This window comes from Hordeum vulgare, chromosome 3H, assembly GCF_904849725.1.
Source record: "Hordeum vulgare subsp. vulgare chromosome 3H, MorexV3_pseudomolecules_assembly, whole genome shotgun sequence".
In the NCBI taxonomy this organism is placed as follows: Eukaryota; Viridiplantae; Streptophyta; class Magnoliopsida; order Poales; family Poaceae; genus Hordeum; species Hordeum vulgare.
The window spans coordinates 600,843,037-600,915,125 of NC_058520.1; the positions used below are offsets into that span (position 1 = coordinate 600,843,037).

Sequence of the window (72,089 nt, forward strand, 5' to 3'; positions counted from 1 at the left end):
AATGTCACCGTTTATAAAGCTCGACTTGTGGCAAAGGGTTTTTCACAAGTTCTAGGAATTGACTACGATGAGACTTTCTCTCCCGTAGCGATGCTTAAGTCCGTCAGAATCATGTTAGCAATAGCTGCATTTTTCGATTATGAAATCTGGCAGATGGATGTCAAAACGGCGTTCCTTAACGGTTTCCTTAAGGAAGAGTTGTATATGATGCAACCCGAAGGTTTTGTCGATCCTAAAAATGCTGACCAGGTGTGCAAGCTCCAGCGATCCATTTATGGACTGGTGCAAGCATCTCGGAGTTGGAACAAACGCTTTGATGAGGTGATCAAAGCATTTGGGTTTATACAAGTGGTTGGAGAATCTTGTATTTACAAGAAAGTGAGTGGGAGCTCTGTGGCGTTTCTAATATTATATGTGGATGACATATTACTGATTGGAAACAACGTAGAGCTTTTGGAGAGCATAAAAGGTTACTTGAATAAAAGTTTCTCTATGAAGGACCTAGGAGAAGCTGCTTACATTCTAGGCATTAAGATCTATAGGGATAGATCAAAACGCCTGATAGGACTTTCACAAAGCACATACCTTGATAAAGTTTTGAAGAGGTTCAAAATGGAACAGTCCAAGAAAGGGTTCTTGCCAGTGTTACAAGGTACGAGATTGAGTAAGACTCAGTGCCCAGCAACTGATGAAGATAGAGAGCATATGCGCTCCGTCCCCTATGCTTCAGCCATAGGTTCTATCATGTATGCAATGCTGTGCACTAGACCGGATGTTAGCCTGGCCATAACTATGGCAGGCAGGTTCCAGAGTAATCCAGGAGTGGATCACTGGACAGCGGTCAAGAATATCCTGAAGTACCTGAAAAGGACTAAGGAGATGTTTCTCGTGTATGGAGGTGACGAAGAGCTCGCCGTAAAGGGTTACGTTGATGCAAGCTTTGACACAGATCCGGACGACTCTAAGTCGCAAACCGGATACGTATTTATTCTTAATGGGGGTGCGGTAAGCTGGTGCAGTTCCAAGCAAAGCGTCGTAGCAGATTCTACATGTGAAGTAGAGTACATGGCTGCCTCGGAGGCGGCTAAGGAGGGTGTCTGGATGAAGCAGTTCATGACGGATCTTGGAGTGGTGCCAAGTGCACTGGATCCAATAACCTTATTCTGTGACAACACTGGTGCCATTGCCTTGGCAAAGGAACCAAGGTTTCACAAGAAGACCAGACACATCAAACGACGCTTCAACCTCATCCGCGACTACGTCGAGGAGGAGGACGTAAATATATGCAAGGTGCACACGGATCTGAATGTAGCAGACCCGCTGACTAAACCTCTTCCACGGCCAAAACATGATCGACACCAGAACTGTATGGGTGTTAGATTTATTACAATGTAATTCACATGGTGATGTGAGGGCTGGATTATTGACTCTAGTGCAAGTGGGAGACTGTTGGAATTATGCCCTAGAAGCAATAATAAATGTATAGTTATTATTATAATTCCTGTATCAAGATAATAGTTTATTATCCATGCTATAATTGTATTGAATGAAGACTCATTTACATGTGTGGATACATAGACAAAACACCGTCCCTAGCATGCCTCTAGTTGGCTAGCCAGTTGATCAATGATAGTCAGTGTCTTCTGATTATGAACAAGGTGTTGTTGCTTGATAACTGGATCACGTCATTGGGAGAATCACGTGATGGACTAGACCCAAACTAATAGACGTAGCATGTTGATCGTGTCATTTTGTTGCTACTGTTTTCTGCGTGTCAAGTATTTATTCCTATGACCATGAGATCATATAACTCACTGACACCGGAGGAATGCTTTGTGTGTATCAAACGTCGCAACGTAACTGGGTGACTATAAAGATGCTCTACAGGTATCTCCGAAGGTGTTAGTTGAGTTAGTATGGATCAAGACTGGGATTTGTCACTCCGTGTGACGGAGAGGTATCTCGGGGCCCACTCGGTAATGCAACATCACACACAAGCCTTGCAAGCAATGTGACTTAGTGTAAGTTGTGGGATCTTGTATTACGGAACGAGTAAAGAGACTTGCCGGTAAACGAGATTGAAATAGGTATACGGATACTAACGATCGAATCTCGGGCAAGTAACATACCGAAGGACAAAGGGAATGACATACGGGATTATACGAATCCTTGGCACTGAGGTTCAAACGATAAGATCTTCGTAGAATATGTAGGATCCAATATGGGCATCCAGGTCCCGCTATTGGATATTGACCGAGGAGTCTCTCGGGTCATGTCTACATAGTTCTCGAACCCGCAGGGTCTGCACACTTAAGGTTCGACGTTGTTTTATGCGTATTTGAGTTATATGGTTGGTTACCGAATGTTGTTCGGAGTCCCGGATGAGATCACGGACGTCACGAGGGTTTCCGGAATGGTCCGGAAACGAAGATTGATATATAGGATGACCTCATTTGATTACCGGAAGGTTTTCGGAGTTACCGGGAATGAGGAATGGGTTCCGGGAGTTCACCGGGGGGGGGGGGGGGTAACCCACCCCGGGGAAGCCCATAGGCTTTGGGGAGACACACCAGCCCTTAGTGGACTGGTGGGACAGCCCCAAGGGGGCCTATGCGCCAAGAGAAGGAAATCAAAGGAAAAGAAAAAAAAACAGGGAAGAAGTGGGAAGGGAGGGGGACTCCTCCCACCAAACCAAGTCCAACTCGGTTTGGGGGGGGAGTCCTCCCCCCCTTGGCTCGGCCGACCCCTTGAGGGTCCCTTGGACCCCAAGGCAAGGTCCCCCTCCCTCCTCCTATATATATGGGGCTTTTAGGGCAGATTTGAGACGACTTTCTCACGGCTGCCCGACCACATACCTCCATAGTTTTTCCTCTAGATCGCGTTTCTGCGGAGCTCGGGCGGAGCCCTGCTGAGACAAGGTCATCACCAACCTCCGGAGCGCCGTCAGGCTGCCGGAGAACTCTTCTACCTCTCCGTCTCTCTTGCTGGATCAAGAAGGCCGAGATCATCGTCGAGCTGTACGTGTGCTGAACGCGGAGGTGCCGTCCGTTCGGTACTAGATCGTGGGACTGATCGCGGGATTGTTCGCGGGGCGGATCGAGGGACGTGAGGACGTTCCACTACATCAACCGCGTTCTCTAACGCTTCTGCTGTACGATCTACAAGGGTACGTAGATCACTCATCCCCTCTCGTAGATGGACATCACCATGATAGGTCTTCGTGCGCGTAGGAAAATTTTTGTTTCCCATGCGACGTTCCCCAACAGTTTTCTCATGATTTTTTCCAAAAATCATTTTTAGGTAAATAAGTATCTATTTAATCAGAGATCCAACAAAATTTTGGCAAGATTCAACACCTAGATATGAACGGTCATGCCTGCCGTTTCGACATCATTTTGAAACGGGCATAACAAATTCAAAAATAAATCAAAAAAAATGCAAAACCTTCACTTTGTGTCATCCTATGAGACCAAGTTACCAGGAAAAATAATAAACTTGTAATATGGTAATTATTTTAAAAAAATGTTCTAAAAAATGAGCCATCATGTATGAAGATCAATGGATTTCAAGCCAAATGATCAATGTTATGGTAGCATTCATGACATAGTTTGTTCAAATGATCTAATATTTTGCAGAAGGGTGCATGTTGGAATGACAAACAATGTTGCCAATGGGACCTTTCATTTTCTTTGCATAAAAAAATCATTTTCCTTTTCTTGAGTGCCTAAAATGAGTTTTTTGAAGGACCTACCAAATATTTGTTCTAAAATAGGACCAAATCATTTTTTAAATATTAGTCCATATTCAATGCACAATTGAGCAAAAGGTTGGGTGCCAAAAGGTTTCGATCCATCTCTAGTGAAAAAGACAAATTACAACCGATTCATCACGAAGCGGGTCAAATTTGAACTAGAGGGGCCTCATAGTTTTCTCATGATTTCTTCCAAAAACCATTTTTAGGTAAATAATTATCTATTTAATCAGAGATCCAACAAAAAATTGGCAAGATACAACCCCTAGCTATGAACAGTCATGTCCGTCGTTTCGACTGCATTTTGAAACGGGCATAACAAATTCAAAACAAATCAAAAAATTGCAAAACCTTCGCGTTGTGTCATAATATGTGACCAAGTTACCGGGAAAAATCATAAACTTGTAATATGACAATTATTTAAAAAAAATATTCTCAGAAATGAGCTATCACGTGTGAAGATTCATGGCTTTCAAGCCAAATGATCAATCTTATGGCCACATTCATGGCATAGTTTGTTCAAATGATCTCATATTGCGCACAAGGGTGCATCTGGAGTGGCAAACAATGTTGCCTAAGGAAGTTTTCATTTTCTTTGGACGGAAAATTCATTTTCCATTTTTCGAGTGCCCAAAATGAGTTTTTTTTGTGAAGGACCTACTATATTTGTTTTAAGATTGGACCAAATCATTTTTCTAAAACACTAGGTCATATTTAATATACGTTTGACCAAATGTTTGGGTCTCAAAAGTTTTGATCCACCTCTCGTGAAAAACATAAATTTTTGCCTATTCTCTTGGAAGCGGCTCAAATTTGAACTGCAACTACATTATACTTTGCTCTTTATTTTTTTCCAAAAATCATTTCTAGATACACAAGTATCAATTTAATCAGAGAAATACCAAAATATTTTCAAGATTCAACCACTAGGTAGGAACGGTCATACCCGCTGTTTTGACCACATTTTGAAATGGCCATGAAAAATTCAAAAAAATGGAAAACCTTTGCATTGTGTCATTATATGTGACAAAGTTACCAGAAAAAATAATTAAATTGTAATACGACAATTATTTTGAAAAAATGTTCTTAGAAATGGGCTATCATGTGTGAAGATCCATGGCTTTAAAGCCAAATAATCAATCTTATGGACACATTCATGACATAGTTTGTTGAAATGATACAATATTATGCACAAGGGTGCATATTGGAATGGCAAACAATGTTCATTAAGGAAGTTTTCATTTTCCTTGTATGTAAACATCATTTTCCATTTTTCAAGTGCTCAAAATGAATTGTTTTGTATAGGACCTACCATATATTTGTTTCAAAATTGAACCAAATCATTTTTATAAAATACTAGGTCATATTTAATGTACAATTGAAAAAATGGTTGTGTGTTAAAAGATTTTATCCACCTCTCATGAAAAAGACAAATTTGTGTTGATTCACATGGAAGCGGGTTAAATTTGAACTCCACCTGCATTATAATTTGCTCTTCATTTTTCCCAAAAATCATTTATAGGTACATAAGTATTTATTTAATCATAAATACATGGAGTGGTGGCTTGACGTCGAGGTTTGGCTGGTGGTCGAGGGCCCCAACTCCAGAGCGCGTGAACTTGCATGCCACCCACATGGTCACCGCCTGACCGTTGCGTTGCCACGCGTTCTGGGTGGAATAGGCATGTCTCATGGGTTGGCCAATCCCTCGGTGGGTGTTAGGAAGAAGAATACAATAGAAGAATCTCACGAGGAGACTGAACTAAGCTCAAACATGAATTAACACCTAAGTGTTTGATTAGCGGTGCGGGTAATGCACATAGACAATGGGCCTAAATTTTGTCTGAGGATGATCATCTATTAAGAAGACTCTCTTGGCAAATTGTTAGCTCAAATGGATAAACCTAGGTGGCACTTGCTTTGCAAAGTAACACACTGTGCACAAATATGGATATTGAAGCTGGGCTCAAATAATTGAATGCATTGAGCTGAAATTTGGTGTATGATGTTAATTTGGGCATATGAAGGCACTGTAAAAAAATTATATCATTTGGACATACCAAAGTGACACTTCCTTCACAATGTGCCAATCTGGACAGAAAATGGTAATTGAAACTGGGCTCACATAGATGATTGGATTGAGCTTAAATTTGAAGGAGGATAATAATTTGGGCACATTAAGGCACTGTAAAAATTTCATAAAATTTGGACAAACAAAAATCGTACTTCCTTCACAATGCTCTCCACTGAACAGAATATTGGGGAAAATATTGAGGGAAATTTGCTGAATTAAGTGAGCTAAAATTTGGTGGAGTGAGGTTATATGGTTATTTTTATTCGGTGGTCCATTTTTATCAACTATAAAGCAATATAAAATGTAGTTGCTTCACAAACTGAAAATATTACCAGAAACAAAGATTGGATGATGAGCTAACATGGATTGTTAGATGGGGCTAAAATTTTGTGGAGAGCTATGTTTTGGGCACATATAAGATGTGGAAACAAAATCAACTCATCAGGATATTCCTATCTAGTATTTCCTTTACAAATCTGTTAGCTGAACACAAACTTTGGAAATTTGCTGAGAAATATTTACTAGGCAAATGGTTACGAAAGTTTTCATGAGGAAATGATTTGGATAGTAAAGAGTGTCCAAAAAATTTGACGGTGATCAAAGAAACAGAAATAACACTTTCTCCACAAAGTGCTATTTTGAACAGAATAGGAAAATGAATATTGCTGAATTATTTTCGAACTATAGAAGGAAGGGTTTTCACATATTTGATGAATATATGATTCAAATTTTTTATGAGGATTTTTCGAGAATTTTTGGAATGACAGAATAGTAGGTTGCTTCACAAACTAGACAAAAATTCACACATGAACATGACACGTAGGCAAAACTAATGATGTGGCAACTAGTCATAGTTATGACCATCTATATTGGTTGTAATTAGCTACAAATTAGGCATACGACCATTTCCAGTAAATAAGTTATGACCTTTCTGATGAAAATGGTCATTAGTTTTGGGGTTAGGACCCTTCCAGACATCTTACGATCAATTGGTCTAAAATGGTCGTAGATTTACGACCAATTCTGCGAGTGTCTGACCGAAGGTCGTTAGTTGACATATTTCTTGTAGTGACGCCGCTCTGTCAGCGCAGCCGCGACGACAACCTCGTAATAAACGTGGGCTGCCGTGTCCCTTCCCCTCCTCGCGGCCATATTCATCTGGTAAAGCCGAAGAAGGAGCTGACGACCGTGATGAAGGAGGAGCACGAGGACATGGCCGCCGACCTTGAGAGCGGCCTCGCCTGGTCGCGCGCAGATTACGTGTCGCAGAAGATGAGCGCCAACGCCGTGCTCTGAAAGAAACTGTTGAGCGGTGCCACTTCCATGACGAGGGCGTTGTTATCGTGCTCTCCGACAGCGACGCGGAGGTCACTGCGTCGAGCAAGCCGTTTCACATTAGCAATCTAGGACAAAGCTATAGCAAGGACGCCCCGAAGGACAGGCCACCGAACGATGGCGGCGATGACTACACCGCCTTCTACCTTGTTGAATTTGGGTATTTTTTTTAATGAAAGCGTTGCATTCGTGGCTGGGAATCGATACCCCCCCCCCCCCCCCCCCCCCGAAAATTTCTTAGGCGACGCCCAAGAAGCGTTATTTCCCCCCGAAAAACGCCCTTCTGCTATTAGACGTGTGTATTTGGTATAACATGGACTCCTGAGCTGAGAGAGCCAGGGTCAGTCAACCAAGTCAGGCGTGTACTATTATCAGTGCCTGTCTCCTTCAAGCTAGACCCCCGGCCAAGAACTTCCAAGAGAGTATGAATGTATGTTGAAAATTTGTAGTTAGTACTAGTCAACTGATCCAGCTGGAAGGAGCTAACGCGGCGCCAGTAGCAACCTTCTAGTCATCCGCTGCAGACTGCGTGTACTGCGGGGTTTACCTCTGACCATATATACACTTCGTTTTCGTGGAAATTATCGCAGTTTCGTGGAAAAATTGGACCTCTCTAAGGCCTAACATCTGATTCTGATGGGTGTAGAATTTTCTTAGCGTGTGACCACCGAATTCTTCTCGTGAATTTCTTTCCATGCATAGTCTTTGGGCGGCCAGCTAAGTACAAACGAGCCAGCACATTTCCATGCCATGTGATGCTGAGAGGAGTAACTAGATCGGTATTCTTTAGCATAAAAATGAGCATCTCCTGAGTCCTGACCAGCGTACGTAAGTTATAACTCAAAGGACATGGTTACCGTTCCCCTCCTCCTCCTGCTTCTCGTGCATCTCGCCGCTGCGCAATGGCAAAAGTGCGGCACCAGCGGCAACTACACACCAAACGGCACCTACCAATCTAAATAAAAGCCCTCCTCTATTATCTTCTGGCCACGTGAACATGAACATGGCTACCCTCCCCATCCTCCTCCTGCTCCTCGCGCCTCTGGCCGCTGCACAGACTTTGGGGCAAATCTGCGGCAACGGCGGCAACTACACATCTAATAGCGCCTACCAAGCCAACCTCAGGCTCCTCTCTTCCACCCTCCCCAAAAAGGCCGCGTCCAACACCACCCTCTTCGCCACCGCCACCGCCGGCGATGTTCCGGACATCGTTCACGCCCTTACGCTCTGCCGCGGCGACACGAGCGCGTCCGTCTGCGAGAGCTGCGTGGCAACCGCCTTTGAGGACGCCCAGCAGCTCTGCGCGTACAATAAGGAAGCCGCCGTGTACTACAATCCCTGCATGCTCAGGTTCTCCAACCAGAATTTTCTGGCTACCACCATCTATGACACTGACATGATCATCCTTATAAACACCCAAAACTTCACGACAAGTGCCGACATAACCAAACGGTTATTGTTCACGCTTCTCAACAACACTTCCGAAACGGCTGCAAACAGTTTGAGGAGGTTCACGAGCTCGCGCTTAGATGTTAGCTCATTCCCGACGCTGTACTGCCTTATGCAGTGCACGCCCGACCTGACAGCCAACGAGTGCGCGGCCTGTTTCCAGCCTTTCCCCCAGTTAACGCTCCAGTACATGGACAGTAGGCATGGTGGTCAACTTCTGGGGACACGGTGTAGCATGAGGTATGAGATATACCCATTCTTCAGTGGGGACCCTACGCTGCGTATACTCAACTTGGCACCTGAAGTTCCGGAGATCAACAACACTACGATACCAGCTATCGTCTACCCACAATCGCAGCCACCAGCTGCGGCGCCACCACCGGAGGGAAAAGCGACGGTCCAAGAACAGAACGGTATGTAAAATTCTCATTCTTCCTGGCACATCCTTGGTTGGACATGGCACAACGGTTTCAGTTAAAATCATTAATTAGGTAGCACGTCACACGTCTGATCGGTAACAACAACAACAATATTATTTTTTTGGAGAATTCTAGAAAAATAAGCTTCTTTGTTTGTTTTTTAAACATGTTCCCTCGCTCTTTGCTTGTAGTGATACATACAGCCCTTAACAAGAACTTATACTAGAAACTGACTTATATATATAATTTGAAAATAAAATTTCTATTATACATAGTGCCAATCTCCACCTACAAGGAAAATCGGTACTTAAATATTTGCATTAGTATGACAATTTGCTTGTTATAAATACGTGGTAAATTTGCCCCAGTCGCTCCCGCAAGCGACTCCCGGAACCAACCCTAGCGCCGCCACCTCTCGACTCCCGCCCCGCCCCCCCTCCCCTCGCCGCGGTCGGTGGCGTCGCCGGCCTAAGTCCGTGTGGCGGAGGCGGCGGCGGGGCGATTTCCTCCCGCGCGTTGGAGGTGTGCGTCGAGGGACACGGCCTCTCACGTCGTCAGCGTGGGTCGTCGGCCTCTCCTCGGGTCTTGGCCCCCCTCCCCTTGGCGGCCAGGCTTCCCGGTGGTTGTGCTCCCCCGCCCTGAGGTGGCCCTCGTTTGGAGGTCTCGCTGGCAGAGGATGTGGCTTCCCAGCCCAGATCCATGTAGCGGCAGTGGCGGGCGCGTGTGGTTGCGGCGACCTGGCTAAGGTGGTGACAGGGCGCCTGGTGGCTTTGCCGCACCGGTTCGGGGTGGTGGGGCACTGGGCATCCATGGCCAGGGGGCAGGCTAGTCTTCGGCGACATGCCGTAGCCATTGCAAGGCAGCTCGGGCCTGCCCCTCGGGATCTCGGCGTGGTTGTGGGCTGTCACGGCGTGGTGGTAGCCCAAGTGGTGGTCGGGATCGTGTCACGGTGGCGGCTGGACTCCTCCAGTGTTGGCATGTCGGTGAGCGGACTGTGTCGGGCTTCGATTCCTGGCCTTGTTGTCCTGGCTCCACCTTCATCAAAGGGCTGGTCCGCTCTCAACTACGGTCCACTGCTCTTCTGACGCTCGTTGTTGCGGGACCGAGCTCATCTCGCGTCGGGTGGCAGGACCGAGCTCGTCCCGCTCCCGACAGCATGACCGAGATCGTCTCGCACCGTTGTTGCTCGACGGGTCAATGGAGGCCAATTCTGGCCGTCCTTTTGGGGCTCGGCGCTGGGGGCCGCCTAGGGGTGCGAAAGGTTGGGCCTTTCCACTCGTCTCTTTGGTTGGGGTAGCGTCGGATCTAGGTGAGGTGGTGTCAATGTCTTGGATGCCGGGACGACGGTCCTGGTGATGGTAGCTCGGTGCTCATGGGCTGAGCCCATGGATCGATGTTGCCCGGTAGCCATGGTCGTGTGGACATCATGGTAGCCGGGGAGTGGTGTCGAGTGGCGGTGAGTATTGGCTGGGATGAAAACTTGTTCTATCTTCGTACGGTCTGGCGGCGGTGAACTTGCTCCCTTTTTGAAGGCGTCGTCGCGGCTCTCATTGCCCGTCGTGTTGCTCTAGGGGTAACATTTCTGAAGGCGTCGCTTTGGAGCCCACGGTTCATCATATGCAGCTTCATCGGTTCTCGGTGAAGGACCCCCGGTAGTTAGGGGTGGTGTTGGTGCGCTCGACACCAATGTATCCTGCCTGGGATGTGTGCGTGTGTCGTGGTGACATGTGTCTGTACATGATTATCGATGTTGGTTGCTTTATTTATAAAGCAAGGCGAAAGCCTTTTTCGGTAATACGTGGTACTAGCACTTTTAGACTAGTAGACCTAACACCTAAGAATAGATGGATAAAGGGAAATAAGTAGAAAACTAACTTTTTAAGTCAATCAAAAAGAAAAGGAGGCTCAATCAAAAAGAAAAGAAGGAAAACTGTTAGAACGATTGAAAGGTCAATGAAATAGGTGAAGTTTCCTTGTCAGAATAGGGCCCGCCCATGTTTAATTGATGAAGTTGATTTATCATTGTATCTGTCACTAGATGAATTTGTTTTTATTTAGACTAGTCATGTGTCCGTGCACCTGCACGGCCTAGATATTATAGTGATACATACACATAAATAAATTTATAATTATAGGTAAAATGCAAGTGTATATATTTCAGATGTGATATGACTATACATATGCTAAGTTTATCAGACAATGCTAACAAATAATAAACACATGTACTATAAACATCATTAAATAAGAGTGAGTTTTCGTGATTTATCTTGTGCAAATTGCCATCACTGACCTGAATGAAGCTTTCTTGTTATAGTAGTAAGATGCATCTCTTTGTAAATTTTACACCACCTACTAAGGGATGTAGTGGGTAGAAGTTAATTCAAACTATGTGGCAATATACACATATTCCTGACTTATTCAATACACGTTGCAGCATATATAACACAATTCAGTAGAAATTGAGAGAAAGGTAAAGAACACACACCTACCACTCACCAAAATTTGAAGTGTGAGAGACATATGCCGCATGGTATGTTCCATTTGTCCATCGACGACGGATAAATCAATTAGTTGCATATGCTAAATTATCTGAAAAAGGTACATGGTGTTTCTAAGGATAATTCTAGTGACATTGTTTAGGTCAACATTTGTTCAATTTAGTATTCTATTACATTATTCAATGTTATACTACATTGTCGTGGTCGATGTATGTATGTTACAAACTACAATGTACTAATACCATTTGAATAATCTATATTTCTTCTTAGTGCGTTAGGTAGTGTTCCTGACTAAGTGTACAGGACAAATGTTACACTCAATTGGGGCTATATCTATCTATGTTCCTGTTAAGTAGTGCAATATCACGTAACAGTTGATAATTTATTTGACATCCAAAATTTTAAAATAAAAGGATGCAGTTGTGAAATAACCTTATTTGAGATAATCAAGAGTCTACTTTGCCAATCTCTCGCACAGTAGTGATATTTGCTCAATTGATTTTTATTCAACATTTGCCAATCTCTCGCACAGGAGCAATGGTATTTGTTAAATTAACTTTTATCAAAATGATTAGATTCATATTTTTGTTATGCATGACAATTTATTCATATTTTCCTACTCGTGTCACAATTAGGTGATTTCACATACCAAAATATATGACAATGTTAGTGGTGTATCCTGGAGCCACTGGGGCAAGAATTTGGTTTGTTCGTGCCTGATTTATTCTACTCGGCAATGTCTTATTTTTGTATGATGGGATTTATGTTTTTATATTTTAGTCAGGCATAGGATCAGAGGTTTTAGATTCAGGAGGCTTAACTTCTACGTGTAGTTTTTCTTGGTCTAAATGAACATGCATGTTTTTTTATATGGGAACCGGGAGTGTGATCCTTTTTTAGCTTGGGGTGTCAAGATTTTCTAGTTGAAGATATACGTGTTTTTTCTCAAGGAGAAGACACATGCTTTTTTGGGAAACTTTATTTTTACGAAGTTTTTTCTGGGAACTTAGATGTACGTGGTGAGTACTTTTTCTCGGAACTTGGACATGCATGTTGAGTACTTTTTTTTAGACATGTGAGTTTTATTTATGTACCTGGTGAGAATTATATATTTTATGTGACATTTCTTTTACATGAGTTTATCCCTTTGAGTACGCGGTGATTATATTTTCATAAATCACAATTCTCCTTTTTTTTGTACTGGCGGATTTCATCCATTACGTACATGGTATTTCCCTTGTATGGCACTCTAGTAGACGTTAACCATTGATTCAGAATTGGGATGTGTGATCTATTTTTATTTCGGTCTGATGAATTTAAGAAGTCACGTGCTTCCTTCTATGGGAACATGGATGTAGGCGTGAAGGACTCTTCCTTTTGAACACTATAAATCGTATGCTTTGTGGGACTCTAACCACAATCAATTTTTTTAATCTTGATCGTTGATTTAAAATTCAAGGGTTAAATTTACACGACTTCTAAGAATTAACGTGGAGCCCTCATTGGTGCTTCCAATTAATAAATATAAGATATGACAACTACGCGTGAATTATATGTTTTTTAGGAGGCAAATCACCCAAGAGGGCGCTGTGGATTATTTCTGTGGTGGCTCCATTGCTGTCAATATTTATGTGCATTACCTGTTTGGTTGTATGGATGAAAAGACGGAGAAAAGGTTTGTTACCAAGACAATTTAGTCACCAGAACGTTCGTGTAAATAAAAAACTACCACCTATATTGGTGTAGACAGCCTGCTGCTGTTCCAACTTACGCTGTAAATTTCTCTAACTGTAGGAAAGTCAAACTCAAACAATAAAGCTGCCACAAATAGGCCGGAAGAATACGCTCTGGTTTGGAGATTGGAGGAGAAGAGTTCAGAGTTCACACTATTTGACTTTCCTGGGATATTGCAAGCTACAGGCAACTTTTCCAACGAAAATCTACTTGGGCAAGGTGGTTTTGGCCCTGTCTACAAGGTAAATGAACTGTCTTGAAAAGATTTGAGCAGATGTTCATTCCAAATTATATATTAAAGCACGATTAGCTTAATAAAACTATGATTTGGCTGGCCTCTGACCAATACATTCACGTGTGCATTCTTACCTTGTAGACATAATAATTAAGAAATCTTGATAAACTTGTTTATTTATTTTGTCCTATTTCGAAAGTGAACTGAAAATAAAATGTAAATAGAAGTAATGCGGTGAAACATAATATTAAGAACATGTCTTAGATATGTGATGCTCCCTATCCCAAAAGTTGTTCTCACATGGATGGCATCTTTCCTCATTTTTCCATTCCATAAAAAATCAAGAGATCCTGATAAACTTGTTTATTGTTGTACATACTTGCAGGGTCAATTACCTGATGGAATGGAAATTGCTGTTAAAAGGCTCGCCTCGCATTCTGGACAGGGTTTCACAGAATTCAAGAATGAAGTTGAGCTTATTGCAAAACTACAACACAATAATCTGGTAAAGCTCTTGGGATGTTGCATTCAGGGAGAGGAAAAACTATTGGTGTACGAGTATTTGCCAAATAAGAGCTTGGACTTCTTTATATTTGGTACGCACGTTGTAGTTTTAAACGTATTCTTGCATTGTGATCCATCCATACTCTAAAATGCACTTTCTAATGTGCAGATAAAAATAGAACAAGTTTGGTCGATTGGAAAAAAAGACGTGGGATAATCGAAGGGATAGCCCAAGGACTTCTGTATCTCCACAAGCACTCTCGATTGCGCATCATACATAGAGACCTTAAGGCCAGTAACATTCTTTTGGACCAGGACATGAATCCTAAAATTTCTGATTTTGGCCTTGCAAAAATTTTCAGCTCCAATGATATTCAGGGAAGCACAAAGAGGGTAGTCGGAACATAGTAAGCATACATTTCTTAATTATCAATTACAACATATATAGTGCCTACAACACCATTCTTACGTTACGTACCGCATTGTAAATTTTAATATAATATTCTCTTGTGCTTCTAACTCATTTCAGTGGTTATATGTCTCCTGAGTATGCATCTGAAGGCATTTACTCAATCAAATCCGATGTGTTCAGCTTTGGTGTGTTACTTCTTGAGATCCTTAGCGGAAAACGGAATTCTGGTTTCCATCAATACGGAGACTTTCTTAACCTTCTTGGATACGTGAGCATTTTCTAAACTCTCGCATATGTTGTAGACAAGAGTATCTTTATCATGTGTATGATGGAAATTCTTTATGTCTACTTGCAGTCATGGCAGCTCTGGGAAGGAGGAAGATGGCTTGATCTTCTAGAAGTATCAATTGTTACGGAGATCCATACAACAGAGGCTAGGAGATACATTAACATTGCACTAATGTGCGTACAAGAGAGTGCAGATGATCGACCCACCATGTCCGATATTGTTGCAATGTTAAATAGCGAGAGTGTTATTCTTCCAGAGCCTAACCATCCTGCATACTTCAACTTAAGAGTATCTAAGGTACACGAATCAGCTAGTGTTGTTGCTCCATGCAGTAATAATGATGTAACCATCACCGAAGAGCCAGATGGCAGATAGTTGATTACTTTGTCTCATTGATTACATTTGAGTTGTACAATGATCCACAACAGACTACAGATGTTATCGTTACAACAGAATAACCCTCCAGAGACCATCTATTTTTGTGTTGAATATGCTTAGTTTCATTATATGTAAAGCGTCATAAGAGTGCCTCCGCACACTACTAGGAAAAATCCTATAGGTGAAGGTTTAGCAGTAGCGAGGTGTATAAACCCTCACTGGTACTAATTAGTAGTAGCGAGATATAAATCCGCGCTACTACTAAGTTGATAGTAGTAGTGAGGGGTATAGACCTCTCGCTACTACTAAGTGGTCTCCACCGTGCCTCTTGGGACAGACCATAGTAGTAGTAAGGGATATAAATTTGTGCTACTACTAAGTTGATAGTAGTAACAAGGGGTGTATAAGGTAGGTTACCAGCCATGAAGTCCCCATATCCTCCCCCGGAGGGACCTCCTCTCTTCCGTCACTCTCCCGTCTCACCCCATAGGCTCTCACATGGTGCTCCTGCCCAAGCACACCTCCTCCTCCTCCATGGCGCCCAACGAGGCCACCGCCTTGCATCGCTGGCGTCCAGGAGCTTTCCGGTCTTCTCCTACGCCTCCATGCTACCACGAAGGTGCACCTCATCACCGGCGACCAACCCCGATGCTCCCTCCATCTCCTTCCTCTCTTCCACGTTTCTCTTTTTCCCTCTCTCTCTCTCCCTCTGGGTTTACTCACACCCCCATGTCCATGCCTGCATAGATTGTGAACATGGAAAACCAGGACCTCTCTTCCTAGGCTATGAAGAGGATACCACACCGTCGTCTTGGTCTACCCTGGATATGGCCCCTTCCCAACAGCCGTCTTTGGATATGGCCCCTTCCCAACAGCCGTCTTTGGATATGGCCTGCTGCTGGCTGTCCGCGCCTCCGGCGACCCCCACTGGTAGAGAACACGGATTTAGTCCTGCTTCCAGACAGGCTTTAGTCCCAGTTCTTCAACCAGGACAAAATAATCGGGACTAAAGGCCCCCACTGGTAGTGAATAGGATCTCCACGTGGCCGCTGCGGGGCGCCCAGGCAGGAGGACCTTTAGTCCCGGTTAGTAACACCAACCGGGACCAAAAGGTGGCCACGTGTCAGCAGCTCGCAGGCGCTGGGTTAGGGGTTTTGGAGGGTTTTATTAGGGGTTTCATATTGTGTTAGCTAGCTACTACATATAGAGAGAAGTGAGCTCTCCTTCTCCGTGCTTGGTCGACGGTAGCTACTACATATAGAGAGAACACGACGATTACTAGTAAGCAAATGAAGAAACCATTAATTACACAACATCGTCATGAACATATATAGAGAGAAGTGACATCTCTTTCTCCGTGCTTGGTCGAACAACTCGACACTACTACATATAGTACACGATCATGCATATATACAACATATAACATCTCTTGCGATCCCTAGCTAGCTAATATCTATCGTCCACCAAAATGCATTTTCTCACATGCGTCTACAATTTCAACTTCTTATTTTTTTTCCGTAAAATTAAAAACGGGAATTCGTTCTGGTTTAGTTAGTTCCTTCTTTCTGCAAATTACTAGTTATTCACATAATATAAAAGTTTTATCATTTACTTAATCTTTTCCATTTTATTATGCTATTTATTCATTTACATTTCACAAGTAAAGTTCTTAATATTACACCCATTTTTTCATTACGTTTTTTCCCTTTTCTTTAATTTGGCGATTTTTCCCTTCACAATCCGAGTTCTTAATATCACACACATTTGCTTTTTTTATTAAATCATATAACAATACGTATTTTGGTGGGTTAATAATACATTATTTTTGAGATAGAACTACGATGATAATTTAAGTGCACGAAAAAATAATACTTTGAATTTATAAAGGCAAAAACTTTGCATGGTTGGTACTAATATTGAATGGATGTTGTTTATTTTCTGGATAAGTATTGAGTGGTCTACTATTAATATTGAGCCGTACCTAACCCACTGAAGCCACCGCCTTTATATAAGAAAAATATACTCAGTTTTTCGACCACATAAGGCAAAGAACGGTTCACACCTTCTTATTCCAATCTTTCGTCTCCTAATAAAACGAAGACAAATGCTACAAGCAATTCTGCTTAGAGAAAGGATGGTGCATACCTGATTTATATTTATATACAAGAAACAACAGCAAGTGGGTGAATATAGCAGTAAGGATCTGAATTCTGTATGCTATTTCCTTTCACCAATTGGACATATTTTGTTGTATCAATCTGCAGCAAAACACACATATCAATATATATACTAACAATATATCAAGCTGAAGGGATGAAACCAAATATTAGACCCACACACTGCGCACTTTTCAACTCTAATACCATTTGAACATATATTCTTACTTGTGTGTACATAACATCCTGGTCCAGCTTTTGACAAATTACAATAACATAAACCATAATCATCATTCAGTACATGCACAAGGGGACTGCAGGGCTTGCACTCAAAGCATTTTATTGCTTAACTGGTAAAAAAACAGTTCCGTAGGTTACAAATATACAATGTCCTCAAGGCGAGGACAGCTAAAAGGAAGCAAATAAGAAATCCATGTCATGAACGAATCCTTTTTTCCATTGTCTAAAGGTTGGCTTGATGTGCGTGAAAGCCTTGTCATTCCTAACCTTCCAAATGTTCCTTCATGCAAGAAAAAAACACCTCAAAGAAGAATGGTTTGTTGAAATCCTTTCTGGCTCCACCAGCAATCTCCACCATGTTGTGGTTGTAAGGCCAATCAATCTGCAAGTAGCTCCATATCTTGACACTAACTTACATTGGAAGAAAAGATGATTTCTATCCTCTAGAATCTCAGTGGGACATAAAACACATTCTGGTCCATCTTCAGTTCTCCAATGCCTACGCCATATAATATCCTTGGTATTGACTCTATCCATGATAACCAACCAAGCAAACTTTTTGGTTGACATGGTGCAACAGCTCCTCGAGACCGAGTTGAGCAAATGATTAGCAATGATTGGTTGGTGCATGAAAGAGTAAAACTTCTTAGCAGTGTATTCAAAAATAGTTCCATGTTTCCAACACTTTGATCAGGTAGCTGTTGGTTCAAATTAAGATCAACAAGAAGAGCTGATAAATGGTTCAGTTCATGAAAGACCCTCTCAGACAGGGGCAAGGAGAACATAGTGATTAAATTTTCACAATCCAGGACCTCTCTAACAGGCATGTACTTTTCATGACAGAAAGAATATAATCTTTGAAATCTTGTGTGAAGAGGTGTTGAATTTCCAGCAATTTCCCAATTATCAGAGCAAAATAGAACATAATTCCCACTATCCACTTTGACCATCATGACAGATCTGAATTTGTCCATGAGCTTGGAGACATCCCACCACCAGAAAGAACCACATAGAGAAGTATCATGGGGAACCCTATGAAAACAAAAAGTATTCCAGATAAGTTACACCCATGGAATGTCTTCTCTATTGTAAAATTTATTTAGATGCTTTATCAGAAGGGCCTCATTTTGCAGCCCCGGGTTGAGGATTCCCAGTCCTCACTTGTTTTTGGGTTTGCATACCAAAGGCCAAGTACCCAAATAATTGCCTTTCTCCTGACCATACTTTCTCCAAAGGCACTACCTTTGAATTCTCTCAAGTTGTTTCAAAATCCCAGGTGGAATGGATAGACTGCATAAGAAAAATATGGACAAAGAGGAGAGTAAAGAGTTGACCAACTACAGTATCCCTCCTTGAGGGAGAAACCAAGAGTTGTCTTCTCTTCGTAGAGTTAACTAAAGGCATTAGATCCACAATTTTGGGCCTCGTAGTACCAAGAGGCAGTCCAAGATAAGTGAAGGGCACAGTCCCAATTTGACATCCAAAGTTTGCAGCCTGGGGAGATGTCCAAAAAGATAAGTTTGTCCTAAAAGATTCTGTTCATTCCAAAAATATAAATTTTAAATCACTATAGCTTAAATAAATTAATGATTTGTATGGACACTAATTATACATTCATGCGAGAACCCTAAAATCTATACTTCTATACTTATACTAATTACAAACTCTCAAGAAATTACCACGTTAATCAGAAAATAAGAACCGTTAATCTCGTGGGACCGAGTTATTATGCTCAGGATTGATCCACCGATTTAGAAATTATAATGACCCATTAAAAAAATAAGAACCAATAATCTGGTGGGACCAATTATAATGACACATACATAAAAAATAAGAACCGGTAATCTGATGGAACCAAGTTATTATTATCAGGATTAATTCATGCATTTAAAAATTATAATGACTTTGATTAAAGAAAAAAAATTAGCACCTCCTAGGCGTGAAAACTATTTAGATCTGTCCCTGAGTAATGATCGGTCTAACCTCCCTACGTATTTCTCTTTTTATTGTGTCCCTCTCCCCCACGATTCTCTCTCCACACGATATAAGAACAATCCAATAATGATCGGTCTAACCTGCCTTATCCCAAATCAAGTTAAAAAAATGTGACTTCTCCTATTCTCTCGCTCTCCCCATGATTATCCCCTCCACACACGATGCCGATCCACCACAATTCTACAAAGGATGCATTGTGCTTAAACTCGAGGAAAATGAGGAGACGAGTGCCCATGTCCTCACGTGACCATATCGCCGGTTATTGTGGTAGCCGCTGCATGGTTTCCTCATGTGACCATCCCTTCCCTCCGTACAGGAGTTTCCCACATCATGATTGCTATTGTACGTGTGCTTTTGTGTGCTATACATGCCATCAACAATCAGCTTGCAGGCAGTCCATTAATCGTCATGCCTTCCACGCATGGTTCCTCTAACGCTACACTAGTGGGGACGGGGCCTTTAGCCCCGGTCCGTAAGGGGCTTTAGTCCCGGTTCACCAACCGGGACTAAAGGCCTAACCTTTCGTCCCGGCCCTCTTACAAGCCGGGACTAAAGGTGCTCGACGTGGGCGCCTCGTAGCGCCCCAGGGGCAGGCCCTTTAGTCCCGGTTCGTTACAGGGACCGGGACTAAAGATTTTCGGATTTTGCTGGTTTTTGGGTTTTTTTTTGAATGAAATTATTTTTGGGTTTTAGGGTTTAGGTGGTCGGGAGATTAACGTGATGCCTCGTTTGGTGTTCGGGAATTAGTTTTCTTATAATTTAAATAGAAAATTATGCATATATATATATATATATATATATATATATATATATATATATATATATATATATATATAAGATTAACTTATCTTACAAGCGAGCATATATATACAATTATATGGAGATCTGAATTATCGGGACTAGAGCCCGTCTATTCGATTACATGGACGAACATCAGTAATGGCCCTTAGCTACACTAAATCGTCCTTTGAGCTCTATAACTTCCGTCCTCAGAAATCCCGCAAGCTCCTCTGCAACAGCAATCGCGCGTTGCTCTGATAGGACCTTCGTCCTCATGGCCGTGTGCTATATAAGAAGAGGAGATGAATATGAATATCAATCATGATAACAAAGAATGACGGGTAAAAATAGAGGTGTGAATGTTCATTGCTTACGTCGAATCTGTGATCTTTGAGCTCAGAGGTAAACGTGCGAATGGTCTCGCAAACATAGTATCCGCATAGATGCGTTCCCCATGGCTGTTGGTCGCCTGAATACCGTTTGGAGATCAACGAGGCAACCAGCTGGTATCTCAATACCGAAGCTGTGCCTCATCTTCAGCTTGTCGTTCCTTATGTCAACGGAAGCAAAAGTGATGCCGCTGCGAAGGAAGTCCATGAGTTCTGGACAATCCTTGTCACTCCTACAACAGAAACAAATTAAAATGGAACAATTGTTACATACTGCTGCAATAAGGAAACATGTTTCACTACAACTAAAGAGAAAATTATCTTTAGGATTCAAATAGAACATATGCAATGGAACCTAGAGAGATCACTATAGCTATCCAATGGAACCTAGAGAGATCACTAGCTATATGCAATTTTCATGACCATGACATATCATATTGCTATCCAATGGAACCTAGAGAGATCACTAGCTATATTCAATTTTCATAACCTTGGATCAAAGAACACCACATAAAATTGTATCACTACAACTATGATTTCAATGGAACATATTGAACCAATCAGATTTTTCAGATTGTGGAACACTATTCCAATCAGATTGTGTTTCCTTCAACTAATCAAAATTGTTTCACTACAACTATTTGAAGCGAACGAACTATGATTCCAATGGAATATATTAAACACTAGTTGATTCTAATACGATTTTTCAGATTATGGAACACTATTCCAATCAGATTGTGTTCCCCTTCAACTAATCAAAATTGTTTCACTACAACTATTTGAAGGGAACCAACTATGATTCCAATGGAACATATTAAACACTAGTTGATTCTAATACGATTTTTCAGATTATGGAACACTATTCCAATTAGATTGTGTTCCCCTTCAACTAATCAAAATTGTTTCACTACAACTATTTGAAGGGAACCAACTATGATTGAAACAAATAAACTTACAATGTCATTATCTTGGATCAAAGAAAGCCTCAAAACTTACCTCGCCCATTGGAAGATCAAGACATGGCGTGCCAAGCATAGTTGGATGACGGCAACACCGCGTTGATCGGCCGTGTACTCCAGATCAAGCCCCAAGAACTTCTCATGATCCACTGCGTTGTCAAACCATTTTTCCTTCAACTGTTGAAGAAAAAACGGCACCTCCCTACTCAGGTTCGTGTACACGACATCGAGCATGGTCGTGCCATGTGCGAGCACCTCATGAAAGCTAGTTGGCATGGTGGAAGAAGAGAAGGGAAGAAGAGAGGAGAAGAACAGAGAGGGAGAGCGAGAGAGAAGAAGAAATAGAGAAATGATGACTGTACGCTTCGGTTCGTGCTTTTCATCGCCCGAAACGACGCGGGATGCAAACCGTTTGGGTCTTTAGTCCCGGGTTGAGCCACCAACCAGGACTAAAGAGGTATACCAACGGTTGCCACCACTACGGCAGGCCACGTGTTAGTCGTTTAGTCCCGGGTTGAGCCACCAACCGGGACTAAAGGGGGATACTGTTGGGGAACGTCGCATGGGAAACAAAAAATTTCCTACGCGCACGAAGACCTATCATGGTGATGTCCATCTACGTACCCTTGTAGACCGTACAGCAGAAGTGTTAGTGAACGCGGTTGATGTAGTGGAACATCCTCACGTCCCTCGATCCGCCCCACGAACCGTCCCGCGATCAGTCCCACGATCTAGTGCCGAACGGACGACACCTCCGCGTTCAGCACACGTACAGCTCGACGATGATCTCAGCCTTCTTGATCCAGCAAGAGAGACGGAGAGGTAGAAGAGTTCTCCGGCAGCGTGACGGCGCTCCGGAGGTTGGTGATGATCTTGTCTCAGCAGGGCTCCGCCCGAGCTCCGCAGAAACGTGATCTAGAGGTGAAACCGTGGAGATATGTGGTCGGGCTATCGTGGCAAAGTTGTCTCAAATCAGCCCTAAAACCTCTGTATATATAGGTGGGAGGGAGGGGACTTTGCCTTGGGGCTCATGGAGCCCCAAGGGGGTCGGCCGAGTCCAAGGGGGGAGGACTCCCCCCCCCAAACCGAGTTGGACTTGGTTTGGTGGGAGGGAGTCCCCCTTCCTTCCCACCTCCTCCTTTTTTTCTTTCTCTCTTGATTTTTTCCTTCTTGGCGCATAGGACCCTTTTGGGCTGTCCCACCAGCCCACTAAGGGTTGGTGTGACACCCTCAAGGCCTATGGGCTTCCCCGGGGTGGGTTGCCCCCCCCCCCCCCCCCGGTGAACTCCCGGAACCCATTCGTCATTCCCGGTACATTCCCGGTAACTCCGAAAACCTTCTGGTAATCAAATGACGCCATCCTATATATCAATCTTCGTTTCCGGACCATTCCGGAAACCCTCGTGACGTCCGTGATCTCATCCGGGACTCCGAACAACATTCGGTAACCAACCATATAACTCAAATACGCATAAAACAACGTTGAACCTTAAGTGTGCAGACCCTGCGGGTTCGAGAACTATGTAGACATGACCCGAGAGACTCCTCGGTCAATATCTAGCGGGACCTGGATGCCCATATTGGATCCTACATATTCTACGAAGATCTTATCGTTTGAACCTCAGTGCCAAGGATTCATATAATCCCGTATGTCATTCCCTTTGTCCTTCGGTATGTTACTTGCCCGAGATTCGATCGTCAGTATCCGCATACCTATTTCAATCTCGTTTACCGGCAAGTCTCTTTACTCGTTCCGTAATACAAGATCCCGCAACTTACATTAAGTTACATTGCTTGCAAGGCTTGTGTGTGATGGTATCACGGAGTGGGCCCCGAGATACCTCTCCGTCACACGGAGTGACAAATCCCAGTCTTGATCCATACTAACTCAACGAACACCTTCGGAGATACCTGTAGAGCATCTTTATAGTCACCCAGTTACGTTGCGACGTTTGATACACACAAAGCATTCCTCCGGTGTCCGTGAGTTATATGATCTCATGGTCATAGGAACAAATACTTGACACGCAGAAAACAGTAGCAACAAAATGACACGATCAACATGCTACGTCTATTAGTTTGGGTCTAGTCCATCACATGATTCTCCTAATGATGTGATCCCGTTATCAAGTGACAACACTTGCCTATGGCCAGGAAACCTTGACCATCTTTGATCAACGAGCTAGTCAACTAGAGGCTTACTAGGGACAGAGTTTTGTCTATGTATCCACACAAGTATTGTGTTTCCAATGAATACAATTATAGCATGGATAATAAACGATTATCATGAACTAAGAAATATAATAATAACTAATTTATTATTGCCTCTAGGGCATATTTCCAACAGTCTCCCACTTGCACTAGAGTCAATAATCTAGTTCACATCACCATGTGATTCCAACGAATCCAACACCCATATAGTTATGGGTTCTGATCACGTCTTGCTCGTGAGAGAGGTTTTAGTCAACGGTTCTGAAACTTTCAGATCCGTGCGTTCTTTACAAATCTTTATGTCATCTTATAGATGTTGCTACTACGTGCTATTCGGAAATGCTTCAAATATCTACTCTACTATACGAATCCGTTTCACTACTCATAGTTATTCGGATTAGTGTCAAAGCTTGCATTGACGTAACCCTTTACGACAAACTCTTTAACCACCTCCATAATCGAGAAAAATTCCTTACTCCATTAGTTACTAAGGATAAATTTCGACCGCTGCTAGTGATTCAATCATGGATCACTCTCTGTACCTCTCAACATACTTTGAGTCAAGGCACACATCAGGTGCGGTACACATCATGGCATACTTTAGATTCTACGGCTAAGGCATAGAAGACGACCTTCGTCTATTCTCTTTATTCTACCGTGGTCGGGTTTTGAGTCTTACTCAAATTCACACCTCACAACGCAACCAAGAACTCCTTCTTTGCTGATCTATTTTGAACTCTTTCAAAAACTTGTCAAGGCATGCATCTTGTTGAAACTTCTATTAAGCGCTTTCGATCTATCTCCATAGATCTTTGATGCTCAACATTCAAGTAGCGTAATCCAGGTACTCCTTTTGAAAACTTCTTTCAAACAACCTTGTATGCTTTACAGAAATTCTACATTACTTCTGATCCACAATATGTCAACCACATATACCTATCAGAAATTCCATAGTGCTCCCACTCACTTCTTTGGAAATACAAGTTTCTCATAAACCTTGTACAAACCCAAAATCTTTGATCATCTCATCAAAGTGTATATTCCAACTCCGAGATGCTTGCACCAGTCCATTGAAGGATCACTGGAGCTTGCATACTTGCTAGTATCTTTAGGATCGACAAAACCTTCTGGTTGTATCACATACAATGTTTGCTCAAGGAAACCGTCGAGAAAACAATGTTTTGACATCCTACGTGCAATATTTCATAAATAATGCATCAACAACTAACATAATTCTAACAGACCTTTAACATCGCTATGAGTGAGAAAGTCTCATCATAGTCAACTGTTTGATCTTGTCGAAAACATCTTTGCGACAAGTCGAGCTTTTATTAATAGTGACTTATCACCATCATCGTCTGTCTTCTTTTAAAGATCCATTTTTACTCAATAGTCCTATGACCATCAAGTAGTTCTACCAAAGTCTACACTTTGTTTTCACACATGGATCCTCTCTCAGATTTCATGGCTTCCAGCCATTTGTCGGAATCTGGGCCCACCATCGCTTTCTCCATAATTCGTAGGTTCACTGTTGCTCAACAACATGACCTCCAAGACAGGGTTACCGTACTACTCTGCAGCAGTACGCGACCTTGTCGACCTACGAGGTTTGTAGTAACTTGATTTGAAGCTCAATGATCATCATCATCAGCTTCCACTTCAATTGGTGTAGGCGCCACATGAACAACTTCCTGCGCCCTGCTACACACTGGTTGAAGTGATGGTTCAATAACCTCATCAAGTTCTACTACCCTCCCACTCAATTCTTTCGAGAGAAACCTTTCCTCGAGAAAGGATCCGTTTCTAGAAACAAACACTTTGCTTTCGGATCTGAGATAGGAGATGTACCCAACTGTTTTGGATATCCTATGAAGATGCATTTATCCGCTTTGGGTTCGAGCTTATCAGACTGAAACTTTTTCACATAAGTGTCGAAACCCCAAACTTTCAAGAAACGACAATTTAGATTTCTCTAAACCTCAGTCTATACTGTGTCATCTCAATGGAAATACGCGGTGCCCTATTTAAAGTGAGTGCGGTTGTCTCTAATGCATAACCCATAAACGATAGTGGTAATTCGATAAGAGACATCATAGTATGCACCATACCAAATAGTGCGTGGCTATGACGTTCAGACACATCATCACACTATGATGTTCCAGGTGGCATGAACTGCGAAACAATTTGCACATTGTCTTAGCTGTGTACCAAAACTCGTAACTCAGATATTCATTTCCATGATCATATCGTAGACAGTTTATCCTCTTGTTACGACGAACTTCACTCTGAAACGGAATTGAACTTTTCAACATTTCAGACTTGTGATTCATTAAGTAAATACTCCTGTATCTACTCAAATCGTCAGTGAAGTAAGAACATAATGATATCCACTGCGTGCCTCAGCACCCATTGGACTGCATACATCAAAATGTGTCATTTCCAACAAGTTACTATCTTATTTCATCTCAATGAAAACAAGGCCTTGCTCATGTGGTATGATTTGCATGTCACTAGTGATTCGAAATCAGGTGAGTACAAAGATCCATCAGCATGGAGCCTCTTCATGTAATTTATACTAACATGACTCAAGCGGCAGTGCCACAAGTAAGTGGTACTATCATCATCAACTCGTATCTTTTGGCACCAATATCATGAACATGTGTAACACTATGATCGAGATTCAATAAACCATTTAAGGTGATTATTCAAGAAAATAGAGTAACCATTATTCTCTTTAAATGAATAATCGTATTGCAATAAACACGATCCAATCATGTTCATGCTTAACGCAAGCACCAAATAACAATTATTTAGGTTTAACACCAATCCCGATGGTAGAGGGAGCGTGCGACGTTTGATCATATCAACCTTGAAAACACTTCCAACACGTATCGTCACCTCGCCTTTAGCTAGTCTCCGTTTATGCCGTAGCTTACATTTCGTGTTACTAATCACTTAGCAACTGAACCGGTATCCAATACCCACATGCTACTAGGAGTACTAGTAAAGTACACATCAACATCATGTATATCAAATACACTTCTTTCGACTTTTGCCAGCCTTCTTATCTACCAAGTATCTAGAGTTGCTCCGCCTCAGTGACTGTTCCCCTCATTACAGAAGCACTTAGTCTCGGGTTTGGGTTTAATCTTGGGTCTCTTCATTAGTGCAGCAACTGTTTTGCCGTTTCACGAAGTATCCCTTCTAGCCCTTGCCTTTCTTGAAACTTAGTGGATTTACAAACCATCAACTATTGATGCTCCTTCTTGATTTCTACTTTCGTAGTGTCAAACATCGCGAATCGCTCAAGGATCATTGTATGTATCCTTGATATGTTATAGTTCATCACGAAGCTCTCACAGCTTGGTGGCAGTGACTTTGGAGAACTATCACTATCTCATCTGGAAGATTAACTCCCACTTGATTCAAGCGATTGTCGTACTCAGACAATCTGAGCACACGCTCAACGATTGAGCCTTTCTTCTTTACTTTGTGGACAAAGAATCTTGTCGGAGGTCTCGTACCTCTTAACAAGGGCACAAGCATGAAATCACAATTTCATCTCTTTAGAACATCACTTATGTTCCCTGACGTTTTACAACGTTTTCGGCGCCTTGCTTCTAAGCCATTAAGTATTTTGTACTGAACTATCGTGTAGTCATCAGAAACGTGTATGTCGGATGTTCATAGCATCCACAGACGACGCTCGAGGTGCAGCACACCGAGTGGTGCATTAAGGATATAATCCTTCTGCGCAGCAACGAGGACAATCCTCGGTTTTACAGACCCAGTCTGCAAAGTTTTGCTACTATCAATTTTCAACTAAATTTTCTCTAGGAACATATAAAAACAGTAGAGCTATAGCGCAAGCTACATCGTAATTCGCAAAGACCATTAGACTATGTTCATGAAAATTAGTTCAATTAATCATATTACTTAAGAACTCCCACTCAAAAAGTACATCTCTCTAGTCATTTGAGTGGTACATGATCCAAATCCACTATCTCAAGTCCGATCATCACGTGAGTCGAGAATAGTTTCACTGGTAAGCATCTCTATGCTAATCATATCTACAATACGATTCATGCTCGACCTTTCGGTCTCATGTGTTCCGAGGCCATGTCTGCACATGCTAGGCTCGTCAAGCTTAACCCGAGTGTTCCGCGTGCGCAACTGTTTTGCACCCGTTGTATGTGAACGTTGAGTCTATCACACCCGATCATCACGTGGTGTCTCGAAACGACGAACTGTAGCAATGGTGCACAGTCGGGAAGAACACAATTTCGTCTTGAAATTTTAGTGAGAGATCACCTCATAATGCTACCGTCGTTCTAAGCAAAATAAGGTGCATAAAAGGATTAACATCACATGTAATTCATAAGTGACATGATATGGCCATCATCATGTGCTTCTTGATCTCCATCACCAAAGCACCGGCACGATCTTCTTGTCACCGGCACCACACCATGATCTCCATCAACGTGTCGCCATCGGGGTTGTCGTGCTACTCATGCTATTACTACTAAAGCTACATCCTAGCAAAATAGTAAACGCATCTGCAAGCACAAACGTTAGTTATAAAGACAACCCTATGGCTCCTGCCGGTTGCCGTACCATCGACGTGCAAGTCGATATTTTCTATTACAACATGATCATCTCATACATCCAATATATCACATCACATCATTGGCCATATCACATCACAAGCATCGCCTGCAAAAACAAGTTAGACGTCCTCTAATTTTGTTGTTGCATGTTTTACGTGGTGACCATGGGTATCTAGTAGGATCGCATCTTACTTACGCAAACACCACAACGGAGATATATGAGTTGCTATTTAACCTCATCCAAGGACCTCCTCGGTCAAATCCGATTCAACTAAAGTTGGAGAAACTGACACCCGCCAGTCATCTTTGAGCAACGGAGTTACTCGTAGCGATGAAACCAGTCTCTCGTAAGCGTACGAGTAATGTCGGTCCAAGCCGCTTCAATCCAACAATAACGCGGAATCAAGAAAAGACTAAGGAGGGCAGCAAAACGCACATCACCGCCCACAAAAACTTTTGTGTTCTACTCGAGAAGACATCTACGCATGAACCTAGCTCATGATGCCACTGTTGGGGAACGTCGCATGGGAAACAAAAATTTTCCTACGCGCACGAAGACCTATCATGGTGATGTCCATCTACGAGAGGGGATGTGTGATCTACGTACCCTTGTAGACCGTACAGCAGAAGCGTTAGTGAACGCGGTTGATGTAGTGGAACATCCTCACGTCCCTCGATCCACCCCGCGAACCGTCCCGCAATCAGTCCCACGATCTAGTGCCGAACGGACGGCACCTCCGCGTTCAGCACACGTACAGCTCGACGATGATCTCAGCCTTCTTGATCCAGCAAGAGAGACGGAGAGGTAGAAGAGTTCTCCGGCAGCGTGACGGCACTCCGGAGGTTGGTGATGATCTTGTCTCAGCAGGGCTCCGCCCGAGCTCCGCAGAAACGTGATCTAGAGGTGAAACCGTGGAGATATGTGGTCGGGCTGCCGTGGCAAAGTTGTCTCAAATCAGCCCTAAAACCTCCGTATATATAGGTGGGAGGGAGGGGACCTTGCCTTGGGGCTCAAGGAGCCCCAAGGGGGTCGGCCGAGTCCAAGGGGGGAGGACTCCCCCCCCAAACCGAGTTGGACTTGGTTTGGTGGGAGGGAGTCCCCCTTCCTTCCCACCTCCTCCTTTTTTTTTCTTTCTCTCTTGATTTTTTCCTTCTTGGCGCATAGGACCCTTTTGGGCTGTCCCACCAACCCACTAAGGGCTGGTGTGACACCCTCAAGGCCTATGGGCTTCCCCGGGGTGGGTTGCCCCCCCGGTGAACTCCCAGAACCCATTCGTCATTCCCGGTACATTCCCGGTAACTCCTAAAACCTTCCGGTAATCAAATGAGGTCATCCTATATATCAATCTTCGTTTCCGGACCATTCCGGAAACCCTCGTGATGTCCGTGATCTCATCCGGGACTCCGAACAACATTCGGTAACCAACCATATAACTCAAATACGCATAAAACAACGTCGAACCTTAAGTGTGCAGACCCTGCGGGTTCGAGAACTATGTAGACATGACCCGAGAGACTCCTCGGTCAATATCCAATAGCGGGACCTGGATGCCCATATTGGATCCTACATATTCTACGAAGATCTTATCGTTTGAACCTCAGTGCCAAGGATTCATATAATCATGTATGTCATTCCCTTTGTCCTTCGGTATGTTACTTGCCCGAGATTCGATCGTCAGTATCCGCATACCTATTTCAATCTCGTTTACCGGCAAGTCTCTTTACTCGTTCTGTAATACAAGATCCTGCAACTTACATTAAGTTACATTGCTTGCAAGGCTTGTGTGTGATTGTATCACCGAGTGGGCCCCGAGATACCTCTCCGTCACACGGAGTGACAAATCCCAGTCTTGATCCATACTAACTCAACGAACACCTTCGGAGATACCTGTAGAGCATCTTTATAGTCACCCAGTTACGTTGCGACGTTTGATACACACAAAGCATTCCTCCGGTGTCCGTGAGTTATATGATCTCATGGTCATAGGAACAAATACTTGACACGCAGAAAACAGTAGCAACAAAATGACACGATCAACATGCTACGTCTATTAGTTTGGGTCTAGTCCATCACATGATTCTCCTAATGATGTGATCCCGTTATCAAGTGACAACACTTGCCTATGGCCAGGAAACCTTGACCATCTTTGATCAACGAGCTAGTCAACTAGAGGCTTACTAGGGACAGTGTTTTGTCTATGTATCCACACAAGTATTGTGTTTCCAATCAATACAATTATAGCATGGATAATAAACGATTATCATGAACTAAGAAATATAATAATAACTAATTTATTATTGCCTCTAGGGCATATTTCCAACAGATACGAACGGTTGCCACCACCACTGCCCGCCGCGTAGCCCTTTAGTCCCGGTTTGGGACACGAACCGGGACTAAAGGCTCCTTACGGGCCGGGACTAAAGCCTCGAGGGAGGCATTGAGAATTGGGGCGACGTGGCCAGGCCTTTAGTCCCGGCCCAGAGGCAGGCCGGGACTAAATGGTCCCGGCCAAAGGCCCGTTTTCCACTAGTGCTACGTGATTTTTTTACTAAATCTAATTTTTTTCTTCCATGTAATTCGGCCATGTTGGCTAGTGAAGTTTCTACGTCAACATATTTAGGAACTTACCCTTCAATGGTTGGCAGTGAAGGCTGCATCATTTGCAGGTATTGTTGGTTCAGTTTCTGTTCCATAAAAACCAAAGAGATCCTTTCTTTGTTTTGGGACTTGAGACAATATTTGCCTATTCTAATATTAGATCATTTATGTCATTCCTACCAATAAGGTAAGTGTCAGGCAAAAACTAATAACTCCGTCGATCACTAAGGTAGTATGTACAAAAAAAAGTATCATCGTTCGACAAAAGATAAATTTAGGATCGGGGCAGATGAAAAAATGCACGACCAATCAAGTCACATTATAAAAGGCAACCACAATCGTGCATAGGTGAGCTTTGTAAAACATGGAGTGTTGGCTACACCTGACATGTCACGTACTTGGACTAAGTTCCTGATAATTCTGTCGGAATGATCCGGTTGTTGTTATGCAATCGGCATGTAAATTAGCTACAATTTCCCCCCTTTAATTCACCTTTTTTAGGTATTATGCATGTCTGAGCTGTTGCTTTGGGTACAATGAGTTTTGCGACTGTTGGATATATATTTCTGATACTTACATGCATATGCAGTGTATGGATGCCCATTAGTTTGTTATTCTACCTTTATGTGCAGACTAAGTTATGTGTGCAAGACTAAATACTAATAGATAATATGCCTTTTCTACTATAAAGCTTTACCATTGATATTATAGAAGGTGATTACACACTAGATACCCTAAATTTCTCACAACCACAATTAGTATGTTGTTGTTTCATTCCGTTGAATACATCTTATGATGCTACTCGAGGAGAGGGGATGGTTGATTTATTTTTTACATGGGTTTGAGCATTGCTTGACTGGATTTGAAGCATGCGACCACGTCATATAGTTTGTAAGTTATTATTTTTCATTGCAAATTTACTCACCAACATATTTCCGATTTAGTGCTTCACATTCTCTGATTGTCCATTCGGTATGTTCACTCAAATCAAAATCTTCATAGGTTATTAATTTCTTTGGAGCGTGAGATCAAATTAAGACACCGCTATGCCCACCAAGTGTGCTTATATATAAATGCCATTGTAGTGTAGACAATTAAAATCGAAGAGTGTCTTGATGCTGAAGGAAGCAACGATGTTGCATATTAAAGATTCATCTTTACGTCAGTTCTTTCTCTAGCGACTTTTAAGTTGGTAGGATTAAATTGTGCGATCATTTACATTTCTGCCTTCATTGCTGTTGCTATGTTTTTTTTATATAAGCAAGTGTTTACTTTGATTTGTTTTGTTCCTTTTCCCTATTTTAGAACTTCTCTAATAGCTTTTTTGTGTTTAAATTGTAGGCGACGCAACATAATGTGTGATATTCTTGACTGAATGATGCTTTCATTTGACACATTAACAACTTTATAATTGGGTTACTAAATTTCTGAAGAAACATTATGCTTTTATGTTTTGATTATTGTTTTGCAATAGGTAGGAAATTTCAAAACCCTTATTACTACGTTATAGATATTACCAGGCAAATTGATAGCTGACTATGCAAAGAATCTCATCCTTTACATGGATTTGGATCTCCAAGATGCATGGGAACTCCTGAGACATATATTACTTTCTTCCGACAAACTTATTATAAGCATCGTAACACAAATGAGTTCTTCTACCTTGCGAACAAGTATATCTTGCATGACATATTTGTGAGGGGAAATAGGGTGGGACAGTTTATTAAAAGAACATTACAATAAGTAACGGGAATATCATATATATCTAATGGAGTAAGTTATCATCATACATGTTTTCTTCCGAATGTAAACTTATTATATGCATGGTAACACAAATGAGTTCTTCTATACTTGCGGACAAGTATATCTTGCATGACATATTTGTGAGGGGATAGGGTGGGACACTTTATAAAAAGAAGATTACAATAAGTAACTGAAATATCATATATATCTATAGAAGTAAATTATCATCATACAAGTTTTAATGTGACAATTTAATTTATAATCCGTGAAACATGTTTGTAAATGCGTAAACAACACCTTTCCAGAAATTGACAAGGTCCTAAACCTTCACATTTGACCATTGTTTTCTAAATGTCATTATTAATTAAATTATATCCCTATCTTTCATGAAAATTCACATGGTAGGTAAAAACTTAAGGAAGGAATGTGAGATATTGATGCACTAAGTTTGATACATAACCGGTATATATATGTGCAAGTAATATACAGTTTGTCTTATGGATACAGAAAATTATACCGGCCCATCGACAACCATAGGTTGAATTAATTATACGATAATAACTGAAAATGTATTTCATAATATTCATGCAACTAAGCATTAAACATGATAGCCAACTAGATTAAATAGATGAGATGTAGTTTTTTAGGAAAATGAATAAAAAAATTGTGCCACCACCTAGAATTTTTGTTGTTAAAGCATATTTTTAGATAGTTACAAGAATAAATGGCCGAATCTATATGTTGAAGCTAATAAGTAGTGTATTCAGTAGACTACATCTATCCCAAATGAGACCTGACTTTTATAATAAGCTATTACAAAATACATCCGCTTGCCGACTCTATTCATGATGATTTGATATGACTTACCAACATACAGTCTTCTATATATTATCCGTGTGTCTCTAATCTTATATGTTTGGACACACACCCAATTCAATGACAAATTAGCACATCATCATAACATCTTTATCGACTAATAGATAATATTATATAACTAGCCGGTGCGGATGCACGGGTTCACAACTAGTTTAAATAATTATATAGAATTTCTTTTTAATAAACCTTGGTAATTGCCGCATTTCAAAAGTGGACTGAAACTCACAAGGCAATTGAAGTAATGCAATGAAATGGAACATTAAGAACATGTCTTCAATATGTGGTGTTTTGTATCCTAAAAGTTCTTTTCACATGGATGACATGTTCTGTCATTACAAAAAAACAAAGAATGCAGAACACGGAAAAGACTTGCATGTCATTATATTTAGAGAAAGAGAGATGCACTAGAGTTTTTCATTACAATGAACCATACAGCAGCAGATCACTAGGGGAAAATTCTTATCTTCTTTTTTTTCAACGTGCAAATTATCATCTGATCCGGGGAATTACCACCTACTGCTGACTAGTGACATTAATCAAACACGGTGGCATTGCGTTCAAGCCTGATGTTACACATGCATGCATGGGACTGCTAGGGTGTTAAAACAAGCACGCTGAGAAGACGGAGCGAGTGACATCACCTCCTGAAGGGGGTCGTTTCCACTAGCAACAAGAGAGCTCACCTACAATTTTCTTTTGTACATACTTACAGGGCCAACTACCAGATGAAATGGAAATTGCAGTTAAAAGGCTTGCTTCACATTCAGGACAGGGTTTCACAGAATTCAATAATGAAGTTGAACTTATTGCAAAACTACAACATAACAATTTGGTCAAACTGTTGGGATGCTGCGTTCGGGGAGAGGAAAAAGTATTGGTGTATGAGTATTTGCCAAATAAGAGCTTGGACTTCTTTATATTTGGTACCCACAAAGCAGTTTTTAACCATATCATGGATTGAGATTTGTCCATACTCTAAATGCACTTTCTAATGTGCAGATGCAAACAGAACAATTTTGGTTGATTGGAAAAAGAGACGTGTGATAATCGAAGGGATAGCCCAAGGTCTTTTGTATCTTCATAAGCACTCTCGATTGCGCATCATACACAGAGACCTTAAGGCCAGCAACATTCTCTTGGATCAGGACATGAATCCTAAAATTTCTGATTTTGGCCTAGCAAAAAATTTCAGCGCCAATGATACTGAGGGAAGCACAAAGAGGGTAGTGGGAACATAGTAAGCATGCTTTTCTTAAAGTCACATTAGAACGTAAATAGTGCCTACGACACCAAGTTTAAGTTGATGAACCTAACTTTAAACTTTGATATAATATTTTTGTTCTGCTTCTACCTCATTTCAGTGGTTATATGGCTCCGGAATATGCATCTGAAGGCATTTACTCGATCAAATCTGATGTGTTCAGCTTTGGTGTATTACTTCTTGAGATCCTTAGTGGGAAAAGGAATTCTGGTTTCCATCAGTACGGAGACTTTCTTAACCTTCTTGGATATGTGAGCATTTTATACACTCTCGGATATGAGTGTACTACTTTTTAGACTGAATTAACTTTTCTCTTCTATATGTATATGAAAAAGATACATTATCACTTCATGCAGTCATGGCAACTATGGGAAGGAGGACGATGGCTTGAGCTTCTCGAAGTCTCAATTGTTAAGGAGATCCATACAACAGAGGCTAGGAGATACATTAACATTGCACTCATGTGCGTACAAGAGAACGCAGATGATTGACCCACCATGTCAGATGTTGTTGCAATGTTAAACAGTGAGAGTGTTATTCTCCCAGAGCCTAATCATCCAGCATACTTCAACTTAAGGGTATCTAAGGTACATGATTCGGCTAGTGTTGTTGTCCCATGTAGCAATAATGATATAACCATCACTGAGGAGCCAGATGGCAGATAGTTGATTACTTTGCTTCAGTTGTTTTTATCCGAGTTGTACACTAATTCACACCAAACTTGAGATGTTCTGAAGTTTATCATACTATTCTCCCGATATTTATTCATTATTTCAAGATTAAATAAGTCTAACATAGGAAGATGGGCTAAGTACATTAAGGCAACATTATTTTTTCGAGAGAACATGCACCAATTATTAATTAGATAGATAGTACTCCTTCCGTCACAGTTTAGAAGGCATGCACGTATACCTAGATCGTTAATTTAACTTATATAAAATATATTATTTAACATAAAAATATATCATTAGAAAATAGAATATCTAAAGTTCCTAAAGATATATTTTTTGTTATATATGCCTCTCATTAAGTTGGTTAAATTGACGACCTAGATACATGTAACGGACTTGTAAACTGAGACGGAGGGAGTATCAGGGAGGGAGTGCCGCCTACGCCTTCAGAGCATCTCCAACAGCCGCCCGACGCGCGGCGCGTTAAAAATGCGTTTGCAGCGTGCCGATCGTATGTTTTGGCGCGACGGGGAGCGCTGGCTCCGGCGGCCGTTGTAAATTTTAGCGCACACGTGTATCTCCTGCAGGTGCGCTAAAATGCAGCGCGTGCGCTCTCGCACAAACAACATATGCGCTCCAAACACAAGCAAAAAGATCAAACACAAACAAAATAAATCAACAAAAATAGTTCAATTTCGTTCTTAAAACTCAAACAAATAGTTTATCTTTCAATACAACAAATAGTTCAGCAATACAACATCAAACGCATAAATCATGATGCTCTTTGTTGGCCATTCCATGCCCACCACTTCTCAATGAGATCCTTCTGAAGATCATCATGCGTTATGACACGTCGAATGGCATGATAGGAGGCAACAAAACGGGCCACCCTTTCAGCCCTCCGCCGCACTCGCACGGGATGCCCCAAGAGTTCATAGTGAGAGTAGTCTAAATCTTGGCCACGCTCATTCTCGATGATCATGTTATGCATGATCACACAAGCGTGCATGATGTACCAAAGCATTTTTATCCCAAAAAAAGCATGCCAAATCCAAGTCTCTTGGTCGGCCACCGCTTCAAGGATTATAGTGAAACCCTTTTTTGACCGTGGAATTGGAAGCCGCGAGCTTTGTTCATCTTCAATAGCCTTGCGGCGTCTTCGACATTGGGAGATCTCGAATACTCCTGGCTAAACACTTACACAACTCCAACTGCGAAGGGCTCGACACACATGATGACTTGACTCTCACCCATGGTCAAGTGATCATGAACTAGATCAGCGAGGATACTGTATGCCAACATATGGAAAGCGGTTGTCACCTTCTGAAAGGTGCTATGCCCGAGCTTTCCGGAGGCATTCCTCCTTTGCTGAAAAAACCGGTCATGGCTCGGTAGTTTCTCCGCAATGCGCCTGAACAAATCGATGCTCATCCTAAAGCGGCGTCGTAAGTACGACTCGGGGTACACGGGATTAACCGCAAAATAGTGCTTGATAAATTTGTTATGGGCATCGATCCTATCCTTCCAAATTTTCTGTCGACCCATAACCAAACCACCATGCTTTGGTTTTTTATTGATGTGCATAGCTAGGATCATTGCAAGACCCCCCTCCTCTTTCATATCAAATCCTCCTTCAAAAGAATCATATGACGAACTCATCTACAATGTTCAATTTAAAGTAGGCTATAAAAACTACAAACAACATGCACCAAATTCATGTAAAAAATGTGAAGTTTCGTCGAACATCTTGCGGGCGCCGGATGTTGTTCGTCGGAGGACTGTTGCGCGCGAGGGGCGGCGGTGACTAGAGGGCGACGAAGGAAGCAGTGACGGCGAAGGGATTGGCCGGGGAAGCGCCGGAACGATCGACGGAAGAAATGGGGTGGCGCGGCCGGCGACGGTGCCAGCGGCTGGATGGGGTAGGTGGAGTTGCGAGCGGGCGCTCGAGTGTCCAGCGCGCTGTAGCGGACGCAAATAAACGACGTGCGACGGCGTTTCGACCCATGCGCTGAACTAGTTATCTCGTGCGCGGTTTTTGCGCCTCCGCTAGAGTGTGCGAAAACATACTGCGCGCTCTAAAATCGCAGTTTACCGCAAGCGGGGGGTTTTACCGCCGCGGTTGGAGATGCTGTTAGGCGGGTTTACAAACATGACGTGTGTATGGAAGAGCACCACCGCATACACGGATAAAACCACACATCACACATTGTGTGCTTGGTACAAAAAGAAATGCAACCAAGAAGGTTTGCGTGGGCATGGCTATATTAATTTGGACGGGCAAGACAGCAGAAACAAAATCAATAGCTGGTTCGAGCACCGGTGCAACTCCTCGAGTCAGGGCAGAAAGCTGCTCGGCGCATGTTAGCAGCCCGCCAAGGGCCAAGGCGGGCAATCGAATGCAGTCGCAGGCCTGCGGCAGACAACTCCGCTAGTTGTAATTCCTTGGCCGTTGATTTGGATGCTGACCCGAGCAATCCAGGCAACACCAGAGCAACTTTCTTCGACCACCTTGCCTCCACCTGAAGCCCCAACACGCTGAACGTGTCGTAAGCAAGCTATATGGGCAACACGTTTTATGAATCATCCGTACATTAAGAAAACGTTTCGAGGCATAGTTTCTTAGTACGGACAGATTAATAAATAGGGATAACCGGATAAGTACGGATTATAGCAAGTACTTTTTCGTGCATATTGCACTTAGCAACAACCTCTCTGTTGCTGGAAAGTTCAGGCGTGAGTGGTGGCTTAGGCATCGAGGGGTGTTGCTATTGGCATGACGCGTGGGCCGAGAGCAATTGCTATTGGCATGACGCGTGGGCCGAGAGCAATTGCTATTGGCATGACGCGTGGCCGAGAGCAATTGCGTAGTGGAGCTCGTGTACACACTAAGAGCAACTATAGCAGACCCGTAAAACGTCCGATCCGCAAAAAATCCGACGAGTATGCGGGTTTGGTCTGTTTTTTTTCTGCCAGAGCAGATACTGTAAACGCGGTCCGACCCGCTAAACTTTTGCGGTGGCCCGTAAACGCGAGCGCTCGACCGGTATATCTGCGGGTTCGACCGATGGATGCGGGTCGAAACCCTATCCCTCCGACGCCGTGAAAAGTCCCCCCACCTCATCGCCGACGCTTCCAATCCGCCGTCACGCGCCTCCATTCTGCCGCATAGCCGCTCCATTCCACCGCCTGTGATGGCCAACTCCGGTAGCCGTAGGAACAACGACCCCGAGAGAGCTCGTTGCGTCAGATCCGACGCCGCCCGTGAGCGCGCCGTCCGCCAATACACGCAGTGGGGCCATACGCCGCCGTTGTCGCTCCTCCGTCGCGAGACAAAGGAGTACGACCGCGCGCGCGGCCGCCTCTTCTCCGGCAACTACTTCGAAGCGTCGAGCTCGCGCTTGTGCTCCTCCCTCCCCCCGGTGAAGAGGGAGCTCGAAGAGCTCCCATCGGTGAAGATGGAGCCGGAGGCCGAGGCGGTGCCGGAGGGACGTGTCGGGGCCGTCGTCGGACCGGAGGATTTCCTCCCTCCGGCAAAGGCGGAAAGCCTTTTGCCTGTGCTGCTGGCGCGGAGTGGACGAGAGGCGAAAGAGGACCAGCAGCGCCGCCAGAGGGAGAACAACACGGTATGTCAACTTCTTATCCTCTTTTTTTTTGCGAGAAGAACTTCTCATCCTTTCCGAGACATCCATTATTGGACATGGCACCATGGCTTCAATTGGATTAGTAATTAATTTAGAAAAATTGAAACGAATTTTTTTAAAAGGAGTGAATTCCCTCGAACTTTGTGTCAAGACAGATGATTTACTCTCCACTGACTTATAAAAATCGCTTTATAGATCTTTAGATAAGTAGCTTTCAATACGTGGTGGCACTTTTGCACTACCGGTCACCCAAGATCGTATAGGGCGGTTTGAGGAGGGTCGTGATTTGTGACCCGTCAATGAACAGGTTATCCGTCCGAACGTATAAGTAGCATTTGAGGAGTCCAGCCCTAAAAGGAAATAACTAGAAGAACTATGAATTTTCTTAAAAGGTAGAAAAACTAAGTTAATTAGGTGAATCAAAAAGAAAAGGATGTTCATTGACGAATGGGTAAACTGTTAGAAACGGAATGGTTCAAAGGTTACTGAAATAGGTGAAATTTCCTTTGTCAAGTTTAATTGGTCAAGCTGATTTGTCATATATTGTCAATCACTAATGAACTCGTTTTCATTTTTATATGAGAACTATACATGAATCAGAATATTTTCCTTAGGAAGGAACTCACGCACGAGGGTGTTGTGGATTATTGCTCTGGTGGTGCCATTACTGTCAATTCTTATGTGCATAATCTGTTCTGTTGTATGGATGAGAAGACGAAGAAAAGGTTTGTTCTAATGATGGTTCAATCCTATGTTCATTCTCCTGCAAAGATGATTGCATTGTCCTGCAAAGATTCAATCCTATGTTCATTCTAAATTAAATATTAAATAATGATTAGCTTAAATAAGTCTAACGTGTGGCTTGTCATTGATCAATACATTCACGTGCGCACTCGGAAAATACACAGTACTTTGCAGATGTAAAAAATAAGGAAATCCTGATAAACTTGTTTATTTTGATTTATTTTCTAACAGACGTCTTGTAATCCTTGATTTTTCATGTCAATAAAAATGGTGCCCCCAAATTTGTTTCATGCATATTTACAGGGCCAATTACCAGATGGATTGCAAATCGCGGTTAAAAGGCTTGCCTCACATTCAGGGCAGGGTTTTACAGAATTCAAAAATGAAGTTGAACTTATTGCAGAACTGCAACACAATAATCTTGTCAGGCTCTTAGGATGCTGCATTCAGGGAGAGGAAAAACTATTGGTGTACGAATATTTGCCAAATAAGAGCTTGGACATCTTTATATTTGGTATGCACAGTGTAATATTTAACCATACTTTGGATTGTGATCTATCCATACTGTAAAATTCACTCTCTAATGTCCAGATAAAAACATGACAACTATTATTGATTGGAACACAAGATGTGTTATAATCGAAGGGATAGCCCAAGGCCTTCTGTATCTCCACAAGCACTCTCGGCTACGCATCATATATAGAGACCTTAAGGCCAGCAACATTCTTTTGGACCAGGACATGAATCCTAAAATTTCTGATTTTGGCCTGGCAAAAATATTCAGCTCCAATGATACCCAGGGAAGCACAAAGAGGGTAGTGGGAACACAGTAAGCATATTTCTTGATTACAAATTACACCATAAGTAGTGCCTACAACAAAATTTATTAGTTGACAAACCGTATTGTGTAGTTTGATATAATATTTTCTTGGGCTTCTGACTCGTTTCAGTGGTTATATGTCTCCGGAGTATGCATGTGAAGGCATTTACTCAATCAAATCTGATGTGTTCAGCTTTGGTGTGTTACTTCTTGAGATCCTTTGTGGAAAAAGGAATTCTGGTTTCTATCAGTACGGAGACTTTCTTTAACCTTCTTGGACATGTGAGGATTTTCTAAACCCTCGTGTGTACGAAGCATGTTATTTTTGTAGTGGAAAAAACTTTTCTCATCTATATGCACATGATGAAGGTACTTGCTCGCTTTCTGTGGTTATGGCAACTCTGGGAAGGACGAACATGGGTTGAAATTCTAGATGCATCAATTGTAAAGGAGATCCATACATCAGATGCTAGGAGATATATTAACATTGGACTGTTGTGTGTACAAGAAAGTGCGGATGATCGACCCACCATGTCAGATGTCGTTGGAATGTTAAACAACGATGGTATTATTCTCCCCGAACCAAATCATCCAGGATACTTCAACCTAAGGGTATCTAAGACACATGAGTTTTTTGTCCCATGTAGTAATAATGATGTAACCATCACTGAGGAGCCATATGGTAGATAGTTGATCACTTTATTTTGGTTGTTAATGAAAAAACAGAAATCATAGCGGTGTCAGTGTTGTACACTAATCCTCACCATACTCTAGATGTTAACCATTGTACCTATTGTTATCCAACAATTCTACAGTAATTCAACCTTAAAGAATCCTAACATAGGCAGGCACAGCAAGTGAATAAACCTACACTACTGGAAAACATCACATCATACACGGTCAACACCCAACAATCCACATGGCATATGAAAGAGATATGTACTTCATTTCATTGCTATGCAATGATTTCCTCCAAAGAATGTTTCGCAAGGAGTTACCAAAAAGTTATGCTGGTTTCAATATTCAATTTTGGCATACTGTACAAAATATCTCATCAGATTCAAGTGTTAGATATTCTGAGTATGATGATGGATCTGACAAACCTTCCTACTCTCACGAAGCTAAGTTGATGAAAATAATCCAATTCCTTAATATAGCACAGTTATCGTAATTCTATGCTTCATGTCTATAACAACATAGTTATGTTTGTAGTCCAGACTTGTCTACAATTGCTGAGAGATCCATAATATTAATAATTTTCTTGTACGGTAACTTCGCTGCTAATTCCCTTCTAATATAATATATCACTAATTTTTTAGAATTGAAGGCCTCTCATTCAATTGAAGTCACCAATTTCGAATTGGGTCAACAATCTCCCACTTAATTATTTTAATTAATTATGTTCTTTTATTTCATTGAGCAATCTCTTACTCAACTATTTTAATTAACTATGCTCTTTTATTACACTGAGAAATTAAATATTAGATTTCGCTCATGATTTTAACTGGGTCACTAATTTTTTAAATCAGTTACAAGCAACTGGCCTATAACAACTTACCAATCCTAAGAACCCTCTCATGACCTAGAAAAAAATAGCGTTAACATGTGATACCATGGTACCAATATAGTACATGCAGTCACCGACGCGGATTTGTTTTGCACATAAGTATGAGTTGATTAGTAGATCACAAAATCACACCACAAAAGCCCACGAGAGCACCACATTATATGAATAAAAAAGAAAAGGCACTCCATCATCTTTGCCACTAACCAAACATAATATTCACTCCGTTCTAAAATCTAAGGTGTATTAGTTCATTGAAAGTTCAACTTTTTTAACTTTGATCTACCCTTTAGTCCCGGTTCAAGACACCAACCGGGATTAAATCCTCCAAACTCTTTAGTCCCGGTTCGAGACACGAACCGGGACTAAAGGTCCAAGACACGAACCGGGACTAAATCCTCCAAACCCTTTAGTCCCGGTTCGAGACACAAACCGGGACTAAAGGCTCCTTACGGGCCGGGACCAAAGCCTCGTGCGATTTGGGGCGACGTGGCCGGGCCTTTAGTCCCGGCCCAGAGGCAGGCCGGGACTAAAGGATCCAGGCCAAAGGCCCTTTTTCTACTAGTGCACACGCAAAAAATATCGACATCCACAATACTAAATAATAAAATATGAAAATTCATTTCATGATGAATCTAAGAATCCTATTTGATATTATGGATACTAATATGTTTGTACAAAAATATGGTCAAATTTAAAGAGGTTTGACTTTCAAAAAACTAATATACATTATACTTTAAGATAGATTGAGTAGAAATGAAAATCCAAAAACATCAACACGCTAGAGGAAAACAGGGCTTTAGTCCAGGTTCGTAAGGGCCTTTAGTCCCGGTTGTGTAACCGAGACTAAGGAATCGGGACTGAATGCCCCCTTTTTACTAGTAGAAAACAGGCCTTTCGTTTGACCCTTTAGTCCCGGTTTGGTTTTGAACCGGGACTAATATGACCATTAGTCCCGGTTCCAACGGCTAGGAGCCGTCGGTGGGCTCGGGCATCATTAGCCCCGGTTCGATTTGGACCTATAGTCCTGGTTTGTGACACAAACCGGGACTAAAGGGGTGGTGGCAGTGTTCTGTTAGGCTGGGGGGGGCACTAGCACCTTTAGTCCCGGTTTGTGATACAAACTGGGACTAAAGAGTTTACTATATAAACCCCTTCATACAGCCCGTGCTCATTGCTCTGTTTTCTCCACTCTCTCCTTCGTTCTTCCCCTTGCTCGAGCTCACAATCCAATTTTCACCAAGATTTGTGAAGATTTGAGGCACCCCATCTCTCCAAGTATTCACAAAGGTTAGCAATTTGTCCTTTGTGGAACGCTTAGGCAGGAGGACCTTTAGCCCCGGTTGTATTACGAACCGGGACTAAAGGGGCTCCACATTGTGAAACTTTTAGTCCCGGTTGTGTTACGAACCGAGACTAAAGGGGCTCCACGTGGCCGTTGTGGAACGCTCAGGCAGGAGAACCTTTAGTCCCGGTTGATAACACCAACCGCGACTAAAGCGAGCGATGGGGTTCATGGTTTTCTTTTGAAAGGAGGGGTTTAATTAGGGTTTTGGAGTGGTCGTGTTTCATGTTGTGTTTCCCTTTTCTTTTTGTGTTTACCATTCAATTCATTTTTATTTAGGTTTTCATTTTTATTTTATGTTTTCCATTCAACTCGACTCTACTACATATAGCAATGAAGGAACCATTACACAACATTGTCATCAATATAGAAAAGTGACCTCATTCTCCGTGCTTGGTCGAATAACATGTTTCCGTATATATACTTCACGATTATAGTACACGTTCATGCATATATACAATATAATATCTCTTATGATCCCTAATATTTAGTTACCAAAATTCTCTACCAATTCCCGATGGTATTCTCTGGTTTTGGATATGACCTCTCAAGTAAAAAATCCCGCCAATTTCTCTTGAATTACTCATAAGCGGTCTTTTGGTAGGAGTTCGTCCCACATCAGTTCGATCTAATTTAAAAATGGGTCAATATACATGAATGAAACTCAACACAATTGATGGTAATAAAATAAAATTGTGAATATTGTGTATGTACTCGAAGTTTTTCTAAAACTTTGCCCTTCTCACGGATCGTCTAGCAAATAAACTCGCAAACGTAGTATCCACATAAATTATTCCCATCTCCCTCCCCCGAGCACTTTACGAGAATATAGTTTAATGAAAATAATAATCAAGCATCATAATGGTATTGAAACTAGAATAAAAAAGATGAGCGGGCCTAGCTAGTACTACTTACATTGAGTTGTTTAAATCGCAGCTACTCGCTTCATCCCAATGAAGTTGTGGATCGGACATCAAGCTATAGATATTTTCCACCTATGATTGAATGATGAAACTTGTCATTTGGCATGTGCTCGGATTTCAACTATTGAACTTGCTATTTGCTATAATTAATACTGATATTTCATTATGTACTAAACGGGTAATTGTGGTTTCAGTAATTTAGGTATATATGTGTGCGTGTGGTATATATAGATAGTCTTAATATTTTTGGGAGTTAGAATATTTCGATCCATTCCTCTTGCCTGATCTTGACATAATATTTAACAAGAACATGAAGGCGCGCGTCTCCCTGCCCGTTCATTCTGAGCTAAATCAATGAAAAACTAAAGCAAAATCTGTGTACAAGCTAATTTTATCGAAAGGAATGAAATTATCAACCAATATTTTTTAACCATACAAGATTCAGCTGACACTGTGAACCGAAAATAGTGCAATTACTGTACAACTGGATCCATAAAATTCGTCTCAGGAGGAGCTTAGACTACATGAATCTAATCCTTGCTGCTAGCTACAGTATTGGAGACAAGCTTGTATTCTCACGTTCTATGGTAGGTTTCCTGCGAGTAACTCAATGCCAAACAAGAAGGGTGCCCAAATGTACCATCGTGGAAAGAGATAAAAGCATACAATATAGAAATAAAACTGAACCAGCTAACTACTGCAACAAAAGTGTGCCTTTGATGTCAATGAAAGTTCATATATTTAATTAACAGACCCTTCTACGTAACATGAAAATCATCATCCTTCTATCTCAATTTGTGTGGCAAGGAAAAGCTTTTTATGTTTAGTACTATCTGATTATCAATATATTCAAGCAGTAACTTTGAAGTATACTTAGTACTCACTCTGTAAAGAAATATAATAGCATTTGGATCATTACTTTAGTGATATAAATGCACGGCGGTGTTGGAACCGTCAATGCGAGAAGATGCGGCCGGCGCATGCGGAAGCTGCCTCCAACATAGGATTGTGCTGGAACGGCGACGCGCGAAGCTACTACAACAACATTGAAGAGCTGCAACAACAATACAGAGTTGCTGGGACCGACGACGGGTAAAGCGAACGGGCAAGGAGGAACAAGTAGTCTGCTACATGGGGCAGCTCATAGCAGTTCGTTTGACGTTGTAACGAGTAACCGGTACCTTAGGCACCGGGGAGGAGCTCTTCAATCCTACCCTGCAGGCAGTGGCGGAGGTATAGGATGGCCAGGGTAGGGCCGCGGTCCACCCTAGATTTACAAATCAACCAATATACCATACCAAAGTAGGTAGGATAACCAAATGAAAATAAATATTTATGAATGTATGAACTGTTGGCCCACCTTGACCCAGTAGGTTGGGTCCGCCACTGGATGTTCTTGTTCAGCATGTTACGTATTTGTATGGAGGGCAAATGCCCGCGTCAACGGTCCAGAGAAGCTTGTTGGGCTTTGGGCTAGTAGCGCTCGTTGACTCATTCACATGTCGCTCGCTGACTACCGCTCTTCTATTTTTGCTGCTACTCGATTGAGAACAAAATCAGTTAAAAAAATATCAGCCCCCAACTAAAATATATGTTTCCAGTTTCTAACATATTTGAGAATTTTATTCATGAATTTCAAAAAATTGAATATTTTTAAAATGTTCACGAATTGGAAAAATATTTACAACTTGAAAAAATCTACATGAATTTCAAAATGTTGACGAGATTTAGATGTATTCAAGAATTAAAAAACTATTGAAAATTTTGGAAAAATATTTTTGAATTAAAAGAATGTTTCAAAGTATAAAAAAATGTCCTGAATTTCAAAAAGTTCACAAATTGAAAAACATATTCATGAATTCCAATAATCTTGATAAATACCAAAAATTTCCTGAGTTTTAATGATATAGATGAATGTAGAATTTTTTATAAATACAATTAAGAAATAAAGAACATACAGAAATTGAAAAAAGGGTAAAGGCAGCAAAAAGGAGAAACAGGGAAAATATGAGTGAAGAAAGAAATAGAACAACTGGAGCTCGCTGACTCATTACCGTGGGCAGTGCTCTTGTGGTTGCTGCTCCCAAGGCCGAGTAATGCTACATCTACGTAAATGTTTACGTACGCGGGATAGTCTGATTTGGCAATCATTGATTGGATTAAGAGGAGGATGAGGCCCACCCACCCCTGAAAATCAGGGGGCATGTTTAGATTAGTTGGAAGGTTTAGTAAACGTAAATAGGATTTAATAGGTCTAGCATTTTCGGGGCCTATGCGTGGAGTAGAGAAAATCGGTTATTTGCCACTTTCAACATGGGGCTTCGGAAAATTACCACTTTCAAGATTGGCTTTGTAAAAATGCCACCCAGCTCGTGTAAATTTTGATTACTGTGCCATTTTTCCTTTTTCCATTGCTTTTCCTTTTCTTTTTCATTATTTGACACTTGGAAGGACCAAAGTACCCTTAATGCAATCTAACTAATCTGATGCGTTTATGGATAGGTTGCATCTGATTGCCCTGAAACTAGCTCGTGATGCTCATTCTTGCCATCACGGCTGCTCGCCGTCGTACGTTGCGGATGTTTACACGAGTCACCGCAGCTCTTAGTATGCCTGCCTGAGCCATTACAGGCCACCGCTGCTGCTCTTCCACGTCTGCACGCACCGGCGCAGTTCAGCTCGCCTCGCAGATGCCTGCGCGAGCCACCGCACCTCGTCGCCGGTGCTCGCCCACACCTACGCGCTCGGCCTCCCCTGTGCTCGACAACCCAGCTCACACTTCCCTGTCCCGTGTTGGAGCAGCTCGCCCATTGACATGCTAGATAAGTGCCCTAGTAGTGAGGCCAGCGCTCAATATCAGCACCAACGGCCTGATGGTGATCGTCAGGAATGTCGCAAGCAAGATATTCAGGGATGGTCCACTTCAAGTGCCTGATCTGATCCCAAATTAATATAAATAGTATCAGGGTACTTTGGTCCTTTCAGTTGCCAAATAATGGAAAATAAAAATAAAAACAATGTAAAAATAAAAAAAATGGCATGATAATCAAAATGTACACAAGCTGAATGGCATTTTTACAAAGTCAATCTTGAAAGTGGCAAATTTGCGAAGCCCGGTATTGAAAGTGGTAAATAGCCGATTTTCTCCGTGGAGTAAGCATGTCTGCGCCAACGCTTTAGCAAAGCTTGTTGGTCTTGACCCAAGTAGCGGTCGCCGCTGCCACTCTGTCGCATTATTTTCTGGGGACAATCCATTGAGAATAAAGTCAGTACAAAAATGTCATTTAAAAAAATCAGTGAAGCTTTCTGGCACATTTGAAAATTTTGTTTATGAATTTAAAACATTTAATGCATATTTTTAAATGTTCATTAATTCAAAAAAAATTTACAAGTAAAAAATATTCATGAATTATAAGAATATTGATGAATTTAGATGTCTTGAAGAATTAAAATATGTTCACAGGTTTCCTGAATTTCAAACGTATGAATAAATTGAAAAATCATGAATTTACGTAATGCTGACAAATGCGAAATGTTCCTTTTTAATAATATAGCCTGATTTTAAAAATTACATGAATTTAAAACTACTGAAAAAGTTAAAATACAAAAAATTAAATGCGCTAAAACCGGCCAAAAAACACAGGAAAACTGAACGGGGCGGGGGGGGGGGGGTCATTTTTTTCATAACCGAAACACACTTTATTATTACTCAATGATGTTCATGGGTTACAACGAAGATTTAGTGGGTTTAAAAGCCACACATGGCGTCCATAACCGAGACTTAGTAGCTCTACCTTTGAAGATGAAGGTGCCGTTGTTGATGGATCTTGCAGTCTCCACCATGTCCTTAACAGTGCTTGCATACTCACCTCCTATTTGCGTTATGATGTCATGGACCACACTGTAGCAATAGGAGGCGACAATAACATGTGATAAATATATATCCAATGCCAGAGCAAGCGCTTCATGACATGACAGAGCTTCTAACGTCGTTGGGTTTGTTATACCTGCTATACTGATGACTAATGGGCCCAAATAAAGACCTGACGAGTCCCTACACACTATACATCGAAAGAACCCTCATCATAGCTCCTTGACATTATGTCGTCCACCGTTATCATTTCAGAACCAGGCGGCGATGGTATCCATCTTGGAGTAACTTGCCGTGGGTTTTCCATTGTAACTGATGGACTTCTCTTTGGCTTGCATTCTCCCAACTCTTGGATGTACTTTATGACGAAGTTGTGCGTGGAAAGTGGGCTCTGGAAAATGTTTTCATGCAGGGCATGCCTCCTTGAGTACCAAAGAGCCCTGGGAGTCACTTCAATCTGAATGAACTCAGTCGGAGAAAGCATGTCTATTAAAGCAAACAATCATCTTCTCACGTCGTGCTCCCAGGTGTTATTTAACGCTTCGACGAGGTCAGCGTCCTGTAGCGCCCAGAAACAATGAGCAACCGTGCAATGGAGCAAGGAATGTTGCCAAGAATCCTCAGACCCACACAACCCGCACTTGGTGCTAGTGGACATGTTGCGATGGTGTAGGAGATCAGCCGTGGGGATTGACTGTTGCGCGAGCCTCCATAAGAAGATCTTAACTTTGGACGGCACATCAACCTTCCATTGCTTTTCCTGCGATTTGGTCTATGTCTTCATGTTTAAGTTCTCTAACTGGCCTTCGAGCCAAGCTTCTCTCCTCATCTTAGTTTCAACTAGCATGTGATAGGCTGGCCATATGGAGAAGACTCCGTTCTTTCAATGCATTCATGACCAAAAAACATCGATATGTCATGTGCACAGGGGTGTAGGCATGATGGCCTTCGCATCCGTAGGTATAAAATTTTCTGAAACAGTAGCTCTGTCCCATTCTGCACTCAATAGAATTAACTCGACAATCATCTGGTATGAGTTTGCTATCCTCCACAGGATTGACCTCATATTCGAAGAACTAGGAACCCAATTATGTTGCCAGATATTCGTCGTTTGACCATCACCCACGCGAATGGGCCCTTGTGTTAGATTGTGTTTCTTTTCACGGACTTTTTGGTCTTTTTTAGTCCCATGTGAAAGAAACAGGAGGGACTTTTAGGGACTAAAATGGGGTATTTGGGACTAAAGGAAGAAGTCCCTATGGAAGGGACTTTTTGGGACTTTTTTGACACTTTTCTCAACAGTGCCCCTACTTTTATCATGTCATTTAATAACTTCTAGTATATTATTAGGAGTAACATGGTCTTTTTGCATGTCATTTAATGACCTCTAGTCCATGTTTAGTCCTTGGAAAAAAACGGATAGGGATTAGAGACTTTTTAGTTGGGACTAAAAAAAAGTCTTAGGACTTTTTAAAGAAACAGGGCCTTAGTACATCTCACCCCTCAAGTACCGACCGTCTTATTCGAGATGGAGCCGAACCAAGGCCAGCTTGCAATAATTCAGCATTGTGGTGGTATTTGGCTTTCAAGACCAGCACACTTAGGGACTCTGTATCCATCAAATCTCGGTAGGCTTGCCTTGCCAAGAGGGCTAAATTGAATAACTCAATGTCGCGGAATCCTAGACCTCCACAATTTTTTCGTCCTCTCATCGTGATCCATGTGACCCAACATGCTCGTTTGGTAGATCCCCCGGCCTATGCTCGTTTTCCCCCAAATAATGCCTTATTGGGTTTTCCCCTTCCCTTACCTTCTGTTATTTTGTTGATTTCTATTCAATTTTTTTGGGGTTTGCTTTTTATTTTCTTTTTTTGAAAACATCATGAACATTATATTCGATTTGTTTTTCAATTTATTGTTTTATTCATGAACAATGTAAAAAAGTGTGAACATTTATGTGAACATTAAAAAATATTCATGTACATTTTTAGTTCATAAATATTTATTCAAAATTCGTGAACATTTTTTAAAATTCAAGAACAGTTTTCAGTTCCTGCACTTTTTTCAAATTAGAGAACATTTTATCAAATTCATGCACCTCTTTTTAAATCCATGCGAACGTATCTTGGAGCTACCTTATTTTTTGCACCAAATATATTTACCTTGATTTAAAAATCAAGAGAATGACAACGCAAGGGACGGAAAGCTAACTTCACAGAATAAAGCTATAGGCTGGCGCTTGAACCAGGTACATTGCACCGAATGTTAATTTATCCTTAGCGACACCACATGACAGACTCACCTGCGTTTGCCCGATATGAGAGGTCCACGGATCGATGCCTTTTGTTTAAAAATCAAGCCAGTTGGGGGCTCTAAGCTAATCGATTATCCTTAACTAGTGTATTCAGCTGGCACTAGAGACTAGCACCTGAGGGGACCTGAATCTGGATACAAATCCAGAACAAAGGGGACATAATTAAGCTGTGTGGTACAGTCACTTGGGCAGCTAAAACAACTTACTACTTTCTCCTGGTATATTCTATACCTTCCCAACTAGCTTGATGAATGCGGAAATTACCGAAAGTGACACACTTCTAGAAAGATCTACTCCTTCTGTTTCATAATATAAGAACGTTTTTGACAATAATGAGTCAAAAACACTCCTATGTTATGAGACGGAGGGAATTCATGAGTAGTGGACATAGCAGTACGCATGCAAAGCTATGGCTGTGTCCATCGATTGATATAGAGGCTGGTATATTCTCCTTTTCAAATAAATATCTTCAAGAAGGCTTAAGCTTACCACAATTTCTTGATATGGTCATTTTCTCATCTATCTGTTGTTCCATGTGATGTTATCATGGTTTTGAATAGTGCTTTATAACAACGTCATGCGCTAAGGGGCTTTGGTATGAATAAATATTTTAAATAGCACGCTATAGCACCGGCGGTATGAGAGATCAATGGCGACCCATCGATTCACGTCGCCAACCCCCATCTTTCTAGTGCTAAAGATCTACACTATGCCGCCACCCCTTCATCCCCCATTCTTTCCTCGCCGCCACCGGAGACAGCCGCCGAGAAAGCCCGTGCGGGCGCCGGGGAAGGTGGCAGCGGCGATCTCAGCACTCGCTCTATCTCGACGGTCTATGGACCATAGGCTCGCATCGGAGGCCTGCGGTTCTTGGGGCGGCGGCCCTGCCGGCATGATTGTTCGGCGGCTGGCGACATTGGCAGGAGACACTATCCAGTGTGCTCGGCCGCATGGGCGGCGGGTCACCGATGGAATCTGGCTGGAGCGTGGTGCTCTATTGCATCAGATTGGAGGTTCCCCTCTGTCATGCTGCATCTCTTGACGTCACGGTGGCTTGCGTCTGCCGGATCTAGTGGTGGTGAGCCCTGGTGGTGTACTTGGGGTCTAGGGGAAACCTTGCAAGTCTAGCCGGCCCGGCGGTGGCGACGCCCAAGGGTGTCACTTTCCTTCATGGAGGCGCAGCTTAGGTCCCAAATGACCCACCCCGATCCCCTTCTCGGGTGAAAAACTTCAATCCTCTTCAGATTTGTCGGAAGCAGTGTTGTTCGCGTCGTGACCTTCCTGGAGATGTCGTTAGCGGCATTGGTCCTTGGTTGGGAGTGCAAATGTACTGATGGCGGAGGGGACGGGACCAGTGGCAACAGGTGGTGTTCGCAAAGGAGGAGCGGCGTGGCATCTGTCACGTCGACAACGACGGGTCTCAGCGGCATGGAGCACCGGGGTCTCGCCGTTAGGCGTACGATGATGGACGAGCGCAGGATCGTGGCGTTGTCTGGCATCATGGTGGCGTCAACGACAGCTAGGCCGGGCAAGGGCGATGCTTCAGTACAGCTCTGAAGATGGATCAATGGCAGTTGGCGACGACGGCCTGTGAAGGTGCGCTCGACCGGTGTGTGCCTCATACCGGGAAAGTGGCTTTGGTTCGAGTCTCCGGACTTAAATGTTAAGCTTTGCTGCGATGTATGTTTGGTATTAGGTTCGGACTATCAGCATCCCTTCATCAACTGAATAGGAATAGCGACAGATATTGTCAAGACGGTGGCTTCATCGGCGCGGGCGGTGGACACCCAAAGAGAAGGAACCATCACAGGATCATAGCTCCAGTGAGATCCCCGAAGAACCTGCCAGGTATGCTCGAACCTGCCCTCCAACGCAACCATGTAGCGACGGACGTGCTCATCCTCCTTGCTGACACGGTGACGTACCACCTCCGCGGTGTCCGGAAGCCTCGGCACCCTCACTGGCCCACGCGACCGCCACCAAACAAGGAACGGGTCAACGACGGGCTGGCTCCTCACCAACCTACGCCCCCGGAAGGTAGCACCTCCCAATACCAACCGGGCGGAGCCCAGTCCCGGACAGGGCCCCTCTGATCAAGCAGGTGTCCTCCGCCGAGTCGACGACGAGGATGCGGGATAGGCATCGTAAAATGAACTAAAAAATAAACTAGTTCTATTAATTTTCTTGCTAAAAATAAACTATTAACACTTAAGCATATACAATAGCAAAATTAAACTATTAACACTTATTTTCATTTTTCTTCTCCTCCTCTTCTTTCTTCTCTTCTCCTCCTCTTCTTTTCTTCTCTTCTCCTCCTCTTCTTTTCTTCTTTTCTTATACACTATACACTATATACACGATAGCAAAATTCCTCCTCTCCTTATACACTATACACTATATACACTATACACTTAAGCATATACACTATACAATATACACTTTTTCTTCTTTTCTTCTCCTCCTCTTCTTATTTCCATTTTTCCTAATCTTATTTTCTTATTTTTGTTCATATTTCTTCTTCTTGTAACCCTAACCTAATTATAAATATTACTAACCCTAATAATCTAGCACAAACCAAATAACAATAGGAATTAAATGACAAAAAAAATCTTTTCTTTTTCTTCTTTTCTTCTCCTTTTTCTTCTTTTCTTCTCCTTTTTCTTCCTTTCTTCTCCTTTTTCTTCTTCTCTTCTCCTTTTTCTTCTTTTCTTCTATACTGGCCGGAGTGTTGGGGAGGAGGGGGCGGGGGGCTTACTGGCCGAAGTGTTGACGAGGAGGACGGCGCGGAGGACGGCGCGACGGCGAGGAGCACGGCGCGACGGCTAGGAGGACGGTGCGACGGCGAGGAGGATGGCGCGGCGGCGAGGAGGACGGCCGACGGCGAGCAGGACGGCGGGCAGCCTGACGGCGTCGGTTACGTTCGTCGCTGTGCCGCGCCGGGCAGGAGAACGAGAGGAAGAAGAAGAGAAATGGAAGAATTGGGTTGGAAATTTTCGAAGTCCCGCTTATATAGGTGGATCTATAGTCCCGGTGCGTGGCTCGGGCCGGGACTAAAGACCCCCTTTAGTCCCGGGTGGAGCCACGACCCGGGACTAAAGGCCTCTTTTCGGGCAGACCAAGAGGCGGGAAGCAGGGGGTCTTTAGTCCCGGTGCGTGGCTCCAGCCGGGACTAAAGGGGGTCTTTGGTCCCGGGGCGTGGCACCAACCGGGACTAAAGACCCTCCTCGGTTGTACGATAAGTTTAGTCTCACCTCGCCCAGCGAGGGGGACTAACACTTGTTTATAAGCCCCGTCGCAGCTTCTCCATCGAGCTCCTCTCTAAAGCAGGCTTACGGGCCTAAACTCACTCAAAATTGTAACTATATTATAAATTATAGGGAAAATTCAATCTAAATTCAAATGAGAATTTAGGTTGAATTTTCTTTATGATCTCGAATATAGTTTCATTTTTTTTTATTTTCATAATTAATAATTTTGACTATCCAAACTATTATCTATTTTGTTATTTTCAATTAAAAACTATGTTTATTAAAAATTCTTTTTGCATATTTGAGAATTTGACAAAACTATGATAATGAAAAGTGTTTGAAATTGAATAAATAATGCAAAACTATTTTTTATTTTCATAATTAATAACTTTGACTATCCAAACTATTATCTATTTTGTTATTTTCAATTAAAAACTATGTTTATTAAAAATTCTTTTTGCATATTTGAGAATTTGACAAAACTATGATAATGAAAAGTGTTTCAAATTGAATAAATAATGCAAAACTATTTTTTATTTTCATAATTAATAATTTTGACTATCCAAACTATTATCTATTTTGTTCTTTTGACTTAATTTGGTATATTTCATGCATTTACTTTTTTTTTGTGCTAGTTGACCCTGAAATTGAAAAGCACTACAAATGAACTTCGAAAATGTTGAAAGTTGGCATGCTATCATCATTTAACCCACATAGCATGTGTTAAAAAGTTGAGAGGGCTACGACAAAGACTGGATGCACTTCGTGTACAAAACTGACAATCTCTCTCGAAGTAGCACGGTTTCGAACGAGAACTCATCTCTTACAAAGGGATTTCATTTTTTTTGAACTTATTTGAACTCCATACTTTTTGTGTGTTCAAAATGCACCATTCAAAGGCACATCACAAAATTTCAACAATTTCTGACTTCATTTGTTATATTTCGTGCATTTACTTATTTTTTTGAGCTAGTTGACCCTGAAATTGAAAAGCACTACAAATGAACTCTGAAAATGTTGAAAGTTGGCATGCTATCATCATTTCACCCACATAGCATGTGTTAAAAAGTTGAGAGGCCTACGACAAAGACTGGATGCAGTTCGTGTACAAAACTGACAATCTCTCTCGAAGTAGCACGGTTTCGAACGAGAACTCATCTCTTACAAAGTGATTTCATTTTTTAAAACTTATTTGAACTCCATACTTTTTGTGTGTTCAAAATGCACCATTCAAAGGCACATCACAAAATTTCAACAATTTCTGACTTCATTTGTTATATTTCGTGCATTTACTTATTTTTTTGAGCTAGTTGACCCTGAAATTGAAAAGCACTACAAATGAACTCTGAAAATGTTGAAAGTTGGCATGCTATCATCATTTCACCCACATAGCATGTGTTAAAAAGTTGAGAGGCCTACGACAAAGACTGGATGCAGTTCGTGTACAAAACTGACAATCTCTCTCGAAGTAGCACGGTTTCGAACGAGAACTCATCTCTTACAAAGTGATTTCATTTTTTAAAACTTATTTGAACTCCATACTTTTTGTGTGTTCAAAATGCACCATTCAAAGGCACATCACAAAATTTCAACAATTTCTGACTTCATTTGTTATATTTCGTGCATTTACTTATTTTTTTGAGCTAGTTGACCCTGAAATTGAAAAGCACTACAAATGAACTCTGAAAATGTTGAAAGTTGGCATGCTGTCATCATTTCACCCACATAGCATGTGTTAAAAAGTTGAGAGGGCTACGACAAAGACTGGATGCAGTTCGTGTACAAAACTGACAATCTGTCTCGAAGTAGCAGGGTTTCGAACGAGAACTCATCTCTTACAAAGGGATTTCATTTTTTTTGAACTTATTTGAACTCCATACTTTTTGTGTGTTCAAAATGCACCATTCAAAGGCACATCACAGAATTTAACAATTTCTGACTTCATTTGGTATATTTCATGCATTTACTTATTTTTTTTGAGCTAGTTGACCCTGAAATTGAAAAGCACTACAAATGAATTCTGAAAATGTTGAAAGTTGGCATGCTATCATCATTTCACCCACATAGCATGTGTTAAAAAGTTGAGAGGGCTACGACAAAGACTGGATGCAGTTCGTGTACAAAACTGACAATCTCTCTCGAAGTAGTAGGGTTTCGAACGGGACCTCATCTCTTACAAAGGGATTTCATTTTTTTAAAACTTATTTGAACTCCATAATTTTTGTGTGTTCAAAATGCACCATTCAAAGGCACATCACAAAATTTCAACAATTTCTGACTTCATTTGTTATATTTCGTGCATTTACTTTTTTTTTTTGAGCTAGTTGACCCTGAAATTGAAAAGCACTACAAATGAACTCTGAAAATGTTGAAAGTTGGCATGCTATCATCATTTCACCACATAGCATGTCTTAAAAAGTTTAGAGGGCTACGACAAAGACTGGATGCAGTTCGTGTACAAAACTGACAATCTCTCTCGAAGTAGCAGGGTTTCGAACGAGAACTCATCTCTTACAAAGGGATTCATTTTTTTAAAACTTATTTGAACTCCATACTTTTTGTGTGTTCAAAATGCACCATTCAAAGGCACATCAAAAAATTTCAACAATTTCTGACTTCATTTGGTATATTTCGTGCATTTACTTATTTTTTTTGAGCTAGTTTACCCTGAAATTGAAAAGCACTGAACTTATTTGAACTGAAGACTTTTTGTATATATATGTGGTCGAAATGCATGATACCATGAAGTTAGAAAGGGCTAAACCATTCAAAAGTAGCAAATGAAGTTAGAAAGGGCTAAACCATTCAAATTTGGAAACTATAAATGGCACAAACAGAAACTAGACATATATAAATTGGTCCAAGAAGTACATGATACTAGCCCAAACAGTACATAATAATAGCTACCATAGACAAGTGTTAGACGTTCAGAACACTACTCGTGTGAATCATCTAAATCAGAATGTCCAAGTTCCTCGAGGTGACGCTGGCCATAGTTGACGACTCGAATCTTGCGATACAACTCGTATGAAACGTATGCATCTTTTGCTGCATACTGAATGTTGATATCATCAAGTGGGCCCTTCTCCCAAAGTTTGTGCTGATACTTTGGAAAACTGGTCTTCATATCACCATATGACTCATCGATCAAGGCAACTGCCATATGAGCCATCGAAGTCCTGTCATGTCGAAGCCTGAATATCGTGTGGAGATCAACGTGGCAACCAGCTGGTATCTCAATACCGAAGCTATGTCTCATCTTCAGCCTGTCGTTCCTTATGTCAACGGAAGCAAAAGTGACGCCGCTGCGAAGGAACTCCATGAGTTCAGGACAATGCTTGTCACTCCTGCAACAGAAACAAATTAGAATGGAACAAATGTTACATACTGCTGCAATAAGGAAACATGTTTCACTACAACTAAAGAAAAACTTATCTTTAGGATTCAAATAGAACATATGCAATGGAACCTAGATAGATCACTACAACTATTTGAAGTGAACCAACTATGATTCCAATGGAACATATTAAACACTAGTTCATTCTAATACGATTTTTCAGATTATGGAACACTATTCCAATCAGATTGTGTTCCCCTTCAACTAATCAAAATTGTTTCACTACAACTATTTGAAGGGAACCAACTATGATTCCAATGGAACATGTTAAACACTAGTTGATTCTAATACGATTTTTCAGATTATGGCACACTATTCCAATTAGATTGTGCTCCCCTTCAACTAATCAAAATTGTTTCACTACAACTATTTGAAGGGAACCAACTATGATTCCAATGGAACATATTAAACACTAGTTGATTCTAATACGATTTTTCAGATTATGGAACACTATTCCAATTAGATTGTGCTCCCCTTCAACTAATCAAAATTGTTTCACTACAACTATTTGAAGGGAACCAACTATGATTTCAATGGAACATATTAAACACTAGTTGATTCTAATACGATTTTTCAGATTATGGAACACTATTCCAATTAGATTGTGCTCCCCTTCAACTAATCAAAATTGTTTCACTACAACTATTTGAAGGGAACCAACTATGATAGAAACAAATAAACTTATACAATGTCATTATCTTGGATCAAAGAAAGCCTCAAAACTTACTTCGCCCATTGGAAGATTAAGACATGGATTGCGAAGCATATTTGGATGACGGCAACACCGCGTTGATTGGCCGTGTACTCCAGATCAAGCCCGAAGAACTTCTCATGATCCGCTGCGTGGTTAAACCATCGTTCCTTCAACTGTTGAAGGAAAAACGGCACCTCCGTGCTCAGGTTCGTGTACACGACACGGAGCTTCGTCGCGCCATGCGCGACCACCTCACGAAAGATAGTTGGCATGGTGGAAGAAGAGAAGGGAAGAAGAGAGGAGAAGAACAGAGAGGGCGACGCGAGAGAGAAGAAGAACAGAGAGGGCGACGCGAGAGAGAAGAAGAACAGAGAAAGGGCGACTGTACGCTTCGGTTCGTGCTTTTCATCTCCCGAAACGACGCGGGATGCAAACCGTTTGGGCCATTAATCCCGGGTTGAGCCACCAACCGGGACTAAAGAGGTATACCAAACGGTTGCCACCACTACGACAGGCCATGTGTTAGGCTTTTAGTCCCTGGTTCAACCACCAACCGGAACTAAAGAGGTATGCCAACGGTCGCCCCACTACGGCAGGCCACGTGTTAGTCCTTTAGTCCCGGGTTGAGCCACCAACCGGGACTAAAGGGGGATACGAACGGTTGCCACCACCACTGCCCGCCGCGTAGCCCTTTAGTCCCGGTTTGGGACACGAACCGGGACTAAAGGCTCCTTACGGGCCGGGACTAAAGCCTCGAGGGAGGCACTGAGAATTGGGGCGACGTGGCCGGGCCTTTAGTCCCGGCCCAGAGGCACTCCGGGACTAAATGGTCCAGGCCAAAGGCCCGTTTTCTACTAGTGGGGGCAAAGATGTATGCGTTTTTTTTTCATCCAGAAACATGGATACGAACTAATGGCTTAGTCATTTAAAAAGCCAAGCACACAAGCATACATATAGTGTGTAATAAGCAAAATTATATATTTCCTTATAAGATAATGTAATCACACACGTAACTATTGCAAGTTCATTGCCAAAATAAAATTAAACTAACCACTTGAGGCACAATAATTTGATAAATATGAGTATGAATAAATTGAAATACTACTCTCATATGCTCAAACTTGTTCATACAAAATTAGGACGTGAAGCTAGATTCAAACAATCTACTTACCGATTTAAAAGTGAATTTGTACACATGGATAATTAATACAGAATATGCTACCTTTTTAACACGGAAATCAGAACAGCATAAGAGTGTGGAAATTATAAAAAGAGAGAACTAAACGTCTAAACCTAGGGCTTACCTTGATTGATTGACAGATCAGTACAGTTTCCTCTGTGGGGATGGCAAGGTGGCCAGCCGGCCAGGCTGATCGCTGGAGGGGCAACGTAGAGCAGCAGCAGGCAGCGCGCGTGACGGCTTGGCGGTCACGCGAGCAGCAGATCAGGCGACGAACACATCTCAAACTCGACCAAAAGTCAATATGTTTCTCACCAGACGGTTGAGGATTGCACACCGTGTCCCCAAAACTCAACCACCTTTCCTACCGTCCATGTACTTGACTGTTAACTGGTAGTAAGGCTGGAAACAGGCCGCACAGTCGTCAGCGGCCAGGTCGGGCGTGCATTGCATAAGGCAGTAGAGCGTCGGGAAGGAGCTGCCGACCTGCCGTCTAAGCGCGAGGTGGTGAACCTCCTCGAGTTGTTCGCGGCCGATTGAGCCGTGTCGTTCACAAGTGTGAATAACAAGCGGCTGAAGGAGTCAGCCGGTATTGTCGAGTTGTTCATCAACATCTCGAGGCTCACAATGACGAGTATATTGTCATTGACGGTGGTGGCAAGAAAATTCTGGTTGGAGAACCTGAGCATGCAGGGATTGCTATTGTAGTACACGGTGGCATCCTTATTGTCCGTGCAGTGTTCCTGCCCGTCCTGGAAGGCAGTAACCAAGCATCCCTCGCAGGCAGAGGCATTGGAGTCCCCGCGGCAGAGAGCAAGGGCGAAGATGGTGTTCGGAACATTGCCGACGGTGTCGGTGGCAAAGAGGGTGGTGTTGGATGCTGCTTTCTTCGGGAGGGTGGAAGAGAGGAGCCTGAGGTTGGCTTCATAGGTGCTATTTGATTTGTAGGTGCCGCTCTCGCCGCAGGATGGCCATGTTCGGGCAGCGGTGAGAGGCAAGAGGGGTAGGAGTGGGAGGATAATCATGGCCATCCATGGATGACAAGGCAGATCCACGGATGATAGGAACCTCATCGTGAGGCAACCTCTAGAAACTGAGGAGCTCTCCATAAAAAAGGGGGACAAAAAATTATGTTAGAACAGGAACATAATAATTAGCTAAAAAGTAAAAAAAAAAAAACAATGTAGAGAACTGGAAAACGCCAGCATATGGCAAAGCTCCACCTCCCCACATTGTAGTAACTCTGGATCATCACAATTTCACAAAGATACGGCACACCAACCTAAAGAAAACAGAGGAGAAATGTCCATCTGCTCAGAACTACAAAGACAACATGCTATTGCTGGAAAAACTTCTCAGAATTCAGAACCTATGGAGCTAGAAGAATATGCTCCTTTGTCTACGTCATCAGGCCTTCAGTGTTAGAGTTGTGTCGAATATTATTGTACAAGGTAGGTTACAGTTGGACTCTGAGTAGTATTGTGTTTAGACAGGATATGAAGTCGTGTCCTGATAGGACACTTGTATCCTAGGCCTCTCATATATAGCGGGGGTAGACACACGATGTAACCTATGCCAACATAATACCACGGGTGCGCGGGGAGCCGGCGACGTGTGCCGGCACCCGGGCGGCCGAGGTGCGGTATTGTGACGGTGTCACGGGGAGGAGCGCCCGTAGTCAGGCCCCGGGGATGTAACCATATCGGTGAACCTCGTTAACAAATCTCGGTGTTGTGCTTGTATGATTGCTTGGTCCTCGGTTGATCAACGAAGTGCCTCGGATTATTCTAACAAGTGGTATCAGAGCAAGGTTTCGAGAGGCTGTGAAAGTTGATCTAGAGGTGGAGCAGAACTCGTCGAGTCGGTTGGGGGTCGAGACATGCGACCAGAAAAATCGACGGGAACGGCGGAAGTTGTAGTTCTTCGAGAAGTAATCGCATCGTGGCAGCGGCGTATAGCGTACGGTAAGTCCGGTCTCGACGAGATCGCAAGGCAGAGGAACGTGCTGCAGCGGGCGTCTCAACGAGATCATGGAAAACAGCAGATGTGATCGGCTTCGGCTTGGCGGCGGTTATGGTGCCGCAGTAGCGGCCTATGGCCCAGGACGGGCAGCCCAAGCGGTGAGAGGTGCTGGTGGGCGTGGCCCCGTGTGGGGGCTGGACAGGCGGCGCGGTGTGCGTAGCTGGAACCAGCCAGATTAGAGCATCGATTGCAATGGACCTGTTGCTGGCTCCATTGTGCGGGGCGGAGTCATCAGGTGTGCGTGTGGTTTTCAACTAAAGGCCAAGGAGTGCACGTATGTTAGCTGCTGGAGGCATATGAGATTTGTTTGGAAGTAAAAAAGGAAAGTAGATGGAGTTGCCCATAGAAGGAATTACGAGGCGTAGCCTTGTTTGGTCAAAGCTACAAGGAAGGTTTTTCTTGGGCATTTTTGTTCTTGATGTGCACGGAAGTTGTACATGATAGAGCGGCGCGGACAAGTGGGTCGTGACAGGATCATGCATACACATCGCATCAAGCAAGGCACCGAGATGTGTGGGCGGATACGGCGCAGGGTGGAGCATGTTTGTAGTCAGACAATTTGACTGGGTCGGACTAGACAGTCTGATGGATCGACGTGGATGTCGGTTAAAGCAGAAGACGGTGGTGATTTCAGCGACGACGACATAAGAGTGTGATGCTGATGGTGACCAACTTCTGGGGCGTGAAAACACGCAGCACAGGTCTGAGAACTTGTGCAGCTTTCGACGGACTATGGCGCAGGGTTGATTCAAGGTTGTGTACATATGAAAGGTTGAAGTCGACAAGGCGTGCGGTAGCATGGCCAGCTACATGGAGTCATGTTGAAGGTGGAGTTGGAGTCTAGCGGAAGACTTCACTCTGTGCTGATGGAGGGGCTACGGCGTAAGAATTCGGAGAATCGTAGCCTATTTCAGTGGGATAGCGAGAGACGCGTGGATCAGATTGGGTACCAGTGGTCTGATAGAGACGTGATACTCGGCATTGGTCGGTAATGATCGATGGTTCTCTGCAGTAGGGGGTTTGAGTGGTGTGGGTCTGCAGCCCTAGAGACTTGACCAGGACAGCAGAGGCTCGAAGCGGTGATAGCGGCGAGGCGTGCGGTAAGCACGAGACACAGCGACAAACCAAGGCACTGGTGGTTAGACATGTGGTCAGACAAATTGTGAAGAGGGTGCTGAAGCAGTGTTGACGAGTACCAAATTGAAGTTGGTGACTGGGTCTATCGGTGCTAGTTGATGGACAAGGGTTGACCATGGAGAATCTGAGAAAGTGGCGGAAAATCTGAAAGTGTTAAAAGCGGAGAGAGTACATGACCGTATATTCTGTGGTGTTTTGTGCACATGGCAAAGTGCGGATAACAAATACGGAAGGAGGCATAGTGCTATAGCTGTGGGACATGTCAGAGACTATCCGAAAAAAGGATGAGACAACTGCGAATTTCACTCAGGGTGACACAAGGCGACGGTGAAATTCCTTCAAGTTTCATACGGACGGTCAAGAAAGAGCAAGGATGTTGAGTTCAGGTAACTTTTATATGTGGCATTCAATAAGTGGGTTGTTCACTTTCACGCAGGTCAGTGATCAGTGTGTGATGGCATTGAATGGATACTCCGGAAGTTGGAAGCACAAAGTAGAGTAATAAGGAACTTAACTTTGCTCGAGGGTTGACTCTGAAGAAGACGAGAAGGGACTACAGTTGCAGGTGGAGTCACATGGAGTCTGGAAATAGCAGTGGTGTTCATGGCATATCTCAAGTCCAATGTACATGGAAGTTTGACGCATGGATGAACTCAAGGTGGTGGAGAATATTCGTCAAGGTGGAGTTTGTTAGAGTTGTGTCGAATATTATTGTACAAGGTAGGTTTCAGTTGGACTCTGAGTAGTATTGTGTTTAGACAGGATATAAAGTCGTGTCTTGGTAGGACACTTGTATCATAGGCCTCTCATATATAGCGGGGGTAGACACACGATGTAACCTATGCCAACATAATAGCACGAGTGCGCGGGGGAGCCGACGACGTGTGCCCGCGATCGGGCGACCGAGGTGCGGTATTGTGACGGTGTCACGGAGAGTAGCGTCCGTAGTCAGGCCCCGGGGATGTAGCCATATCGGTGAACCTCGTTAACAAATATCGATGTCGTGCTTGTGAGATTGCTTGATCCTCGGTTGATCAACGAAGTGCCTTGGATTATTCTAAGGAAAGGAACACCACCAGCCATTTGAGCAGCTTTGGTGATCATGTTCTGAAAATCCCGCGGCAAAATTAAAGGCATGTAAGCATCAGAGAAGTGTGCGTTAGTCAATTAATAATAAGAGATCTAAATGCTCTAAATTTCAAAGTTCACATGTCACGAATAAGCAGGAAGTTTCACAGTTCAGATGTCACGATTATTATAAGAGATCTAAATGGTCTAGATTTCAAAGTTCAGATGTCAATTAAAATGTTCAAAGTCTATTCCAGGTCAAAACATGATTAAGCTGGAAGTTTAGGTGGTCTACTCCAAGTCAAAACCGAAATACAGTGTTGTTTTGGTATCTCTGAATTTTGACAGGCACCCCAAAAATTCTCAATTCAACATGCTGTTTAGCGTCAGCAAAATCCAAAACAACCTGTTCGAGCTGAATGCAGAATCTGGCCCGCAAAAAAAAAGAAAAATCTAAGGACTTACCACTGGATTACGGATTGGGACTTATCCACCACAAACCTCTGCGCATTGCAAGGGAAACTGTCTTAAACCATGAGGAAAAGGGGGGAGTAAGAGGTGATTTCCTACCTCCGCCTCCGGAAGCGGAAGACGATGGCCTCGCCGGCGCGCGACCTCCGCTGCTCCCCGGCACGTCGCCGCCGGGCACCGGCGCTGGCTCTGCTCCCCTGCGGCTGGTTCGCCGATGTATCCTCCGGTCCAGGCAGCGCGGCCCGGAGTTGAGTGGGGAGTGGGGAAGGAGGAGGAGCCACTCGATTCAGTGGAGGACGGCGGTGGAGTGGGAGTGCAGCTCTTTTCCAACTACGGTGGACGCCAATGATGACTGGCTGACCGCGAGTCTCCGTCCGTCCGTGCCGACATGCTGTCTCACCGGGCTCACATCGACCGTGCGGTGCGTGTTAGCCTAGGCACCGTCCAGTAAGTAGTACCGTGTGAGCCCAGGGCACGGCACATGACAGAAATCTATCTATATATATATTTTGCAGATGCAAGAAATGAGAGAAAAATAATGTAGATTCAGAAGTATCACAGACTTTTTTGAAAAATGTAAACCAGCCTGTGGTTAAAGATTAGTTGGGCAGTGACATCTCTAACCCACCAACATTGAAGTCCTATCAATGATAGGTAGCGGAACTATGGACATGCATATTGACTCCCTATACTCACATGAATCATACTCGATTGAATTTAAAAAACAATCGCCGGGTGAGGAGTTCCTCCAACTGATTATACTAGCAAAAGAGCCCGTGCGTTGCAACGGGAGAAAAAATACCACACGCTTTTAATCTTTTTATAATCATTTTAATTTATTAAAATAATAAGCTAACTAACTAATGTAGTCAGTCCTATCCTATTTTGTTGAGAAATCAACCTGTCCATTGTTAATTCCATCATGATGAGAAATGAGAAATTGAGCGGGACAAGCAAAGCAAAACAAATAGGCTACGTGAATTGATCAATGAACTGTTATCTTATTTCACTCATGGGATAGAGAATGTGGGATCAGATGACAAACTGAAGGTGGTGTTCCATTCTCTGTCTCTACAACAATACAATCTTACATTCAACACATTCATTCATCAGCAAACAAATTCCCACAAAACAAAATTTCTTACCGGTGCTTGGCACACGGTTGGAGGCATGGGGAGGGGATCTCACCAGATGATGATTTTTCCTGCCGGAGGAGGGGATACGATGAGGGGAGCAAGGGTTAGGAGCCTCTATCTGGCCATAAGGAGTCGTCGTTGCCGCGCCATAACCTCGGAGTTCCCCGTGTGAGCCATGGAGGTCCGCCTCCACCAGCAAGTACTTCGCTCCGCCGCGCCTTATCCGCGCGCCGCCACCGTTCTACATCGAGGAGACGCATCTCCCCAATCACTGTAGCTGTCGCGTTGATTTGATCCAGAAGCTGTGCTCGAGCGCCGAAACGGGGGCAGCAAGCGGGCAGAGGTACGACCGCGGAGGCGGGTGGGTTGAAATCAACAACAGTGGTGGTTGAGGTCGGCCGCGGCGGCGAGTAATGTGGCAGCGGCCTGGGCACACGCCAGGGTGGACCAGGGTCGACGCGATGCGCTCGAGCGCCGCAACGGGGGCAGTGAGCGGGGAGAGGTACGGCCGCGGAGGCGGGTGGGTTGAGATCGGCAGCGGTGGCGGTTGAGGTCGGCCACGGCGGCGAGTGGTGTGGCGGCGGCCTGGGCACAGGCCAGGGTGGACCAGGGTCGACGCGATGCGCTCGAGCGCCGCAACGGGGGCAGTGAGCGGGGAGAGGTACGGCCGCGGAGGCGGGTGGGTTGAGATTGACAGCGGTGGCGGTTGAGGTCGGCCACGACGGCGAGTGGTGTGGCGGCGGCCTGGGCACAGGCCAGGGTGGCCCATGGTCGACGGGAGGAGGCGATGCGTACGGGTATAATTTTTGCAGCGATACAAGGTTTTTTTTTATAAAAATGACGCGGTGGGTTTTTCGACGGAAACAATAGCCTCTTTATTATTAGGTATAGATTACTCAAATTGGCCATTATATCGGGAGAGTGGTCCAGTTTGTAGAAAAAATGGATAGAAAACCTAAACAAGTTGGTCCATTTAATTATAAGGAAAGTCGGGCCCAAAACCATACAAATAACAAGGTTACAAGAAGATGAGAAAAACATGACATAAAACATAAGATAGGACCTAGTTAACAAACTAAAAGGGCCATCACCACAAACAACACAAGTAGCTCTTTGAATTCCGAGGTTCACTTATGTTGTGTCACAAATCTTCAAATAACAGCTGAAAATTCATTAAACAGGTTCACTTATGCTTTGGCAAAAAATCTTTCGATAAAAGCTGAAGAAAAGATGACCATTCTTTCGTGTAACATATTATGATATATGCTAGGTCACCCTCTATAACACTAAGCTTCCTAATTCTAAATAACCCGCGTTTAATTGAGGTCTTCAATTAAAATTACGTCAACCGATTTTGATCGGGTCAACAATTTCAAAAAGCTTTATTATTCAATTATTTTATACAATACGATATGCTTTCAAACTTTAAGGCCTCACAATTAATCGAGATATTCAATTTAGAACTGGGTCATCCGATTTTGACTACCGCTCTATGGTTTTGGTGACGATCCGTTCAGAACAAAATCAGTAGAAAAATTGCAGCCCCCATCTAAAAAAATTAGTTGCAGCTCTATAACATATTTGAGAATTTCATTTATAAATTTAAAGCAGTTCATGATTTTTTCAAATGTTGATTAATTGGAAAACAAATCATGGATTTACAAAAATGTTGATGAATATGCTCACATGTTTCCTGAATTTCAGAAATATTAAGAAACAAATCATGAATGATAATAATGTTGACAAATGCCAAACAATGTTCCTGAATATTGAAGAATATACCCAAATTTAACAATTTACATGAATTTAAAAATGGTTGTTCCGTAGATCCTGCAGGGCCATGCGTGCAATAAGGTTCCCCCCCCCCCCCCCCAAATAGTGCCTTATTGGGGTTTTCCCTTTCTTTCTGTTCCTTCTGTATTTTTAACCGAAAAAGGTTTTTGCCCCACTTTATAAATAAAGTAACCAACATCGATCATCTTGTACAGACTCACGCCACCACAACACACACATACCCAAGGCAAGATACATAGGCGCTGAGCGCAGCAAAACTACTCTAGTACTACAAGAGCAGCCGGAGTTCTCAACCATGAACACACCACCGTGAAGAGATGAAGACGCATATGACGAACCGTGTGCTCCAAGGCGGTGCCTTCAGGAAAGTTACAACACCAGAATGCCGCCACCGCCCGACCTGAGGATCAGAGTTTTCCCTGAGCAACACGACGAGCAATGAGAGCCGCGACGACGCCTTCAAGAAGGAAGCGAGCTACGCCGCGGCCGTTCCGTCCGAAGATGGACCAGGTTTTCACCCCGGCCAACACTCACCACCACCGGACGCCACATCCCGGCGACCACGCCGCCCACACGGCCATGGACACCGGGTAGCACCTAGCCACGGGCTCTGCCCATGAGCACCGCGGCACCACCACCAAGGCCGCCGCCCCGGCAACCTAGACCTAGACACCACCTCACCCGAGACCCCCTGCTACCCCAACCTCAGATACAAGCGACCACTGGGCGCTCCCCAACAGGGTGCCATCGACCCGTCCTGCTGCCGGGCGCGAGACGAGCTCGGTCCTGATGCTGGGTGCGAGACAAGGTCGGTCCTGCTACCAGGCGCGAGACGAGGTCGGTCCTGCAGCCGGGCGCGAGACGAGCGATGGACCGTAGTTGGGGAGGGCCGAACCTACGACGAGGGTAGCAACCAGACATTTTACTTTTTCATGAAATTTTACTTTTTGAACGTTTTCAAAATTTGTTAACATTTTATAAATTTATTAACATTAACAAATTCAAGTACAGTTTTAGGAAAATATGGTGAACAGTTTTACAAATTCAAGAACATTTTAAAAACCGGTGCACATTTTTTTAAAATCCATGTGAACGTTTCTTGGAGCTACCTTATTTTAGTAAATCGTTTTAAAAATCAGGAGAATGACAACGCAAGGGACGGAAAGCCAACATAGCTATACACTGGCACATGAACCAGGTACATTGCACCCAGTGTTAATCTATCCTTAACGATACCACAGGACACACACTCACCTGCGCGTTTAGCTGATTTGAGAGCTCCATGCATGGATCGATGCTTTTTAATTTAAAATCAGGCCAGCTGGGAGCTCTAGCTAATCAATCATCCTTAACTAGTGTATATCAGCTGGTACTAGAGACTAGCACCTGAGGTGACCTGAATCTGGATACAAATCCAGAACAGAGGGACATAATTAAGCTGTGTGGTACAGTCACTTGGGCAGCTAAAACAAACAACTAGCTACTTTCTCCTGCTTGTAATATTTATATATCTACCAAGTTCCCAACACGCTTGGTGGGTGTGCAAATTATTAAGTGCGAAGCTTCTAGAATGATCTAGAGGAGTAGCCACCATGGCTATGGCTGTGTGCATCAATCAATATAGAGGCCGGAGTTATCCTCCTTTTCCGAAGAAGAAAAAAGAATGTGTTCAACATGGCTTGAGCTTACCATAGTTTCTCAATATGGTAATTTTCTCATCTTGCCACTGCTCTATGTGAAGTTATCATCTGTTGCAAAGCTTTTGCACATACACAAACTTATCCAAATAATCCAATCATGCAGCCTGGTCGTTAATCATTATTAGCACTACGGATCGGTCTGTCCCAAATATGACAGGGTGGGTCTGGCTTATATTATTATATAGAGTATTGTTAGTTGTACCATGGCCGTACATGCCTTGGATTCTCCACAGATGTATGTAAGCACGACTTGACAAGCCAAGCCGTGGATATATGTTATAGCCAGCTTCGTGTGTGCTTCCAGTTGAAAGAGAGTGGCCCAGGAGACAATGTCATTGGTATAACAAGAGCTAGCTCAGAGTGGCAGGGAGCTAACTAGCTAGGCCGGTGATGGACTCCACGGCGGTGCTGCTCCTGGTTGCAGTGGTCGCCGTCCTCCTCTGCTACCCTCTCGTCCTGCCGGCGCTTCCGCCTTCTCCACCGGCGCTTTTCATCTGGATCCCCGTGCTCATGCTGCTTCTGCTCTTGGCCCTCGCTTTCTCCCCCGCTCACTGATGACGATGCATGCACAGTACCCAGCTAGCCTAGCTGAATCGCAAGGTTATTCTTCTCATCCTCCTAGCTGGCCATGCATGTATGATGCTTCCAGGAGGAGAAACATTGTAGAATCCCCAGCTAGCTAGCTAGGATATCAGCTAGTACCTTCAACCAATTTGCTGATCATATGTAGGATCATTTAGGGAAGCGCTTTGTGTCTCTTAATTATCTTGATCGAATAAATATGTATTAGTAATAAAGATGTATTATAATCAGCAAATTGGTTGGACGAACTAGCTTGATGCTTCCGAGAGGGGAACACTGTAGATCGAATCCACAGCTTGCTAGCTAGGAGATCAGCTAGTTCGTCCAACCAGTTTGCTGATTATACATGTAAGATCATTTAGGGAAACGTTTTGTGTCTCTTAATTTTCTTGATCGAATAAAGATGTAGTAGTATTTTGTATGTTCTGTAGTTCTTACAGTTTTCCTTTTCGAGAATAATATCCCTTGCTGGTTGATGCATGGATTGGACACCCGATTGAGCAAACATTTTGTGATCCTCTTTGCTGGTTGTACGTACGTGCCCTCCTCATTTTCCATTACTCACCGAACAACTCTCCCGAACAGCAAAGTGCAGCTGGCCATATCTTGACTGTGGATTTTGATGTCATCTGAAAAACAAACGAAATGAGATCGAGGAAATCTTTCTTTTTTAATAACAAAATAGCAGGAGCAGACCAGCTCCAGTGTAAGGCACAATCAATATATGTACTTGTGTGTGGTTGCCATGGCATCGAGATCCAGCTTGATTCGGCAGACCTACCACACCAGCTACCTGGGAGTTAATTAGTTAGAAATTAGTTGCCCGGGGCCTAGAATATTTTGATAGAAACATACTTGATTTAGTTATTTTGTGTGCACGTACGCGTGAAGTTTAATATATAGACATACATATTAAATCCACCGCTTATGCTACCTTGCATAGCGAGACCACGTTTCGAGCTTTTCTTTGAAAATAAACATGTTATTGCTTAACTGAAATTTATAAGGCCCTGTTTGGAACCACTCAGATTATATAATTCAGTTTTTATAATCTATTCTGTCTTCAAACAGGACAGATTATGGTGTAGATTATAAAAACTAGATGGACAGATTATTAAAAACTCATAATCTACTCTACCCCAGCTAAAATCAGATTATGGATTGCTAATGATCCATTACCCTTGTAAAGTTGGAGATAATTACATTCCTGTCACCGCCACCCTCCTCTTTTAAAAAAACAAAGGACGAACAGGTCATTATGCAATGTAAAATCTGGATTATAGTTTATATTATCTGACCTCCAAACACGTCCATCTAAATTATTTTTATAAAACCAGATTATATAATCTAGATTATTATAATCTATTGTGGTTCCAAACAGGACTAGGGTTATTTAATGTACTCCCTCCGTAAAGAAATATAAGAGCATTTAGATCACTAGCTATATTAATAGATGCAGACTAGGGTTATCGATCTGTCTTGAAAAAAGTGCATCCAACAAACTGAGTCGAAAGTTTTGGCATTTCATTGGGATGGTGTCCTCTAGAGTCTAGAGTCGTTAAGGGAACAATAAGCCAGCCACTGTTCCATGATAGAGGACCTTGCCACGGCGATCCTCAATTACGGCTGCTTTTCATTTTGGCTTACTAGCCCAGTACAGAAGTTGTTCCACCATGCCACGAATAGGAGTCCTCACTAACACTACTATGCAGAATTCATGCCATGTTGCAGATTATAAATTGTTTTGGAGACACCTGTGGGGTAAAGACATGCATACGTTGCAATTTTTCCCAATAAATTGGGAAGGACCCAATTTAGAGAGCATCACATCATCACGTTAGCATAATATCTCTAGGTTATCATAAATAGGATATTAATATCTATTAGAACACCTAGCATATCCACAAAATCCTACACTAACAAGAAACAACACGCGAACCAACATGTGCATGGTTGGATAGTTAGAGGGACAGGGACATCCCTAGCCCATCACGGTTCAATACCTGATGCTCGCATTATATTTCTGGATTTATTTCAGAATTTTCGACGATGCACATTCAAGTTGCCGTCAATGACGAGGCGCCTGCAGGGACTTCGTAAATCTCAAGATGATATGCCGAACCAACACTACTAAAGATAAGCCTATGAGTGGTGTTGGATGAAAGGCTAGTAATAGTGCGGGTGCCGCACTACTACTAGCGTGTTGTAGCTAACTTTCTAGTAGTACCACGGGATAGTAACCCGCTCTACTGCTACTTCGGTTAGCAGCAACGCGTGTTCGACCCGCGCTATTACGTACAAGTTAGCTGTAGCATGGCCCTGTACTCCGCGCCATTACTAACTATGTGTATTTCTCTACATATTTATGTAGTATTTATACATCAGTTATAGAGGTTTTTATACAGTCCAATATATACATATAACATTAAAAGTACAAACACAACAATGCCTCATCATCATCACCATAGTGATATAACAATGTCTCATCATCAAGACATCAACATACATTTATTAACCACTAGCACATAGTAGTCATACAACAAGATCGACAATACAAATTAATTGTTACCATCCTAGGTGGATAACTTCTCGACATATAGTAGTCATAACACGACCAACGAAACCAACTAATTGTTATCATCCTAAGTAAATATATTCCAAGCACATAGTTGTAGGACCTACTCCTCTCTTTTAGGAAGAATAGAAAAGAATAGGAAAACCCCTCCATCTCCATGATGAAGCACAGAGATCCACCGGTCTCCAATTTGTGGCATGTGCTCATTGACAATTTATCTCCATCCTTGATAGTAAGGCATCCATGTGGTTGGTGTTCAGTTGAGTATCTATATTTGAAACTGGTCTTCAAAGGGCAA

The 72,089-nt window shown here is 42.8% G+C and overlaps 3 protein-coding genes and 1 long non-coding RNA gene across 5 annotated transcripts; 2 read left to right on the plus strand and 2 right to left on the minus strand.

Moving 5' to 3' along the window:
- The first annotated feature begins 7,998 nt into the window (after positions 1 to 7,998).
- Positions 7,999 to 35,649, plus strand: LOC123445555 (cysteine-rich receptor-like protein kinase 10). 2 transcript variants are annotated; one of them, XM_045122553.1, is made up of 7 exons: positions 7,999 to 9,022; positions 13,091 to 13,201; positions 13,321 to 13,502; positions 34,346 to 34,556; positions 34,633 to 34,870; positions 34,995 to 35,145; positions 35,251 to 35,649. In XM_045122553.1, the coding sequence occupies exons 1-7, from the start codon at positions 8,158 to 8,160 to the stop codon at positions 35,383 to 35,385; spliced, it is 1,893 nt and encodes a 630-aa protein (XP_044978488.1). In that variant the 5' UTR covers positions 7,999 to 8,157; the 3' UTR covers positions 35,386 to 35,649. The 2 variants fall into 2 exon arrangements, with proteins under 2 accessions (XP_044978488.1, XP_044978487.1); XM_045122552.1 differs by lacking the exons at positions 34,346 to 34,556; positions 34,633 to 34,870; positions 34,995 to 35,145; positions 35,251 to 35,649 and adding exons at positions 13,881 to 14,091; positions 14,169 to 14,406; positions 14,529 to 14,679; positions 14,767 to 15,120.
- A 3,107-nt stretch (positions 35,650 to 38,756) lies between these two features.
- LOC123442199 (G-type lectin S-receptor-like serine/threonine-protein kinase At4g03230) lies at positions 38,757 to 41,460 on the plus strand. Its single transcript, XM_045118260.1, has 5 exons — positions 38,757 to 39,188; positions 40,254 to 40,464; positions 40,542 to 40,779; positions 40,901 to 41,037; positions 41,147 to 41,460. Exons 1-5 carry the CDS (start codon positions 38,757 to 38,759, stop codon positions 41,458 to 41,460), a joined length of 1,332 nt encoding a protein of 443 aa, XP_044974195.1.
- Positions 41,461 to 57,343: 15,883 nt separating this feature from the next.
- LOC123440994 (cysteine-rich receptor-like protein kinase 6) lies at positions 57,344 to 60,788 on the minus strand. Its single transcript, XM_045117529.1, has 2 exons — positions 59,431 to 60,788; positions 57,344 to 57,382 (listed from the first exon to the last, which is right to left on the minus strand). Exon 1 carries the CDS (start codon positions 60,413 to 60,415, stop codon positions 59,693 to 59,695), a length of 723 nt encoding a protein of 240 aa, XP_044973464.1. The 5' UTR covers positions 60,416 to 60,788; the 3' UTR covers positions 57,344 to 57,382; positions 59,431 to 59,692.
- A 2,443-nt stretch (positions 60,789 to 63,231) lies between these two features.
- LOC123440995 lies at positions 63,232 to 64,400 on the minus strand. Its single transcript, XR_006630389.1, has 2 exons — positions 64,104 to 64,400; positions 63,232 to 64,036 (listed from the first exon to the last, which is right to left on the minus strand). It is a non-coding gene; the product is annotated as an uncharacterized LOC123440995 (long non-coding RNA).
- Between the last annotated feature and the right edge of the window lie 7,689 nt (positions 64,401 to 72,089).

Coding starts and splice junctions, on each gene's coding strand:
- LOC123440994 (XM_045117529.1), bottom strand. CDS start 60,415: ATGGAGAGCTCCTCAGTTTCTAGAGGTTGCCTCACGATGAGGTTCCTA.
- LOC123445555 (XM_045122552.1), top strand. CDS start 8,158: ATGAACATGGCTACCCTCCCCATCCTCCTCCTGCTCCTCGCGCCTCTG. Junction 14,407..14,528: donor AAGAGGGTAGTCGGAACATA/GTAAGCATACAT, acceptor AACTCATTTCAG/TGGTTATATGTCTCCTGAGT. Junction 14,680..14,766: donor TTCTTAACCTTCTTGGATAC/GTGAGCATTTTC, acceptor GTCTACTTGCAG/TCATGGCAGCTCTGGGAAGG.
- LOC123442199 (XM_045118260.1), top strand. CDS start 38,757: ATGGCCAACTCCGGTAGCCGTAGGAACAACGACCCCGAGAGAGCTCGT. Junction 39,189..40,253: donor GCCAGAGGGAGAACAACACG/GTATGTCAACTT, acceptor GCATATTTACAG/GGCCAATTACCAGATGGATT. Junction 40,465..40,541: donor CTTGGACATCTTTATATTTG/GTATGCACAGTG, acceptor TCTAATGTCCAG/ATAAAAACATGACAACTATT.